The sequence below is a fragment of the Natator depressus genome, chromosome 7, assembly GCF_965152275.1.
Source record: "Natator depressus isolate rNatDep1 chromosome 7, rNatDep2.hap1, whole genome shotgun sequence".
Taxonomy (NCBI): domain Eukaryota; kingdom Metazoa; phylum Chordata; order Testudines; family Cheloniidae; genus Natator; species Natator depressus.
Genome location: NC_134240.1, coordinates 34,594,316 through 34,662,850, shown reverse-complemented (window position 1 = coordinate 34,662,850; position 68,535 = coordinate 34,594,316). Strand labels below are relative to the sequence as shown.

The window sequence follows — 68,535 nt, the reverse complement described above, 5'->3', positions numbered from 1 at the left end:
AGCTAGACAAGGAGCTGAGCTGAGCAGAGCAGAAGAGAAGCCAGGATGAAAGCTCTGGGTAAAGCTAAGAGTTGTCTTGTTTAGTTTCTGTGTTTTTGGAGTTTGCTGACTGTTAAGCTTCTTGGAAGGAAAGCAGCCAGAGATTTCTGCCAAGTTTGTACCACCTTGGTTAAACGCCAGCTCTTGGAGAGAGTTGTTCATATTAAACATGGGCACCCACCTACCTCTCTGATGCAACTTTAGCTTGTCACACGTGTGCTGACTTTTGGTTTTGAGTGTGAACCAAGTACAACTCAGAGGTTCCCACATGAAACCAGGGGGTATTGGCCAAGTTTCTCTTTGAATTTTGGGTTCACTCAAACACTTGACTCCAAGTGGAAATCAAGGGGTACAAATAAAATAAAAGGTCTACACGAACCCCTGCAAACCCAAACTGCTGGCCTCTGCACAGTTCTATTACTGTTGGTTAATGGAGGGTCTCTTCTAGGTACTTTGTGTGCTTTGGGTTTCAGATGGTATGGATTCTCCACAATTGAGGAAATGTAAAAAGAGAGACCCACATGATTATCCTCTGAGTACTGTATGGACCTGCCATTCTAATGTACCTTGAATAATGTTGGTGAGACTCCAAAAAGAGACTGCAGTGCAGCCTAGTAACCGAGACACGTAACAACACAGAAAAAAACAAGAGTAACATTTTCAGAATGTTTAAGTTTCTCTGTAAGTGACTTACGGTATGTCTACACTATGAAATTAGGTCGAATTTATAGAAGTCGGTTTTTTAGAAATCGGTTTTATATATTCGAATGTGTGTGTCCCCACAGAAAATGCTCTAAGTGCATTAAGTGCATTAACTCGGCGGAGTGCTTCCACAGTACCGAGGCAAGCGTCGACTTCCGGAGTGTTGCACTGTGGGTAGCTATCCCACAGTTCCCGCAGTCTCTGCTGCCCATTGGAATTCTGGGTTGAGATCCCAATGCCTGATGGGGCTAAAACATTGTCACGGGTGGTTCTGGGTACATATCGTCAGGCCCCTGTTCCCTCCCTCCCTCCGTGAAAGCAGCAGCAGACAATCGTTTCCTGAGTTACCTGTGCAGATGCCATACCACGGCAACCATGGAGCCCGCTCAGCTCACTGTCACCATATGTCTCCTGGGTGCTGGCAGATGCGGTACTGCATTGCTACACAGCAGCAGCAACCCATTGCCTTGTGGCAGCAGACGGTGCAACAGGACTGGTAGCCATCATCGTCATGTCTGAGGTGCTCCTGGTTGCCTCTGTGAGGTCGATCAGGAGCGCCTGGGCAGACATGGGCGCAGGGACTAAATTTGGAGTGACTTGATCAGGTCATTCTCTTTAGTCCTGCAGTCAGTCCTATTGAACCATCTTATGGTGAGCAGGCAGGTGATACGGATTGCTAGCAGTCCTATTGCATCATCTTCTGCCGGGCAGGCAAGAGATGAGGATGGCTAGCAGTCCTATTATACCATCTTCTGCCGAGCAGCCATGAGATGTGGATGGCATGCAGTCCTTCTGCACCGTCTGCTGCCAGCCAAAGATGTAAAAGATAGATGGAGTGTATCAAAACAAGAAATAGACCAGATTTGCTTTGTACTCATTTGCAACCCCCCCCCACCGCCCCCCGTCTAGGGGACTCATTCCTCTAGGTCACACTGCAGTCACTCACAGAGAAAGTGCAGCGAGGTAAATCTAGCCATGTATCAATCAGAGGCCAGACTAACCTCCTTTATCCAATAAGAACAATAACTTAGGTGCACCATTTCTTATTGGAACCCTCCGTGAAGTCCTGCCTGAAATACTCCTTGATGTAAAGCCACCCCCTTTGTTGATTTTAACTCCCTGTAAGCCAACCCTGTAAGCCGTGTCGTCAGTCGCCCCTCCCTGCGTCAGACCAACGGCAAACAATCGTGCATCTGAGTTGAGAGTGCTGTCCAGAGTACCCCAGAGGCCAATACCGTCGAATTGTGTCCACAGTACCCCAAATTCGACCCGGCAAGGCCGATTTAAGCACTAATCCACTTGTCAGGGGTGGAGTAAGGAAATCGATTTTAAGAGCCCTTTAAGTCGAAATAAAGGGCTTCATCGTGTGGACGGGTGCAGGTTTACATCGATTTAACGCTGCTAAATTCAACCTAAAGTCCTAGTGTAGACCAGGGCTTAGGAACCTAAGTGACAGAGGCACTTTTGAAATTGTTACTCTTGCCTTTTTTGTGTATGGGGCTTGCTGCACTACTGACCCTTCTTACGGTCTGAGTACACCCCCACAGGTGCCAGGCCTTAGGCCTTTACCTCTCCTGGGGTGGAGTTCCGCAATTCATCCACGCTTAGACCAAGAGCTGGTTTACAACCCCTGGGTACCAACTAGGACTACTTCAGCTCGCCCAGCAGGGGTCTGGACGCTGGGCTGTGACTAATGGTTAATACACAGGGAGCACACAGCCTTCTGAGACAGTACTGATTAATATTTACAGTAGGAATGCAGCATCCAGAGACATAGGTTAAAAATAGCACAGGGAAGCATGCATCTTACTAAACCTTTTAGCTGCTCCTGGTCTAGATGCTTAAGCCTTGCTTAGAGAGGGTGGGCCTGCCTGCCTGCAGCTCCAGTCTGTGTCAGCCTCCCCACACGCTGAACACTTCCTCTCACCCCTTCTCTTCTAGGCCCCTGTTCCTGTAATGGTTTATTGTTCCCTTTGATCTTTCTCTTCTCATAAAATCTGGCTATTGTGTTTGAGTGTGTCTATGGATACTCCTTATCTGGGCCAACGTTTTACCTTTCCTGCTTGGTTTCTTTAGCAGTCCCTTTTGATATTACCCCATAGCAAGCAACCCATCATAAACAGCCACACAGAGGCTTGTACCATATTCATAAAAAAAAAAAAATCCCAGCTCATCACAATATGCACTTAGGCATTTGCTGTTTTTGTCTTTAACACTGACATTTCCTTTGCACATTTATAAATGGATGTGTGGGTGAAAAGATGATAATTGTTGCTAGACGAAGGTCTTGATCACAGTGAACCTGATCCAGAAAATATTTGACGTGGCTTTGAGTGGTGCAAGAACCAGAAAGCTAGAGATGCTGGCTTATGTAGAGGAGAGTTTGTTGTGCCTGGGGAATATATAGGGGATGGAGGAGCAAATAATGTGAAAAGAGGAAAAAGTGAACAATGGGGAGAACATCCTCACAGTGGGGAAACACAGCCACCCAAGGCTGTGGTTATGCTATGAAAATGGGTGTCAAACATGGCTCCTCTAACCCCATTCAACTGGTGTTGAAAACATTAGTCCTGCTAGTGTGGACACGGTCAGCCCTGTTCAACACCCATAGTAGTAAACCATGCTAGATACAAGAGGTTAATCAGACTTTGTTACAACATACATTGAACTCAGTTGACTGTTCCCACAACATTCAGAAACCCATTTGAGGAAAGGATGAGACAGAGCTGTGCTTGACACCAGTATTCAAACAAAGCTCACCTTGCTACTATAGACAATGTCAATGTGCGCATGGTGAAGTGCAAAGCAGATAGTGTGTATAGACAGATGGGTGAGGGAAAAGAAACACAGGGAAAAGGGAAATTGTCTATTTGCTCTCTGTGAGCAGAGAGGAGTCCCAAAATTTGTGCATGGGATTGGAGTAACACATGGTGTGAGGAACGGGAATGCTACATGTGGAGATCATGGGGAAGCAAACTGTCCATTACAGGCAGTATGCAGGAAGGGGAAGGGTAGAAACAGTAGAGAATGCATGCAGAGGAAGACAAAAAGCGATGGGATTTGCACTGAAAAAGACATCAAGTACTATTTTATGGTATAATATCTACAATATAATTTACTAATATCAATGAGAAATTTAATAAATGACAGTTACTTGAAAATTGAAAAAAATAAATGTTCGTTCTCTGAAAGGAATCTTTCTTCATTCTCCCATGAGTGTGACACTTCAGGTACAGTTTTACAACACTAGTTTCATAACATGACTAGATAGATACAAGGACCTAGCAAGATGACGATGATGGGACTGTAAGCCAGGTGTACAGGGCATGCAGGGATTGTGGGCATGGCACGTGATGTTTGTAAAGTGCCACAACTTTTTTCCCCCAACTTCAGCCCTGGCCCGTCTTATAACCTAACAACTATTCTTAAATCAGCAGTGAAGTATAAGGAGGAGAAAGTACTGTACTGGATTTGATTGTTGTTCAAGTAACCTTTGCTAGTAGCAAATAACTTTAATTGCTAACTGTGAACCCCAGCATTGCAGAAAGTAGGATTCCACGGTCCTACAAAGAACTTCCTACTACCTCATGAGGCCAGGAAATTCTCTCTATTTACATAATTGGAAGTGTGTTTTATCTCATGATGTAAAGCAAAAGAACTTGCATTCAGTATTTTCTTTAAAACTATATAAACAGTACTAATCTATCAAAACGTGTTTTCCTGGAAAATGCCTGACGAAGCTAAAACGCTAATTTGTGTTTATGGGAAGTGTTACTTAATGCACATCTGTTTACCATGGGGTCAGTTAACCTCTTCAAGATGATTCTTACTGCCCTCCAGATATAAATTTCCAAACAGCAATTGTGGAGTAAATAAATGAAAGGTATCACACACATACCTGTAAACTGCAGAGGTATAATGGCATAGAAGAAAATTGATCAAGTTCTAACATGACCTTTGTATGACTGAGAAAATATAAAGGTTACCATGTCAGATGGAGGTAGGGTGACCAGACACCAATGTGAAAAATCAGGACAGAGGATGGGAGGTTGCCCTAAAGATCAAGACCAGGCCTATAAAATCGGGACATCTGGTCACCCTAGATAGAGGCAAACTAGTATTAGGGCACAAAGGGTTCAGTTTTGTTTAGATTTTTAGGAGTGTTGGGACAGATCCTTAGTTGGTGTAAATTTGTGTAACCGCATTGGCTTCAATAGAGCTCTGCTGATTTGCACCAGCTGAGGATCCAGCACCGTGTAAATTTGTGAAAGGTGCTACATTAAGAATACTGGAGTGAAGGTCTTTATCCACAGCACAGGTACAGACCTACCTGTGGAGATCACAGTCTTTTTGCCTCTAGAGCCTAGGCAATGGGAGCTGAGGATGCTCTGCATCTTGTAGCATCAATCACTCAGTTCTTGGGCCTGTTTGCTCCGAGAGCCAACAACAGTGCCAATTTCTGTGGAGCATTTTGTGTGCACTTACAATTGGTCTGAGGCCACCGAACAGCCATGGAGGGTAAACAAAAGATTTGATCACTGTTCATCCTGCTTTGAACTGAATCTGTGATCTTGAGACGAAACCATCGTTAGCTCATGTGAGTTCAAAAATCGCTTTCTGTGAAAGTTCTCTAACATGCAGTTTGTGTGAATGCTCTTGCCATCACACTGATTTGCCAGCATGTTCACCCAAAGCAAATGCAACAGACGCAAGCCCAGGCCCAGCAAACTCCTCCTTTTATTAGAGTGAGGTATTCATGGAAAACATTCTGAGATATTTGGTCATGCTCTCTAACGGATGCACATGCAAATACCTTATCTAAATGTAGATTTTTGTGCAGTGATTGTAATGTGGCCCAAGGCATTCAGAATCAACTGAAAGGTGTTACCATTAAATTTGCATTACCATTGAATTTTACCCTACCGCAGAGAGGACAAAGACTGAATGGACGCACAGATTGAACTCTCTGACACTTTGTCAAGGCAGTTCTATTGCAAAGCTTGCACTGCTGCTGTCTAGACCTGTTTGAAAAATTTCTTATTTAGAAAATTTTTTTAATTAAGTTTTTTCTAGAAAATGTCATAGTGCAGGGCTGTGTTTCCCCTCAGTGAACCAGCAAGGACACCCACTCTCAGCCTTCCGGCTCCTCAGCTGTTGCCTTTCTTGGGTGGAGACCCACATCTCACCTCTTCTGACAGGCTGCACAGCTCCCTGCCTTCAGTGTGTCATTCCCAGCAAAGCCTAAATAGAACTGCTTGTTTTCTTGTCAGCGACTGATAACAGAGTGGTTGTTACAGCTATACATTACCACTCAGCTCTTTCCAAGTAAGCCTACTTTATTCTGAAGGTTTAAAAGCATTACAGAAAAGACATATTAAAAACAATGAAAGAACCTACATGCATGCTAATAATCTTATCGGGCATCACCCCCACCTGAGTAGTTTCTTTGAGGTCACAAGTTCGTCAGAGCTTCAGCTCAGAACAAGCACAAAGTCTTATGAGGCCTCTGTAGGCCAACTCCATCCAATCCTCCCGTAAGGAATGGAGCCTTCTGTGGATCGGGGTTCTGTCCATGTGCAGGATCAGGAAGAAGGCCCTGAATCACGTTAAAGCCCAGGCTTTTATCCAGAAGTCTTTTTTTTTTGTCTGGACTTTGGAGGATCCAGTTTGAACTAGCATATGCAAATCTCCCCAGAGGAGTGGCTTCAAAGGATGATTGAGGAAGTATATTAGCATACCCCCCGCCCTACTAGAGAAGGTACATGCAATGCCACGACAACACATACCCAATTGCATTTTTAATACAAGGTGTCCCAAAGGCATTCACCCTAATTCATTAAAGTTTGTTAATTCCATAAGGTTTGTTTAGGATATTACGTGATAGTGTCAGTCTGTCACATTTCCCCCCCCCCCAGAAGTGAGTGCAACTAGGTTGCTGACTGGCACCCATGGGGAACACACCGACTTATTCCCTGGACAGGTTTAGTCCCTGCATGGCCATTTTGCCATTACTTTTCACAATTTCATATATCTCCTGTTCAGATAATAAATCTCCTGCTATCAAGCCAGCATATTTCCTTTAGAAATCTGTACGGAGTTATTTGACAATGATCCTGCATAAATTCTCTCTTTGGAATCTATGGGACTGAGCTTTCACATGCCCATTCTTACTCTTGTTACCCCAGAACATCTGAGTTTAAACTTAAGACCTGATTCTCCCACTTCCACCTCCCATGTGATTTTAGGGAGTGTGTGTAGTGTCCCATGGTTCACTCAGGTCTGGATTGAGGTTCCCCAGCCCCTGAGAATATTACAAGCAGCTATTCTTTGGACCAAAGGGAGAAATCTGTCAGGGCTTCCTCCCTGTATAGTGGCTCTCAACCATGCACTGCTTTTAACAGCGGAAGAGTCGAACCACGGAGACTCTTCACCCCCCATAGCCAGATTCTGCCCCACCTCCCCTAGGGTCAGGGCCTGGGGACTCCAGCTGCTGACCTCACCTCAGTTTCTCTGGAGAGAGAGAGAGAGGTATATTGATCCCCTATCAGGGTGGCCTTTTGTTCCCCACACCCTGAGTAAAGATGAACGGAATTCCCTCTCCCACCTACCTCAGGATCCTTTGTTTTCGCAGCCCATCAGGCAAGCAGACTGTGGGAGATTTGCACTCTCTTCCTTCCTGGCTACAGGTTACCTTTGTTATCTCCCAAGCAGATGTCTGACTCTCTACTGGGGCATTTCCCATCCTGAGGTGGATGTTATAGATTTGACAGTGCACCACAGCTGCCTCAGTGTCCCTATTTTGGCTGGAGACACTGCCAGCATCATGCTCTACTGCCCCCTGGGTCCCTGGAAGGGTTGGCAGAGACTTAATTGCCTGATCTGGGCTTCAGGGCCCAGCAAGTTTCCCTTTGAAGTTAGTAGGTCTGGTCCCTTCTCTGGAGCAGTGATCTCATCTCTTCTCTCCTCAGGCACTTGTCTGCTTTAGCTGGGGATGTAACCTGAGTCCTCTTGGACACTTCCGGAGGAAATGTCACACACACACATACACCCCCCCACCTCAGCTAGTCTATTTGCATTTTTGCTCTCACTCCCTCCTGCCTGTCTGAGGCTAACTGAGGGAGCCTCATTTACCCTTTCTCTTTTCAGTGATGTGTAACATCATTTCACAGAAGCAAAGAATACAGAATATCTGACAACACACCTACCCCCAGCAGCCCAGCCCTTCCTGGGTCTGTATTGAGAGCTGTGCTGTAGGTCAAGTGAGGGCTTTTACACCAGGAACCTGAACCCGCATTTCATCCCCTGGGACCATTTGATGGGGTTTCACTCCATGGGGCTTAACTGTCATCTTAGCAGGCCCAATATCTCTCCATCCTGTGATTGTCTCCCCATTAACCACCCCCTTCTGCTCCCACTGGCCATCGGCTGTATGACATGTACGCTGTGCGGGGGGAAGGGGTGAACATTATATGCCATTGGCCAAATGGCTTGGTGACTCCCTCCCTCTGGAGGTTCAGTCACACAGTTAACTCTGTGAGGGGAGGTGCAGCTGGCCTTTCCAGCACTTCATGGGGACTCAGCAAAGTGACCCTGCTGGCCACGTCTGGCACACCCCTTCTCCCCACTTTCCCAGAGCTTCGTGGAGGTGGTTTCCCAGCCACCGGGTGTGAATCTCGGCTTGAGCCCGATCCTTGTCCTCTGATCCCATTCCTTCCCTATTAGGTTTTCTATCAAACCCAGGACAACTATCCACATGCTGGTCTTCCAGTTCTCCAGCTATCATAACAAACATCTCTAGGATTTTTGTTTATTAACCATGCTTTCAGGTCCAAGTGGAAGAGTTTATAGACTTCTTCTATCCCCATTAACCCGTAGACCTCTTTGATCGTAGTAACCCCCCAGCCAGTTCCCCATTTCCTTACATAACCCCTAATTTGAGTTGAAACCTCAGTCAAGGTCATGTCCCCTTTTTTCTGAACTCCCCAAAACCATCTCCTGTACGCTTCAAGGATCAGTTTAAACATGTTTACAATTATCATAATCTTTATAATCCTCCCTTCCTGTTAGGATGAAAACATCGGAGGCCTTTGTCCCAGACTGTAGTGGAGCCAGATACCTTACCATGTCCCCTTTCCCCACCATGTTCAAGTCACACCCCATTTCAAAAGCATGCAGAAACACATCCATGTCATCCCCTCCCTAAAGCGAAGGAGAAATTTGGAGTCTACACCACCTACCAGGACAGGGACCTGGGGACTGGTTCTACCTACTGGACTATGGTTCTGCTTGTGCAATTTCTCCATCTCAATCTGATATTGATGGTCCCTGTCCTTTTCTCTCTCCTCATGCTGACGCTGCTTCTCCTTCTCTTCTCTCTCATGCTGGCATTGGCATTCTTTGGTGCTGGCAGGACCAGCTCTAGGTACCAGCAAAGCAAGCATGTGCTTGGGGTGGCACAATTCCAGGGGCGGCATTCTCGCCCTCCTTTTTTTTTTGCTTGTGCAGTTGCGCTCTCAGAGCTTGGGGCGGCAAAAAACCTCGAGCCAGCCCTGCGTGCTGGCATCCTTGCACTGGTGCTGGTTTCCTTCACTTCTCTCTCATGCTGGCGCTGGCACTGCTGGTGGTTGCAGTGGTGTACTTGGTCTTGATGGAACGTAGCTGCTCCCTCTGTCAGCTTCTTCCTGGCTTCCTTTCAGGCATTGGCGCCAAGATTCTCCCCATCAGATGGACCCTCTGAAAGCAGGCTGGAGGTTCTTTCAAACCCAGACCATCATTTCGCAGCTGGTCACTAGAATACAGCAACTCAGCTAACTGTGGTTTGGGTCTGTCTTCAGAGCTGACCTCCCTTTGTCCACATAAATCAATCAGCTGACTTGTCTTCAGCTGCTCGTCATTCATTTTCCCCATCTCTCTTTTTGTTATTCCTTTTCCGAAAAGACTACTGAAATCTTTTTCTCTGTGTACTTCTACAGTACTCAATCAATTTACATTGTTACAGATCCCACAAACACTGCTGCCATATGTCACTGTCATAAATATAAAGGGAAGGGTAAACACCTTTAAAATCCCTCCTGGCCAGAGGAAAAACCCTTTCACCTGTAAAGGGTTAAGAAGCTAGGATAACCTCGCTGGCACCTGACCAAAATGACCAATGAGGAGACAAGATATTTTCAAAGCTGGATGCGGGGAGCAACAAAGGTTCTCTCTGTCTGTGTGATGCTTTTGCTGGGAACAGAAAAGGAATGGAGTCTTAGAACTTAGTAAGTAATATAGCTAGATATGTGTTAGATTCTGTTTTGTTTAAATGGCTGATTAAATAGCTGTGCTGAATGGAATATATATTCCTGTTTTTGTGTCTTTTTGTAACTTAAGGTTTTGCCTAGAGGGATTCTCTGTGTTTTGAATCTGATTACCCTGTACGGTATTTACCATCCTGATCTTACAGAGGTGATGCTTTTACTTTTTTTCTTCAATTAAAATTCTTCTTTTAAGAACCTGATTGCTTTTTCATTGTTCTTAAGATCCAAGGGTTTGGGTCTGTGTTCACCTATGCAAATTGGTGCGGATTTTTATCAAGCCTTCCCCAGGAAAGGGGGTGTAGGGTTTGGGGAGGATTTGGGGGGGAAAGACGTTTCCAAGCGGGCTTTTTCCCGGTTATATATCTGTTAGACGCTTGGTGGTGGCAGCAATAAAGTCCAAGGGCAAAAGGTAAATTAGTTTGTACCTTGGGGAAGTTTTAACCTAAGCTGGTAAAAATAAGCTTAGGGAGTTTTCATGCAGGTCTCCACATCTGTATCCTAGAGTTCAGAATGGGGAAGGAACCTTGACAGTCACAGTTCAGGGCAACTGCTTCTGTATTTCCCCTCAGTGGTCCAGCAAGGACACCTGTTCTCAGGCTTCCAGTTCCCCAGCTGTTGCCTTTCTTGGGTGGAGTCACCCCTTTGACTAGGATATGTCCAGACTGCACAGCTTCCTGCCTTCACCGGGTATTTCCCAGCAAAGACAGTCTGCCTATACAGATCTGCTTGCTTTCTTGTCAGAGACTGATAAGTGATCGCTACAGATATAAGTTACCACTCAGCTCTTTCTAAGTAAGCCTTTATTCTGAAGGTTTAAAAGCATTACAGAGAAGACATATTAAAAACAAGGTGCAGGTATGTGCAAATCTCCCTGGGGGAAGAGGGGAAGGGTGGCTTCAAAGGCTGATGATGGAGGAAGTACATTAGCATCCCCACTCCCGACTAGAAAAGGTACATGCAATGCCACAACAACATCTATATTATTGCATTTTTAACACAATGGTTTTAACCCCAAAGGTATTAACCTAAATCTTATGGAATTAACCCTAATTCAGCAAGGTTAGTTCTGGATATTGTCCATCTCTGACAAATGTATCCGTATTTGATTTTTTTTCAATATTTTCTTTTGATATTTTTCTTTTTTTTTTCCTCTTTTTTCCATCTTTTTCTTTTCCTGGTTGTTGAAAATTCCTTCCCCAGCCATCACTTTAAAAAAAAAATCCAAATCAGGCAAAGAAAGAAAGCAAAAAAAATTTTTTTTAAACAAGAACCACTTTCAAGTAATGTCATGCATTTATTTCTCCATTTTCTGACCAGCCTTCTGCTGCCCATAGAAACACATAATCATAGGAAAACAGGGCTGGAAGAGCTCTCCGGAGGTCATCTAGTGAACGGCTGGACCAAGCACACCTAGACCATCCCTACCAGATGTTTGTCTAACCTGTTCTTAAAAGTTTCTAATGGTGCGGATTCTACAACCTCTCTAGGCAACCTGTTCCAATACTGAATTACCCTTAGAGTTTGGTAACATATTAGGAAAAACTTTCTAAATCTCCTTAACCAAATGTCAGAATGACAAACAGAGACATCTGTCACCCGCCCCCAGGCACACACACACTTCTCCTGGGCTGGTGCTGTTGCCACCCACTGGGCTGTGGAGGCCCATGCTGGATCTGTGTAGTAGGGAGAGTTAGTCTCCCTGGTTGCCTCTCTGGAATCCTTCCTTACCCCTAAATTCACTGCAGGGGAGTTTGTGCAACTTTTTTTTTTTTTAATTAACAACGTTTAAAACACTGATTTTCCCCTCCCCCCCAAAAAACCTCCCCCAATTGCAGTTTGTGCTGCTTCAATGCAGAAAACATGGGCCAGATGCAGGCCCCTGCTGCAGGTGCTTTCTGTTTGGTGGTGCAAGGCCAGCTTGGCTGGCTAGCCACCCAAGGATTCCCTGGCATTGGGCCAGCATAGCTAGCTTTGCACCACTCCAGCCTGAACCACCTTGAGGTTAGGTGTATCCAGTGTGCTCGCATGTTCTCCCAATCCCCAGCTGCCAGAAATGCCTCAGAAACTACTCTTGCTTATACCTAGGAGTGAACTGGCCCCAGGATTGTGGGGGAGGCATAAAGATGACACACAGTGACCTCTTGCGTCCACCCCTTGTGTCCTGAGATGGATTAAATGGTGTCCCTTAATGAACTAACACCCAAAGCTCTATAACAGGGATTTTAATCTCGACTATCACTTGATCCCAATCAATTTGCCCAAAGGAAGGAAGGTGTAAATGCACTTAGTGACAACCGTCTCCAATTCAAAATTGGTTGTTGAGTTCTTATTGTGTATACGTAAGGTGAAAGACAAGCAGGGTCCCCTGTCCCCTCCCCACATACCCCTCACCACCTGGGCTGGTGCCACCCACCAGGCTCTGGAGATGGTGATAAAGTGGCACGGCAGCTACCATCCTCCACCTGAAAGTGCTGGTGCAGCTGCTTTCTCTGGGGTCTGGGGCGAATGGCTTTCCAAAGCCTGCAGCAGTGCCCCCTGCTGGAAAGGAGGAATGAGGGGTTGCTCCTGAGCACAGGAGGACACCGAGGTGTCCTGTTTTAAGACTCCAAATTTCCAGGGTAGACTGTTGGAAAAAACAGGACCTCATAAAATATTACAAACAAATATCCAACCAAGTGAATGCTGCCCGGCAATCCTAGCAGAGTGGACAAGGACAGAAAGGGCGCAGGGGCTAACTACTCCTACAACCCTGCTGATCAGAAGAGAGGCAGGTTGGAAAGGGGCAGGGTGGGGAAGCTTGCACTACCACTGTCCAGGCTGTACCTGGCCTGTAGATTGACATGGGACCTGAGTCTTCAGGGCTGTTAAGCAAGCAGCACTGAATTAAAACCACTTTTATTTTAAAACCATTACATTGGCCTGTGTGTATAGCCATTTTTTGCTACCCTCCAGCCCTGTGTTCTTCTGTCCATTTAAGAAATAGTTATCCAACCCCTACAGCAGGTGGCACTAAAAGAAGCACACAAGCATATGTTACATCAGTGCTATAATAAAGCACTTTATCTTCTAATACCATTGTACTTCACAGACCAAGGCCCATGGAGGCAGCTCACACATAAGTATTAGGTACAGTCTTTGGCTGACTAGCATCCTAAATTTATTCACTACAGAATTAGACTCCATGCCACTAGTTGTGTCCTTATAAATGTGAATATTTCTTTAAACATAGTGAGGATGTGGGGGGAGAAAAGTAAAAAAAAAACTTTTCCCAAACAACATTTGTAATCGTACCACTCCTCCCATCAGTCATCAGGCTAATATTAAACTGGCAGCACACTTCCTGTTTCAGTGTAGTGACTTTTCAGAGGCAAAGTGCACTATTGTTTTCCTGGCATTGACAAACAGGCTGTGGGTTTTCTCACTCTTACTGCAGTGATTACTTACTCTCATAATTTAGACATGAGGAAAAATTAATACTAGTTTCTAGTTCAACACTTTTTAGCTCTAGCTTCTATAGTATGCAAAGGAAAGCCCTAAATACAAAAAGCTCATAGTAAAGGAAACTGATCTGTTCCAGTAGATGTTATATTTTCATCTAGTGACAGTACTCGTCACAACTGAGTCAAAGTTGGGGAGCAGGGGTGTTTTACACCCTTTTAAAACTTTTTGGGGTTATAGTTGAAAAATATTAAAGCCTTTCCCCCTAGGTCATAAATAAAATTATAACCACTCAGGGGAAAAGACCAAGATGTCATTGTGGGCAGCTCGGAAAATATCTCCTCAATATGCAGTCAAAAAAGCAAATAAAATGTATGTTTGTACACACACACACACACTCTCTCTCTTCTTTTTTGGACTGTTGCTGTGGATTGAATTGAATGAACTATAGAATATTGTAATGTCAATGATACACCCTCATCATATGGAATACTATATTAAGTTCTGGTCACTCCCTCTTTAAATGATTTAGGGTAAGTTTCAGAGTAACAGCCGTGTTAGTCTGTATTCGCAAAAAGAAAAGGAGTACTTGTGGCACCTTAGAGACTAACCAGTTTATTTGAGCATAAGCTTTCGTGAGCTACAGCTCACTTCATCGGATGCATACTGTGGAAAGTATAGAAGATCTTTTTATACACACAAAGCATGAAAAAATGGGTGTTTACCACTACAAAATGTTTTCTCTCCTCCCACCCCACTCTCCTGCTGGTAATAGCTTATCTAAAGTGATCACTCTCCTTACAATGTGTATGATAATCAAGTTGGGCCATTTCCAGCACAAATCCAGGTTTTCTCCCCCCCCCCCGCCCCCCCCACACAAACCCACTCTCCTGTTGGTAATAGCTTATCTAAAGTGATCACTCTCCTTACAACCTTCCACACAAACTTCCTCGTGGCTGGACTTTACTAAAACTAGACAAGCCATTTACAACACACACTTTGCTTCTCTACAAAAGAAAAAGGACACTCAACTTTCTAAACTACTACATGCCACAAGGGGCCACAGCAATGGTTCCCTCAACCCACCCAGCAATATTGTTAACCTATCCAACTATACTCTTAGCCCAGCAGAAGCAGCTGTCCTATCTCGGGACCTCTCCTTCTGCCCCTCCACCCCCACGAACATGATACATTTCTGTGGTGACCTAGAATCCTATTTTCGACATCTCCGACTCAAGGAATATTTCCAACACACCTCTGAACAACATACTAATCCACAGAGACCTCCCTACCAACACTACAAAAAGAAGGATTCTAGGTGGACTCCTCCTGAAGGTCGAGACAGCAGACTGGACTTCTACATAGAGTGCTTCCGCCGACGTGCACGGGCTGAAATTGTGGAAAAGCAGCATCACTTGCCCCACAACCTCAGCCGTGCAGAACACAATGCCATCCACAGCCTCAGAAACAACTCTGACGTCATAATCAAAAAGGCTGACAAAGGAGGTGCTGTTGTCATCATGAATAGGTCGGAATATGAACAAGAGGCTGCTTAGCAGCTCTCCAACACCACTTTCTACAAGCCATTACCCTCTGATCCCACTGAGAATTGCCAAAAGAAACTACAGCATTTGCTCAAGAAACTCCCTGAAAAAGCACAAGATCAAATCCGCACAGACACACCCCTGGAACCCCGACCTGGGATATTCTATCTACTACCCAAGATCCATAAACCTGGAAATCCTGGGCGCCCCATCATCTCAGGCATTGGCACCCTGACAGCAGGATTGTCTGGCTATGTAGACTCCCTCCTCAGGCCCTACGCTACCAGCACTCCCAGCTACCTTCGAGACACCACTGACTTCTTGAGGAAACTACAATCCATCAGTGATCTTCCTGATAACACCATCCTGGCCACTATGGATGTAGAAGCCCTCTACACCAACATTCCACACAAAGATGGACTACAAGCCGTCAAGAACACTATCCCCGATAATGTCACGGCTAAACTGGTGGCTGAACTTTGTGACTTTGTCCTTACCCATAACTATTTTACATTTGGGGACAATGTTTACCTTCAAATCAGCGGCACTGCTATGGGTACCCGCATGGCCCCACAGTATGCCAACATTTTTATGGCTGACTTAGAACAACGCTTCCTCAGCTCTCGTTCCCTAACACCCCTACTCTACTTGTGCTATATTGATGACATCTTCATCATCTGGACACATGGAAAAGAAGCCCTGGAGGAATTCCACCATCATTTCAACAATTTCCATCCCACCATCAACCTCAGCCTGGTCCAGTCCACACAAGAGATCCACTTCCTGGACACTACAGTGCTAATAAATGATGGTCACATAAACACCACCCTATACCGGAAACCTACTGACCGCTATTCCTACCTACATGCCTCCAGCTTTCACCCTGACCACACCACACGATCCATCGTCTACAGCCAAGCTCTGCGATACAACAGCATTTGCTCCAACCCCTCAGACAGAGACAAACACCGACAAGATCTCTATCAAGCATTCTTACAACTACAATACCCACCTGCGGAAGTGAAGAAACAGATTGATAGAGCCAGAAGAGTTCCCAGAAGTCACCTACTACAGGACAGGCCTAACAAAGAAAATAACAGAACGCCACTAGCCGTCACCTTCAGCCCCCAACTAAAACCCCTCCAACGCATTATTAAGGATCTACAGCCTATCCTGAAGGATGACCCAACACTCTCACAAATCTTGGGAGACAGGCCAGTCCTTGCCTACAGACAGCCCCCCAACCTGAAGCAAATACTCACCAGCAACCACATACCACACAACAGAACCACTAACCCAGGAACCTCTCCTTGCAACAAAGCCTGTTGCCAACTGTGCTCACATATCTATTCAGGGGACACCATCACAAGGCCTAATAACATCAGCCACACTATCAGAGGCTCGTTCACCTGCACATCCATCAATGTGATATATGCCATCATGTGCCAGCAATGCCCCTCTGCCATGTACATTGATCAAACTGGACAGTCTCTACGTAAAAGAATAAATGGACACAAATCAGATGTCAAGAATTATAACATTTATAAACCAGTCGGAGAACACTTCGATCTCTCTGGTCACGTGATTACAGACATGAAAGTTGCGATATTACAACAAAAAAACTTCAAAACCAGACTCCAGCGAGAGACTGTTGAATTGGAATTCATTTGCAAATTGGATACAATTAACTTAGGCTTGAATAGAGACTGGGAGTGGCTAAGTCATCATGCAAGGTAACCTATTTCCCCTTGTTTTTTCCTACCCTCCCCCCCCCCCCCGACGTTCTTGTTCAACCCTGGATTTGTGCTGGAAATGGCCCACCTTGATTATCATACACATTGTAAGGAGAGTGATCACTTTAGATAAGCTATTACGAACAGGAGAGTGGGTTTGTGTGTGCGGGGGTGGGGGAGAGAAAACCTGGATTTGTGCTGGAAATGGCCCAACTTGATTATCATACACATTGTAAGGAGAGTGATCACTTTAGATAAGCTATTACCAGCAGGAGAGTGGGGTGGGGGGAGTGAAAACCTTTTGTAGTGGTAAACACCCATTTTTTCATGCTTTGTGTGTATAAAAAGATCTTCTATACTTTCCACAGTATGCATCCGATGAAGTGAGCTGTAGTTCATGAAAGCTTATGCTCAAATAAATTGGTTAGTCTCTAAGGTGCCACAAGTACTCCTTTTCTTTTTAAGGGTAAGTTGGAGTTCAAAGACAGGCAATGAAAATTATTCTGGACATGGAGAGACTTTGTGTGAAGAGAGACTGAAAAGATCAGGACTGCTTAATTTAGATGGGAGACATGACAGACGTATATAAAATAATGATTAGTCTAGAGACTGTCAAATGGAAGGTCCTTATTTACTCTCAAACTCAATGAAATTGGAAAGCATCCATATAAAATTGGTACAAGGAAATGCGTGTGTGGCGGGTTTTTTTACACAACACGTAATTAGCCTGTAGAACTCATTGCCGCTAGGCCTGATTGAATTTAGTTGGATTCAGAAAAGGACTAGACACTTGTATGGATAATGAAAGCATCCACAGTTAGGCTGAAATATATCAAGGATATAAACATTCATGCTTTGGGGCATAAGCCAACACTAACCACTTGGGGTTAGGAAGCAATATTCCCTATGATCAGCTACTGTGCAATTGCCCATTATGGGGGCTCTGGTAGCATCTGGTATCGATCACTCTGAGACTGGATACTGGAGTGGATGGACAACTGCTATGATTGAGTATTTCACTGTAAATAATGTATGTAGTTAACTACACAGCAGTAGATTTTAGAGTGTTAAATTGGTGGAGGTTTGTTTTCAGAACAGCCTGTGGTTATGAAATTTAAGCCCTCGCAATCAGAGTGAGAAAGAAGTGCCTGAGAAGCACCCAGTCCAGACTTTCCAATCCCCTCTCCCAAATTCATTTTTATTCTGGGAAGTCTATATCTGCTTATACTTTTCATAACTGTCTTAAACTTGTGTGTTTCTGGCAGATGTTGAGCTTGTTTCTAAATACTGCAGGAAAAGCATTTATTTAAAACACATCACTATGAGCCTGGTACTGCATTCCTCGGGTGCAAAATGTGTGATTTTTTTACCTTTGTGTCTGCACGGGGAGAGGAGAGGAGGCTGCACATCAAAGCAAAATAATGTTACCACAAAGCAGCGTGAGAAATTGTTTGCCACTGTTTTGTATCTTTCTAATTCTGGCTTATTTGACAAATGGTGTTAGTACAAATTTGATAGTGATTTTTTCTGATCAGGTGCAATACAGAGAATGAGTGATACAAGATATTTTAACCAAGTAAGTAACTCTGTCAGGCCAAGACTACACAAGGCAGTTTTAGCAAAAGTGCTGTCATCAGGTTAAGCATGCTGATGGGAACCCTAGTGTAGCGAAGGCTCCGGCAGCAACCAGTGTTTAAAATATTGTAAGCAGATTTAATTCACCTAGTGGTGAAAACACTGGAAGGCACTGGTGTCTTGTCTACATTAGCATAGGCACTGACTCCATGGGTGCCCCAGGGCTGGAACACGCACTGGCAGTAAGCTCCCCCACTCTCCTCCAGGGCCCCGTCGATCAACTCCTCTCCCTCCCTCCCAGTGCCTCCCGCCCACAGTGATTAGGGTGACAAAATATCCCAATTTTATAGGGACAGTCCCGATATTTGGGGTTGTCTTATAAAGGCACCTATTACCCCCCACCCCGTCCCAATTTTTCACACATGCTGTCTGGTCACCCTAGCCATGATCTGGTGTTCCACAGCATGCAGGAGGTGGTGGGAGGGGTAGGAGGAGGAGCAGGGATGGGGCGCGCTTGAGGGAGGGGGCAGAACTGGGCGGGAAGATGGGGGGCAGGGGTGGAGCAGGGGTTGAGCACCCCCAGGGCCTTGAGGAAGCTGGTGCCTGTGTACATTAGGGCTCCCACCAATAGCAGCAAGGCTGGGAATATTTTGCTAAAATTCCCTGCTGTAGCTAAGAGCACAGTGACCTGGAGGGCTGTAAACAGGGAGCTTGATCCATCATCGTTGGAGTCAATGGAAGTTTTACCATTGTCTTCAGTGGGAGTGGAGTCAGGCCCATGACTTGTCTGCCCACACACTGTGGCTAATGCTTGATTGGTAACAATGCTTACCAATGAGCCTTATTGGTGGTCTGGCCTGGCCTGGCACTCTTGGTTTGTTTGTTTTTTTGTTTTGTTTTGTTTTTTTGTATTTTAGAGAGTAGCCCATAAAACAAGCATAGCTGAGTAACCAGTTTGGTTACCGCTCCTTCCTTCTAGCTCTGGGCAGGAGGACATCTCTGAGTGCGTTGTCTGACTTGCTGTTGGTCCTATTCTGTGTGCATGCCCTCTGGACACTAGCTCCTGCTGAAGCACTAAGGGGCCACTGCCCAGATTTCCCCAGCCTGCACTGATACAAACATGCTTAGCCCAGAGTAGTAGATATAGACACGCGCGATTGTGTTGTGGAGCAAAAAATGCTGATGTGTGAACATGACTCAGCCACGTTTGTTCTAACCAGGTCAGATGAGTAGTAAACTAGATATAAAACCACTGCTGGCCCTGTAGTGAACACAGGGGCTTAAGATTCAAGTGTGGTGGATTTTAAAAGTGCTGATTGTTACTTTACAGCTTGGAGTTGGAAGAGAAAATGATGGTTTAGAGTTCACTTTATCAGAGACTGTCATGCACACTCAGGAATGCTGTAGCTCAATTGCCTTTCTTAGCCAAAAGCTAAATAGTTTCAAAAGTTTATTTCCTGGCTTTATGGCAACTCTGTCTTTTTATTTATTTTCACTATATGTGCGGTATGCTAAAAATAGTTTTGGAAGCAGTTACTGTTGCATAGTGTGTAACAATTACAAGCTTCAATCCTATCAGTTTGGAATTGAAGGGTGCCTCTTTGGCCAGATCACTTTTTATGCTCTTCCAATTTTTTTTTTTTTCTTTTTCTCTTTTTGTGCTAAAGTGTTTCGAACAGTTCAGGAGAGTTGACAGTTCACGTTGTTACCTTGAAAAGGCAGTTATCACAGTTAATCCACCCTCCAAGGTTTTTCCTCAGGATAATTATTGTTTCGGTGATTCATCTTGCAGTCCCTGCCCTTCCTTATTCGCACAAAATATCCTCCTCCCTGCAATATTCTGGGTCAGGCTTGTGCCATGCATGTGATTTCCTCTTGGGCATGCAGACAAAAAAAGAGTGAGGGGGTTAAAGGTCAGACTTCCCCAGGTTGGCCTACCTAACTGCAGCATATAGGTCATTCCAAGTGTTGCTAATGGGATAGTCTCAGGTTGGTGAATATTTGCAGGGCTGCAGTAGAGTATTTGCAGGGCTGCAGTAGAGTATCCTGCTTTGAGCAGGGGGTTGGACTAGATGACCTCCTGAGGCCTCTTCCAACCCTAATCTTCTATGATTTGTGTGAGGTGGAGTTCATTTTTTGTCTTGCTGGGAGGTGGGGGAAACAGTGCTTCTGTTGTTGTGCTGGAAAATTTCACTGCTTCTGTCCTCAGTGGAAAACAGTTATCACCAGCACATCCTGACATGTAATTTGCCTCATTAATTACTGTCTAACATTGGCTTAGTGCTTATGGTGCATTTCTAAGGTACTTCAAGAGGGCTGTGGTTTTTTAAGGAAACATAATTCACAGATGGAAAATAAAACCCAAAACCTGGAAGTTTCTGGCACAAATTGAGTCAAGTTTTATAGTTTGAAAAAATACAATCTGAACAGGGCTTAAAACCAGTTTGAAAGTGCCCATTGGGGAGGCAGTGCTTCCAGCGGGTAGGACACAGGATTGCAAGCCAGGAGCCCTGGGGTTTGTTGCTGCCTTTGATTCACTCTGCACCATCTCTGTTCTGCAGTGTAATGCGTGTTATCTTTGGATGGCAAGTTCTGCATGTTGGCAAATACAACATACTGCAATATAGTTTTGTAGAGTGTACAATGGATGTTTCTTCATAGGATAAAGAGTCAGCAGGAACTTGGTGACTCAGTCAAGGAAGCAATTCTGCCTTGTGAGGGAAAGAACTCACTTGGGAAACTGACAAAGCCTTTGGGCTTGTCTAGATGTCAAGTTGCTGTGCTCCAAGCTAGGGTGTGACTCTACAGTTCACCCGCTTGCCCTGCAGTTACATCCTGTGTGGACCCTGCTACAACGCAGTAAGATTGCTGCGCTGTAGATTCACACACTGGCTTATAGTACAGTAACTTACCATGCACACAAGTTGTAGACTTTAAGAAAATCAGCCTTTTGAAAGTTTAAGTGATTAGTTTTCCCAAGACAGAGAACTCTGAACTCCACCCATATAGTAAATTGGAAGAATTCAATGAGCTTTGTTACCCTTTTTATACATCACGTTACAAAATCCACCAGACTATGTTATGTATGGAAAACAATATATTTTGTTCAAATAACAGGAAGCACAGAGTTAACAAAACTAATGAGCAAAAGTTTTGTATTACTCATGTATCATGCAAATCTAAGTTATTTAAACATTTATTGCAGCAATCAAATCTTCTGCTGAAAAGAGATAACTTACATTGTTCATTTTCTCTCCTGCAAACTGCAGAGGTTAAAAGAACAAGTATGAGCCTGTGTTTTAGCAAAGAAGTCTCAGCTAGATATTAAATTTAGAAGTTTTATTCCAGCTAGGTCCTTATATGTAAAATCTGTTTTGTGCTGGTTAAACTTACTCTTTGCAGGTGGGCATAACTGACACAAGATGTATGGCAGGTGGCTGGAGACATAGGGCTCTCTGCTTCTCTCCTTCTCGATGTATGTTCAGTCTCTCTTCATGGTTTGTTCTGGTCCTCATGTATTTTCAGACAATTCCACAGTTGGATTTGGTCACTGGAACCAGCAGGAATCCATGGACAACAGTCAGGTGTCCAAATAATCCTCTTGGGGTGCAGAGATGTCGTCTTCTCCACCAAAAGGGTAATTCTGCCTCTCTAAAGGGCTGATTTACCAGTTCTCTACTCTTGCTAACTAGACTCCGGGAGGAATTTGTGTTTCCTAGACTAGGTTTTTTCACTTTGCATTTACCTGTGTAGTTAAGTACAATCTAATTTTGCTGGGCCATCGGGCTGCAGGTTTTCCTTCACCTCCCATCTTCACTTTCACAGTTTCTCTTCTTCTCCCTCTGCCAGAGTCCTGTTTCTGCTGCTTTCTGACCTGCTTTATCTTAATTCATTACCCTTTCTTGAACCGGAGACCTCTTTAAGCTGCTTTCTTCTTAAAAAATACAAACAAAAACCCAAGTCCCCCCAAATCCTGTAGCTAATGAAGCATAAAGGATAAGGTCTCTCTCTTTCTTTGTCTTCTATGGGAAGTTTCAGTAAATGGCCTTGTCATATAGAGGATTCTTCTAGTCACATCTAAGAGTCCTCATTTAATATACTCCTTATTCTGTCAAAAACAGACTGCCCTTTACTCCCTACTTTCTCCAGGTATGAATTAATTTCAGCTAAAATCACATTAAAACTTATTTCACCAGTTTTAAAGACATGATCCTATAGCAAAAAGTATTTCCCTCCTCCTCCCCAACCAACCCAATATTCCCATTCCTTGTGTGTGTGTGTCTGAACGGATGGTCTCCTACACTTAACTACTTACCTATCTTTCTCCAAAAAAAAAAACAGGAGTACTTGTGGCACCTTAGAGACTAACAAATTTATTAGAGCATAAGCTTTTGTGAGCTACAGCTCACTTCATCGGATGCATAGAATGGAACATATAGTAAGATATATATATATATACACACATACAGATAAGTTGGAAGTTACCATACAAACTGTGAGAGGCTAATTAGTTAAGACGAGCTATTATCAGCAGGAGAAAAAAACTTTTGTAGTGATAATCAAGATGGCCCATTTAGACAGTTGACAAGAAGGTGTGAGGATACTTAACTTAAGGAAATAGATTCAATATGTGTAATGACCCAGCCACTCCCAGTCTCTACTCAAACCCAAGTTAATGGTATCTAGTTTGCATATTAATTCAAGCTCAGCAGTTTCTCATTGGAGTCTGTTTTTGAAGCTTTTCTGTTGCAAAATTGCCATTCTTAAATCTTTTACTGAGTGGCCACAGAGGTTGAAGTGTTCTCCTATCCGTTTTTGAATGTTATGATTCCTGATATCAGATTTGTGTCCATTTATTCTTTTGCGTAGAGACTGTCCGGTTTGGCCAATGTACATGGCAGCGGGGCATTGCTGGCACATGATGGCATATATCACATTGGCAGATGTGCAGGTGAATGAGCCCCTGATGGCGTGGCTAATGTGATTAGGTCCTATGATGGTGTCACTTGAATAAATATGTGGACAGAGTTGGCATCAGGCTTTGTTGCAAGGATAGGTTCCTGGGTTAGTGTTTTTGTTGTGTGGTGTCTGGTTGCTGGTGAGTATTTGCTTCAGGCTGAGGGGCTGTCTGTAAGCGAGGACTGGTCTGTCTCCCGAGATCTGTGAGAGTGAGGGATCATTTTTCAGGATAGGTTGTAAATCTTTGATGATGCGCTGGAGAGGTTTTAGTTGGGGGCTGAAGGTGACAGCTAGTGGCATTCTGTTATTTTCTTTGTTGGGCCTGTCCTGTAGTAGATGACTTCTGGGTACTCTTCTGGCTCTGTCAATCTGCTTTTTCACTTCAGCAGGTGGGTACTGTAGTTTTAAGAATGCTTGATAGAGATCTTGTAGGTGTTTGTCTCTGTCTGAGAGCTTGGAGAAATTGCGGTTGTATTTTAGAGCTTGGCTGTAGACAATGGATTGTGTGGTGTGTCCTGGATGGAAGCTGGAGGCATGTAGGTAAGTATAGTGGTCAGTAGTTTTCCGGTGTAGGGTGGTGTTTATGTGACCATCGCTTATTTGCACAGTAGTGTCCAGGAAATGGACCGCTTGTGTGGATTGGTCTCGGCTGAGGTTGATGGTGGGATGGAAATTGTTGAAATGATGGTGGAATTCCTCAAGGGCTTCTTTTCCATGTGTCCAGATGATGAAGATGTCAACAATGTAGTGCAAGTAGAGTAGAGGTGTTAGGGGACGAGAGCTAAGGAAGCTCTCCAGGTTTCCATCATGCTCACTTTCTTCTTTCACTCAGTATAGCTGTAGATCACAGTAAAACTTGTAGAAAAGCATTAAAGCAAAACTACAGCCTAAACCCATAGAAACTTTGCCCCCAGGCTTTTAGCCTTCCCCTTCCACTAGCTACCCTAAGTCTTCTTGCTTGGCTCCCTTCATATGTCATGGTCCCTCCTCTAGAGGAAAGAATGCTTCTCTGGTGTTTTTGGATGAGACAACACCAAGGTCATGACCACGGATGGTCATTAATTGTTCCATGGCACTTTCAGTAAGAGGGCGAGGGTGTCCTTAATCTTTGTCCTATTTCAACTCAGGTAACTGCATTCTGGCTATGGATAGTCCCCCTGCCATTTCAGCCGGATCAAGGATTCACCTTCACTGCCTGCCCTATGTAGAGATGTGATGTTATTGTATCATAGTCAAGCTACCATGTGCCACCCTAGAAGTAGCTGCATCTCAACACTGGGTGGCCCACTCTGCTCTCACAGGTAGGGATGAGAGGACGGGGCCTTGACACAGGTTGAAGGGAATAAAGGAGAGAAGGGGGCTTGGGGCTTAGAAAGAGGATTACAAATGGGCACAGAGGACAAGCCTCAAACAAAGTATTTAGTCCTGTCCTGAGCAGATTGTGCCCGCGCCCGCAGCGCTGCGTTACACTTTAGCAGCCCTAGTGCAAGTCGCTGGCCGCGCCCATGAAGTATTTTGGCTGGCAGAGGCCAGGCGCGCTGTGCCTGGGGCAAGGGGCGGTGCCGGTGTAATCAGCGCAGCCAGCTGATCGCCAGGCGCGCTAGCTCCGCCCCGGAGCAGCCGCTGTAGCTGAAGCAGGACACTTGGTCCGGAAGCGGAGAGACGTCAGGCCCAGGCGTGGAAGCGGCCGGGCGCTCCCCGGCGCGGCGGGGGTGCGGGCTGGAGATGGGCAGCGAGCTGCTCACGCTGGACTGCCTCGTCCACGTCTTCTCCTACCTGGAGGCACCGGATCTGCTCCGCGCCGCGCGGGTGAACCAGGTACCCAGCTGGGGCTGGCCGCACCCACGGCGGGGGGCGCCTCGGCTCTGCTTCAGCGCCCGCAGCCGCGCGTGTAGCGCAGGGAGACGCGGGCTCGTGTCGGTCGCACCCCGTTGGCAGGACGCGGGTGGCGTCTGCTCAGCCCAGCCCTGGGGGCCGCTGCACGGCCCCTGCCCCTCTGGGGTGGGGGCTTCTCTCTTTCCCCAGACACACTGCACCAGGCTGGGCGAGCCCTGGCGCTGGAGGAATGAAAGGGCCTTTGCAAGCCCATTTCCTAGAGCTCCCTGTCCCACCAGAGCTGCCTTAGCGCTTCTTCCCACTCCCGGGGATGCCTTTTCCCACCAAAATAACACTGGTTCCTGCTTCAGAGTAGCAGCCGTGTTAGTCTGTATTCGCAAAAAGAACAGGAGGACTTGTGGCACCTTAGAGACTAACCAATTTATTTGAGCATAAGCTTTCCTGAGCTACAGCTCACTTCATCGGATGCAGTGGTTCCTGTTCTCTCTCTCTCTCTCTCTCCCCTCCCCCGAGTTCCCCGCCACTGCACCTCAGCACACCTGCAGGGCAGTAGGGGAGCCTGCTTCACAAATAAAGTACCTGCGTGGCCCTGGGGGGTGTTTGTTTTGCCCTGACCTTTAGAAACCCCAGCAGAGCAGCCACGGGCACCAGCTGTCTGAGCTGTGAAATTGACAGCAGGCTGGAGCAGGGGTGCTGTCATTGAACCAAACTGTAAACCCTGTATATAATAAAAGGAGTACTTGTGGCACCTTAGAGACTAACAAATTTATTTGAGCATAAAGCTTTCATGAGCTACAGCTCACTTCATCGGGCATCCAATGAAGTGAGCTGTAGCTCATGAAAGCTTATGCTCAAATAAATTTGTTAGTTTCTAAGGTGCCACAAGTACTCCTTTTCTTTTTGCGGATACAGACTAACACAGCTGCTACTCTGAAACCTATATATAATGGAAATCACTTAAAGCCAGGGGGTGCAGCAGCACCCTACCCTCCCCACCAGTAGTTCCAGCACCTGTGGGCTGGAGGAGCACACACAAGTCTGGAGACAACCATCATCACTACACATAAGTGTTCCCTTCCCACCCTTCATGACCACTGGTAGTGAGCCTTTCCCTTGAGCCAGCCTTTCTTTCACCTCCATCATCACCCCACTCTGATCCATGCTCAGGGCTGCAGCCCCAGCCTCTCTGAGATCACACCCCCATGAGCCTGCAGGTTTTCTCTTCTCTAGTCTCTGCCTGGCTGCCATGGCAGAAGAATTGCGTATAGCATGCTATCGCATCCAAACTCTCCATACTCCCTATGCTGCATCCAAGCCATCATGGGGGAAGCAGCTGTCGCCAGAGGGGTGGGAGGGTCAGGGCAGAGAATGAGGCAGGGGAGGATAAAAAATGGAGGGCAGCAACAGAAGCTGCTGCAGGATCTCTTAACCTCCCCTAGCAAACACCATCTTGTTTCTGCAATGTGGAAGCACATAGGCTCCTGCCTAGCCCCCATGCCTGCTCCTACTCTGTGGGGATGAGCAGATCTTGAGGAGGAAAATAGGGACTCGTTCATAGTGACACAAAATGTCAGGTGCTCCTGCTAGTGAGCACAGCAGGGACCAAGTTTGGAATTGGGTGTACAGCCATTACAGCAGCTGTATGCCAGTTGCGGATCCCCTTTGGATTCTCCAGAATGACTCAAAGCAGCTAGACCAGGTGAGAAAGCTAGTCTGTTTTATTTCACACTTGACGCAAAGCTCTGCCCATCCCATGTGATCTGCAGTAATGGTTTATCAGTGATAACTGTAACCAAAAGACTGATCCTCTCCACTGGAATAGAGAGGAAGCAATACCTACCAGGTAAAGGACAGCACTGGGAGCCAAACAATTTGGGCTGTTTGCCTTGCTATGCATAAAACTCCTGTCTAACTTCCAATAAATTGCTTAACTGTGCGCCGAGTTCCCCATTTAATATATGGAACTCAGACTTCCCTACCTCACCGGAGAGTAGTGAGGCTAAATTCATTAATGAAAGTAAAGCACTTTACGATCTCTGGCTGGAAGATTCTATAAAATGCAAATTATTAGTAGCATTATTTATTATAATGCAGTGCTTATTTTGCAAACAATTTCTAAGAACTGCTTTTACACAGATGGCAGTTGGTTGGCAAACCACTGAAGCAAAGTTCAGGAGACTATTTTATTTGAGCCAGTTCAGAACAAGCACACTGAGTACAAAGTCTTGAGTAAACCCATCCTAGACGGAACTGGGAGCAGGGGGAGAGAACAACAATGAAAAATATCAGCTTGACGTTTCAACTTCTCTGCTGTCAGGAATCCAGCTGCAGTGTGTAGTCCATCCTGCTGTTGGGAAATGCTCTTTCCAAATGAATGTTTGTCACTTGCAGTGTGTTCAGAGTGCAGCTATGCATATGTTTGCTGGTATGAGCAGCCAGGATTGCATTAGACCCATCCTGCATACCTTTTAAACCTGATATATCAAATTGGCACTTTCCTTTATATATTTGAGGCCTCCTGGAGGAATCTGACAGGTACCTATGTTGAGATGTCACTCATCTTTTGAGAATCCAGTTGCCATGTTTTAGGTTGGCAAGAGATCAAGACTTTGCTGTGGTTGGCCCCAGGGTGTGGAATACTCTTTAAACAATATATAAGGGTGGGTGAATTGGTTTGGTTTTTCCCCGAAGGCATGTGTTTGTTATGGCCACTGTTGGCCCCATATTTATAACCTCTTTTCCTCTATTTTTATCCTTGTGTCACAGGTCCTCCATCTGTTCTTTTCATCTGCAGGTGGCAATAACCCATTTTAATGTTACAATATTAACCTGCTTTTCTGTTTTAGATTGCTTTTACTGTGCTACCTTAAATACCTAGATGGTGCAGGATGGCACTCTTTAAATAGTTATATATGCTTTTAGTATGGCGAAGTAAACAGACATACAGATAAAGCATGTGTACACAAACACTGAAGGAAATGTCAACAAAATACAATCTTGAATAGTTATCTAGCACATTTCTGAATCGGTACTATACTCCATATTACTGTGTTCTATATGGCTTTAATATCCTACACTAAATGTGCAGTGGGTGGTATAAACTGAACTGTTAACAATCCTTTAAGATCTATACACTATCTATATCTGATCACATACATTCAGCTTACTGGATCTTGTAAAAATGAGTTTTTACTCTCCATTTGATGTTATTTCCGCTAGTAGCAAGTTATTTGGGTGTTCGAAGCTTAGATCTTTATTGATCTTTCACGTCACAATAATCATTTTCAAATTTTGGGATTAAGCCTGAACTACTTAACTAAAAAGCTTGCTAGGCCAGTCCATATACATATGTCCAAATTTACAAAACTTTGTTCATGATTTTAACTGTATAATTCCTATTAAAAATCAATGTAAAACTATAACCAATTAATTGATTTGAAAATTCCCCTTACTGTGTTGTGCTACACATTCAAACAAAATGTAAACTTTAAAAGAGTGATGATTCAAAGAAATGGGGATGCACGGCAGACCTAGAAAGATTTCCTGGTCCCCTTCCCTCTCCAATGACTGGTGTTATCTTCTCTTTTCTGTCAGTCACAGTAACACTGAAAAGTCTGAAACTCAGCTTCCTTCATTCTAAAATGTCTCGTCTTTTTCCCTTCCCTTTGTAATAGGCATGGAACGAAGCCGCAGGCACAACTTCCCTATGGAGGTGAGTGCCCCTTTTAGTGTTTCAGGGAGTCCAGTCTGGGTATTGTAATAGCTGACAAGCTGCAAGGTGATCTTTTTCAGGTAGCGTGGGCACTGCCTGGGGTTCCCAGCTCAGTGTCCCGCATTGGCATTCTTTTATAGCCCGGTACTTTTGCTTTGCCTTTTTTAGTAGCCTTTGGTTCCCATTTTGGCACCTCCTTTCCTAAGAAGGTGGTCATTTAGTGTTCCTGTGGGTGGGCCCTTTCAGGGGCTTCATGGCTACCAAGTTCAAACAGACCAGTCCTGCAAGGTGCTGAACATCAACTTGGGTGCCCTCACCCCTCACTGACTCTGATGGGGACTGAGAGAACCCAGTCTCTCTTGGGGCATACACAGAATGAGAAACCTGGAAATACTTGTGACCCAAGAATTTAAACTACATAAAGTTGAAGAGCATACAACATGGTGGACAAAGGGCTCCCAGGCTTGATTGTAAGGCATGTATATGTGTGTGCACACGGTTTTTCAACCACCATAGTGTTTGGAATCCATTCCCTTTGGCTGATATGAAACTATAGCCACGTCATACAAATACCACCTTATTTTAATAACTTTGTTACTGCTCTGCAATAAGAGCACCCCTCCAGTGCTTTGGGCACCCTGGATAATCTTTTAAAAATACAGTAATGAATAAGGCAGACCCATCTGTTACCCCAGCAGTAACACAGTTAACTTATAACTTAATTGGCATCCGTGTTAGCACAGCCTCAGTCTAGCCTATGGCCTCACTGCTATCTTCTAACTCTTATAGAGATTTTCCTTCTAAGTACATTGACAGGGCAGGGTGGGGAATAGGGTGACCAGATAGCAAGTGTGAAAAATCGAGACAGGGATGGGGGGTAATAGGCACCTATATAAGAAAAAGCCCTGAATATCGGGACTGTCCCCCTATAATATCAAGACATCTGGTCACCCTAGTGGGGAAGCTTCTGCTGCCACCAAGTGGGCTGTATCTATTCAGCAGACAAATACAGGCCTTTGGTCTACAGGCTGGCACCTTTCATTAGCATGTTTTCTTTTAAATTATTTACAAATAAATTAATAAATTCCAGAATTAGGAAAGAACAGATCAGTTCAGGTTCCGGGAGAGTTTACCACTATTGGCTGGGAGCGTGTTTACTATCACGGGGACATTTTCATTTTAGGTGACCATATTTTGAGCTTACAAACCTTGTTTTTGTACAGTTAGACTCTCCAAAGGTCTGGCACTCTCTTGTAGAGGTTGGGGACATCTCAGAGGAAAAACTGGTTCTCAGTCACATCTTTCCACAAGTGCCTTTATAGGGAGTAGAAATTGTGCTTTCTGGGCCTGATCTTCTGCCTAATAAAGTCAGTGGAAAAGCACACAGACTCAAGTGCTGCTGAATCACACCCACTCTGGGGATTGCTGTAAGTCTCTCACTGACTGTCCGTACTTCAGGAAGTTACACTTTCACTCAAACAGTTCTAGAATGTTTTCTCCAATGCGTTATATGCAACCGGGCTTTTTTTTTTAAACATTTTCAGCATGTTGCAGTGAGCAAAATAGCGGAGGCAGACAAATCGATGTTTATACTCTCAATCCATGATGGCGTTTCCTTATTTCCATCTCTTCATATTTCATGATGGTAACTGCAGGGTCTTGTTTTGTGACTGGGGAGGAATTCCCTTTCTCCACTGCCGCATCTTAAATTCCCCAAGTAAATAACAAAATCATGCTTTTATCCATGACAAATATTTGGATGTACCTAGCTAGTGACATCCAGCAAATGTGAATAGTTAAGAAAAGTGTTGCAGAATGACCATCCCCTACTTTTAACTGAATAGTGTCACCTTTATGTTTTATAGAAGGATGTGCCTAGATCGTTGGACCTTTTGCAATATTTCCAACCTGACTCCAGGTATGCAGACATGGAAGCAGTACTATCTCCACCGCTCCAAACTTGAGCATGAAATGGCATCAGGCCGGCCATCAGCTGATTATATATGTAGGTCCATGAGGGGGCATAAAGGTATGTGAGAAAACGGTAAAAAGAATGGTTACTTCTGTTGTTGTAAGGTGTTTTGTACAAATGGATCCAACCCCTCATGGGATCTAGGCAGACAAATGCTTTATACATTAGCAATAAAGACTTTAGCAGCCTGCAAAATTGTTGTTCCCAATTTGAGCATGCATTTTTTTACATGCAAATCCCACAAATCCAAAAGCTGGAAAGTTTTACTGGTACAAAACCATGAGGAAAATCTTCAGATTCAATTGAAGCACCTTGGAAAATTGGCTGTATGGTATGATGGGGTGTGCACATTCTCGGGAGAACAGAGCCCTGAATGTTTTAAAATTACTAGCTTCATCCCATAACATTTTGCAGAAAATGTCGTCTTCAAAGACAGTGACATAAAACCAAATAAAAATCTCATCTGTTGTTCCATGCTGCTTAAATAAATTCTCTCTTCACTGATAACTATGGCCAGATTTTTAAAGGGAGTTGGGTGCCTATCTTTATCTTTAGACACACATACACCTTTTAAAAATCTGGCCCTATATCCTCTGAGTTGCATGTCACCTTCAGTGAAGTCCAAATTAAATAGCACCCACACATAAAAATAAGACTGGACTCTGGATTCCACACGCAAATAAAAGTTGAATCTAATTTATTATATTCCCTTCAGATAGTGCAATTTACCCTTTAATTTCATGCTAACTCAAGCCATGAAGGCATCATATTATAAAACCAACTAGAATGCAAGTTTTGGAATACATCATATTTTCAAACAGTAAGATTGTCAAGCAAAGGGTTAACAGTTTTAACTAAGGCATTTTATTACTACCCAGGTATTATTCTGAAGAGTTATTTGCTGAAATAAATATTGTTTAATCACCTCGTCGGCATCGGGAATAATTTATGTGATTTATTTTCTCTCCTGCAGACACTTTTGTTGTTGTTGTTGTTGCATGAAAAGTTTTTTTTATTTTGACTGAACAGGTTTTGGATAACAGCATGGGCTACGCTAATAAGTGAGTCATCACACTCATGAAAAATGGAACACTGTATCTACTGTTCCTCTGAATATTAGGAACAAACTACTAGGCCGTGTTTGAAAGTGCAGAATGATAACGTGCCAGGAAGCAATCCAGACCTCCCCAGATTTGCATCCCCATTCTGCTTAATGCCATTAGTCTCCTATTTAATGCTTTGCTGGATAGGGGCCTTACTGTTCCTGGTGGCCATGAAATTAGTTGACGGTCATACTGATATTTTTGTTGTATTTTATTATTGTAGGTAAAATAGTTGGTCTGGCTTATCTCTCAGACAACGAGCACGTGTTTGGCGCTGGAAAGCTGAGGTCTGTGGTTTGCACTGCATCTACTGATGGCACTATCCGAGCATGGCAGGTCCAAGAGGTGAGATGCACACTCCTTTACAAGTCCAGTGTCACAATCAAGAATAGCGATACCATCATTTAAAAAACAATTATGTATCCAACTCCTCTCACACAATTTGTTGTTTTAGAATAGCTCTAAATCATCAGAAGGCAATAGTTAAAATACAGGTCAAACATTGCCCATGCTTTTCAATTCAAACTGAGTGAACTATTCCAAAAATACAGATGCCATTAGATGGCTAATATGTAAATAAGGAAGGGGGACTACAGATAACCCAGTTTTTGTTCCTAGTGTCATCTCTCTAATGTTATGCAGGGGGAAATCGTGGCATTTTTTAATGTACAGAAGAGAACACTCACTAGTTTTAGTTTTGGGGCCATACCTAGATCTTAAATCTCTTTGCCACCCACACTGCATAGTGGCCCAACCTCATCCTTCCTTTTTATTTACATAAAAAAAAAACCACTCTATTATTTAATTTCCTTGGCAAGAGCTAATTCAGCTTGACTTTTAGCAATTCTCACTTTATTCCTACATTTTTCTAACTTTTACAATATAGCTTTGTTTGCTGATAAGCCCCTTTTCCCGTTCCCTATAAGCTCTCTGCTTCCTCCTATGAACCTTTTTTGAGGTGGCTATTCATCTGGGGGGGGTCTGGAACCTTTCCCTACAAGTTTTGTAAAATACAGATTGTTTTTGTATAGTTGATTCGAAGAAATTTCAAGCCTCTTTCGGATTTAAGTCCTTGAGCTCTTCACTCCAACTGACTTAATTTCCTTACTTTCCCAAAGTCTGCCCTTTGGAAATAAAAAAACAGAGTTGATGACATGGTTTGGGTTGTCCTTCATTTAATTTAAAGTGAATCAATTTGTGATCACTCAATCCAAGATTATTTCCTATGACCTGCTCTTCTGTGACGTCTCACTACTTAACAAAATTTAAGTCTAAAATTGCATCACCTCTTGTTGGTTCAGTGACTATTTGATGAAGAAAACTGTCATCTGTCACATCCAGGAATAACTGGGCCTTACAAGTGTTAGTAGTATTTATTCTACAATCTATATCAAGGAAGTTTAAAGTTTCCCATTATGACACAAGTCCGCAAAGTATTTCTCTAGTAATACTGAAGTGATTGCTATCCATAACAGAGTCTGACTCTTCGAGTCTATAGCAGACCCCTAATACTATCCCAGGAGAACCTCCTTTTACAACCCTTCCCCAATGTGATTTTGACCCAAGCAGATTTTGTCTGTACTATCACTTCTTTAAGTTTACAGCTTTGTTGATGTACAATGCTACCCCACCATCTTTACCTTTATTCTTCTCTCTCTTAAACAGTACATAACCTTCAATACCTCTATTCCAGTCATGAGTGCTTTTCCACCACGTTTCTATAATCCCTATATCTGGTTTAACCTCCTGCACCAGTAGTACCAGTTCCTCCATTCTGTTGCCCAGATTCCTTGCATTTGTGTACAAGCACTTCAGTTGTTTCCCTCAGACCTCACCCAGTTTTCTAGCTTGTGGTGTTCCCTTATCCCTTACTATATCTTCTGTTAGCTGATTTTCCTGCTCCATGCCTTGCTTCAATACACTGGAGACTTCATGAGCCTCTTGCAACCTCATCTCCTAGTTTAAAGCCCGCTTCAGCAGTAGTGCCAGTCTTGATCACAGAAGATTAACACCCCAGGTACTCATGTGGAGTCCATCAGTTGGAAGCGACAGAGGAGGAAAGAGACCTGGGCGTATGGGTCAAGAACAGGATAACTGAGTCATCAATTTAATGTGGCTGTGAAAAAGGCAAATGCGATCCTAGGATGTATTAGGAGAGGCATTTCCAGTAGAGACAGAGAAACAATAATGCCATTGTACAAAGTACTAGTAACACCTCGCTTGGGATACTGGATACAATTGTGGTCACCCACATTCAGGAAATAGGATGACTGGGGAATGGAGGGCGTATTTTATGACAGGAGACTGGAAGAGCTTGGCTTATTTAGGCTAGCAAAAGTCTGAGAAGGGATAAGATTATCATCTATAAATATGCTGGGGGAGGAGGGGTAAATACCAGGGAGGCAAAGAGCTATTTAAGATAAAGGACAATGTTGGCACAACAGCAAATTAATGTAAACTGTCCATGAACAAATTCAGGCTGAAATTTAGACGGCTTCTAACCATCAGAGGAAAGAGGTTCTCGAACACTCTCCCAATAGGAGTTGTAGGAGCAAACAATTTGTTTTTAGGAGAGTCTGACATTTCCCTGGCATTGTGGGGGCCTCGGGCACTGGTGCAGGTTGGGCCCTCCTATTCTCTGCCTGTGGCACAGAATAGGCTAGTCCTTTAGTCTCATTTTGATTGTGGGGTTTAGCGTGTGGGTGTTGGATGGTTCCTTCCGGCCTTAAACTCTGACTAGAGATGCAGGCTTGTGGTCCATCCATAATGTTCAATATCTAATTCAAATCACAGCACAAAAACCATGGTATATTAATGAGATCAGACTTTTCTTCCCTGACTTCTCTGTCCACATTTGAGGAACAAAGAGATCTGGCAGAGTATGCAAGCAATTCATATTTCTAGTATTCTGTCCTATTACTGTGAAGGTTCTTCATGCATCAAAGCTCCATTGACTCATTTGAATTAGATCTTAGATCAGCATTTCTAAGAGCGTAAAGTATTTGCTGTTGCTGCTTTGTCTGGGGAGGGGGGGACAGACTACACAATGTTTAGCCTGACAATCTTGCCTAAAGGTTCATGTGAAATTTTGCAATAAGATTAAAGTGCCGTATGTGTTGATTTCTATTTTTAAGATAGTCACTGAATAGGCTTTAGGTTGGTGCCCCTAAAGACAGCTATTGGGGAATATTACTTTTAGAGAAATTAGACTTGTTAAAAGGAGTACTTGTGGCATGTATCCTCTGCCATGTACATTGGTCAAACTGGACAGTCTCTACGTAAAAGAATAAATGGACACAAATGAGACGTCAAGAATTATAACATTCATAAACCAGTCGGAGAACACTTCAGTCTCTCTGGTCACGCGATTACAGACATGAAAGTTGCGATATTACAACAGAAAAACTTCAAAACCAGACTCCAGCGAGAGACTGTTGAATTGGAATTCATTTGCAAATTGGATACAATTAACTTAGGCTTGAATAGAGACTGGGAGTGGCTAAGTCATTATGCAAGGTAACCTATTTCCCCTTGTTCCCCCCCCCCCCCCCCGACGTTCTTGCTAAACCCTGGATTTGTGCTGGAAATGGCCCAACTTGATTATCATACACATTGTAAGGAGAGTGATCACTTTAGATAAGCTATTACCAGCAGGAGAGTGGGGTGGGGGGAGGTATTTTTTCATGCTTTGTGTGTATAAAAAGATCTTCTATACTTTCCACAGTATGCATCCGATGAAGTGAGCTGTGGCTCGCGAAAGCTTATGCTCAAATAAATTGGTAGGTCTCTAAGGTGCCACAAGTACTCCTTTTCTTTTTGCGAATACAGACTAACACGGCTGTTACTCTGAAACTAGACTTGTTAAATGCAATCAACATTTAAAATGGTAATATTAAGGTACTCCAGGACTGCACATTATCACGTACAGTTAGAAAATACACCTTAAATTGAACCAGTGTCGTTTAACTTGCCAAATGTAAAGCATTCAAGATCAACTATGAGAGACAAACCCTTGTAAACATGGTTGGGGAAATGAGTGCAATAATATGGCAAACTTTTAAGTTAGCTGCTGCCAGTATTGGTAGTATTTCCCCCCTACAAACCCTTGGCATGCAGTATTACACACCTACAATTTGCATGCCTATTAAATGGTAAATCGATGGACCGTGACCAATAACATCAATCATCTGACATGCACACCCATTTTCTGACTAATTTACAACACTGTTTGTTACTGTTGAGTTCAGCCCAGGATTTCTGTGTCAGTTACAACAGGATAGAACTTGACCCATGGAAGCAAGCAGGTGCACCTCCGCTTGTATCAGTTGACCTGAACAGAATTATGCCAAAGATGAACTGGGCCACTAGAATCAATTCTTGCAAAGATGACTTGTGGCAGTGTGCTTGGTCTCAATTTAATTTTTGTGATCATTAGACCACTTCAGAAACCACCATCCATTTTGGCAGAGTGAAATGCTATTGGTAGTTCCTGCTCAGGAGAGACCCAGGACTTGAGTAGCAAAGGGTCCAAACTGAGATGAATCTGCATAGCAAGGTAGCAAATGTTGCTGTGTAGTTTGCCTGCATGTACATGTGGCTCTAAAATGTGCTTTTAATTCTCAATGCAGACCAGTTTGTGATGGTACCCTAAAGATGGTAGGGACAGTAAAAGAGAATAGGGGAGAAGGAAGATTTAAAAACTGTTGCAGATTCTTGCTATCAAGTGGGGGTGAAGGAGTGGAATTTTCCAGTCCTGTGGTCTGCAGTCATTGCGTGTGGGGAGAACAAGTGAGATTTGTGGTGCAAAGGAAACATCAGGTTATTTAAAATGTCATCTTTGGAAACAGCTTCTTGGCTGCAATTTAGGATTTTTGAAATACAATGGAGTAAGCTGAGTCATTAGTAGAATCCAGTGGGGGAAGAGAGTTCCAACAAGGAGAAAATAATGGCTATCTTGTTAAAGGAAAACTTTCAACACACAGACTGGAAAATACCAAGGAAAATGTTATTGAAATAGGTAATATCTTCAATGGTATATACATACGAAAACAAGCAACTGGGAAAAAGGGGATGCATTATTGACAACAATTTAAATCTATTTAAAATGCCCATAAGCTGGCCCCTAACTGCATATTTTTGTTCAGGGTACACAGATATGGTCAAGTCCCTCCCAGGAAGTGCCATTTGTAAAGGTTATTACTGTCCCACAGTACAAACTAGCAATCAGCACAGACGCCTTTGGAACCATTAAAGTCTGGCATGGAGAAACTGGGGAAGAGCTTGCTGCATTCTCTACATCGTCGTCCTCGTCCAGTCTGGTTACCTACTCAGTGAACAATAAGCCCTTCCTAACTGTAAGTAAACCAAGGTGACTGTAAATTAATGACCACTTATCTAACAAGATCAGCTACACCTAGATATGTGCTCACTTAAAATAATGAGGAATACGCTTCTGATATGGTGCATTTTAAGCACTGGGAGATAGGAATTAAAGGTGCATAAAATTTATTGAAAGAGACTTCAGGTGAAATCTCGGCCCTATTGGAATCAATGGCAAAACTTCAGTTCACTTCAGTGAGGCCAGGATTTCATCCTAGGACAGTCTGTAAAGAATTATTCTGCACTGGATGATCTATGATCTAGTGCTTCATCCAATCTCATTTCAAAAGTCTTCAGGGATGGAACTTTAACCACTAGACTGTGTGGATGTGTCTCTTCCAAGGGCTTTAGTTGTCACAGCCTGGAGTTCTGATATTTAGCTTCAAATTTATTATTTTACTAACTTCATTCTTTTTCTGTTGATTATAGCAGTCATGCTCCCTTGTGTTTATACACTTTGGAGACCACCATATCCCCTTCGAGTTGCTCCTTATCCACATTATATTTAGTTCTTCTAATCTTTCCTCCAAGCCCTCTTCCTTGGACTCCCCTGAGTTTGTCTACATCTTTTTGGAACAATGTATCTAGAACACAGGAAAATGCCACATACTAAGTGCTTACACAAATGGTTGTAATGTACATCTTCTGCCTTGCTATTACAATGGAACAAGTACAGGCATGTGTGGTGTGGAAGTATGCCAGAGGAGGACAATAGAATTTGTGCATATTTTGGATAGGAATAGAAAAGGCTTTATTTATAGTTGTGTGTCTATGGGGCTTATTTGGGAAGTGACTGTTTCAGCCCTCTGTGGAGTTAGTGCTGCTAGCGAGGGGATGAGTACTGCACATTCCTATATTCCTCATAACTGCTGGGAACAGGGTTAAGAGGACTGAATGTATATTACAGCAGTTCAAAATTACAGCATAGTGGCATTGTGCTACTGCAGCAGCACTTGATGGACTGGTGGAGAATTGAATTCCCACTTCAGAGACTGGAATCAAAGACGTTGAATCATTAGGAAATCTCTCTCCACTGCCTTTTGCTTCTGCTGCTCCTCATACACAATACATAGAAGGTGTCTGATTCAACACATATAAGGAGGTGGTTCATCCTGTATGCCAACTGCTGTAAGAGCATCGGGAAAGCATCTGTGATGACCCCTAAAAATGGACTCCGCCTTTTCTTTTTAAAAGCCTCAGTAGGAAGTTTCCTTTTCTTTTGAATGGACTATGTGGGGGACTCTGTGCTATGCACATCTTGATGTAAGATACACTTTAGTCTTCAAGCCTGGTGCTGATAGTACCACTCGAAGTTTAAATTCAAATGAGACAAAAATGCTTGATGTCATGAGCACGAAACCTTCAGATTCATATAAATTCTTTTTTTACAGAAGCTGGGATGTAACCATGTTTCTTTCTTACTCATCTTTTCTTTATTGTAGGTGGCTACTGCAGGAGGTGCTATCTATACGTTAGAAGTTCCTAATCTAAATCAGGTTTCATGTATTGCAGCATTTCAAAACTCTAGCACTGATTTATTACTTTGTTCACCGGACAAGCAATGTCTAGTTGCTGGATCTACTGAGAATGCAAATACATTTCCAAAGGTACAGTATGCTGTTAAACCCTCACATAAAATTGGGAGCTGCATTTAAATATAGGGTCTCTACAACGTTTTAATATAGTCTCTTGCCTTCCTCTTGGATCTATTGGCGTATCTTACTGACTAATGGACTCAGCAGCATTTATATACACTAGAACAATCTCTATCTCAAAGTAGGAAAATATTTATTCTTCCTTTGTTAGAATATTTTCCTAATTCACGTAAAGAATTTGCCCTTCCTGAACGAAGTGCTCAATGTATTTTATCCCATAAATCTTAATGGCATTACACATAATTTATAATGCAGCTTTCTCTGTTACAAAACACTCTGCTTGTAATGCAACAGGCTGAATTTGAATATCTAAAATGTTGCTTAAAATTTTTGTGGTGCAAGTAGAGCCTACGTAGCAATTTTCCATATCTGCTAATAACTAATGTGAAAATTAGAAAAATAAAAATACCGTAGAACCTTTGCTGGAAGAGTAAGCAAATAACTTGTTCTCAGTGTTGGGCATCTGAAGCACCTAGTAGGGTACTGTCAAGCTCTTGATCTTTACAGAATGAGAAATCTTACAACTGAATTTCCTTGCTAACGGCTAGGTTCAGCTAAATTCCAACAAGACACTTTTTTCATCGGAATTTGTTGATTTGTCAAAACCTAAATGGTTTTTTTGGAGAGGGGTAGATTTTGACAAATTTATATTGGACTCCTGCCTGGTTTTCTGCCAGCTTGCCTATGTGGACTTCCCTGGATTCAGGACCCCATATCTTCCAGGCCAGTTACTTCCCTCCATTGCCCAGCTTCTGAGAGCCCTGGCTGCAACAGGAGCTTGTGAATCAACACTCCCAGTTAGTTCACCAGGTAGGCTACAGAGGACCCAAGAACTCTGGCAGATGCAGACAAACTGACAATTATTTTCAGTTTCACTGCTGCCCACCACTAAATAGCAGCAGTGAAACTGGCAAGATGAGTAACTTGACCAGAGTCTGGTCAATTTCACAACTGCTGGGCAGCAGTGAGACAATCATTACTTTCCATAGCAGCTGTCAGGGTTTCTGGTGTCCCCATCTCCACTGCAGCCTACTAGATGGGCAGCCAGGGATCCTAGGGAGCACATTTCATTTTGGAAACACCATGTTTCAATGTTTCTGAAACAAAATAATGTGGGATTTCAGTTCTGTGAAAATTTGAGATTTTGGCATTTTTGTCCCAATTCCGGATACATTTTTGCAGAAAATGTTGTTTCCCAACCAGCTTTAAATTCACCCTAGATTCGTATTTGTGAAAGAGAGATTCTACTATAAATTAGATAACTTGAGCAACAACAAAGTTTCAACCGCCCTTGACAGGTCAGATTATGTTTTAGAATGGACACTGAAAAGTTTACTAGAAACACCTCACAAAATAATAAACCAGGCCACAAGTCATTTGTGATCCTTCTTCGTGCAAAAAGTGCCACTTTCGGCAGTACTCTGCTAGCATCCAACACCCCCTACACCCTTTCCACATGCACATTTTAGCACAACTGCCTCTTGGACAAAAGGAAAGTGGAGTGGAATAGCAGAGAATGCTGTCGTTAAACATTCAGATACACTGGCAGAGCTGTGTAAGAAATCCAGCTCAGTCTATGGGCAGCTCTACGGTACTGGGCTAAATGGACCTAAGTTACGCAACTCCAGCTATGTGAATAACGTAGCTGGAGTCGACGTACCTTAGGTTGACTTATTGCAGTGTCTACACTGCACTTGGTCGACGGGAGAAACTCTCTCATCAACTTACCTTATGCTTCTGGTTCCAGTGGAGTCTACGGGAGAGCGATCAGTGGTTGATTTAGCGGGTTTTCACTAGACCCGCTAAATTGACCCTTGGTGGATCGATCACTGGCTGTCAATCCCCTGCTAAGTGGAGGCAAGCTCTAAGGCTCAACTATGCCAGGTCCTATCCCATACTTTCACAAGCATCAAACTCACACTTTATTAAGACCGTGATGACTTTCAATAAACCACTGAAAGATAAACTTCAATAAATCTGATTTAGCAAAAAGCTTTTCTTTATGGAAAAAATCCTTAGCAAGAATTATGAAGTCTTTAAGGTTTTTTCATAGGTGGCACTGCAGACTGAATAGTATATTTGTCTTTGTTTTTCCCTATACCAGATGTTTTATACAGATTGCTTGATTAACCCAGTGGATGAACCACCCGTATCTAGTTCTGTGCCTGTCAACAATTGTGCTGTTGTCTGCTGGTTACCAAAAGCACCAGCAAGAATAGCAGTAATGCACCAAGATCGCATGTCAGTTCAAAGGAACATCACAGTGTTTGATCTAGCTGTCAAAAAGTCTAAATATAAAATGGAAGTTCTAGGTATGTTTTGATAACTATTGCCTATAAACACTTCATAGCAGAGAAATAATTTTATTCCATTTGTGGTTTTGTTTTTTTCAGTAGTAATCACAGATGTCTACTATTATAGTTCAGGATACAAAACTCTTTCCAAAACATTTTATTTTGGGGATGGAATTTTCTATACTTGGTCTCTCAAGATTTTTTTTTTTAAATGTGGATAATATCCATTGTTACTTGTTATAGGAGACTGGAAAAAATAAGTTGCATTTGTTGCAGCTGTTCTTCAGGAACTATGCTAATTGGCTTCTGGTTACAGTTTGAGGTGTTTGAAATTGATCTGTAAAGCTGTGCATAGCTTGTGTCCTTACTGAAGCCAACACTTCCCTATGTACTGTCCCAGCAGTCAAGCTCAGCTAGGGCACACCGACACACACATCTAGGACTACTCAACTCTGGAAACAATCACTAGCACTGCTCCTTCAGAGCCAGCTGACCACTGGCATATAGTGGCAGGCCCCCCTTTGTTCTTAAGGAGTAGAGAGTGGGTTTTTTCCCCCCCTGTATCCCTTGCAGAATGCAAAAGGATAAGAGGCTAAATTAAAATATACACACACAGTCCCTAGTGGCTAGAAGGTGATTTCCAAAGTCAAGGGACCCTCATCGAGAACACAAAGCCTGCAGCCCCTTATGTAAAAATAGGGCTCCTGTTCAACTGCTTCTCCTGACTATGTAGCTCTATCACAAAGAGAGGGAGACCTATCATGGGATGGTAGAGGTAGATCATGGACAAGAACATTGATGATATGCTCATAGTAAGCAGGCCCAAGCTGTCTGGGCACCAGAGAAGGGGTTTCTTTTTAAAAATAGATATCGCTATAGATAAGTGATTTTAGAGTTGAAATATAATCTTTGAAGTATGTGTGTTTACAAGTACTGTATTTTCTTTATAAAAGCTCAACAGATTGCAAGTTTCACACTGCCACAAAGCACTTGGCCCACAGCAATTCTCATGGAAGGGCATGGAACAGAAACAATTCTTCTAGGATGTGGATCAAACTTGAAACTATATTCAATTTTTGGGACTCAATTAGAAGCTTTCCAGCATCACAACAATACAATCACTTCAATATGGGTGGTATGTGCCTCAACTGTTTAGTACTAATTTTTTTGCATTGTTTACTGTACTTTAACTACAGTGTTTTATTTTAAATTGGAAGGATTCTTTTCATGTTGTCACATCATCTTTGGATCTCTCACTCTGTGTGTACACATGGAAAAAAGTAAACAAAATCTCTTCACTGACAAGTCGCTATTACTTACTAGGGGGAACCCACAGATGGTCAAGGTAAGAAAGCTCAATTGGTAACTAGATAAACCTAGCAAGTTGTGATATAAATCAAGCCTTTGTTTATTATGATTAATTTTCTTCCACTTACACAAACATGTGAATAACTCAGTACATTGAAAGGTGAACTGACATTGGCAATCGACATGAGGCAGATTTTCTTTGAAGACAGCAGCAGTGATCCCCCCCCACTCCCCGGCAAAATATCAAACTTAAATGACCTTTTTAGGAATAAATTACCCTGCTGTTCAAACAGCTGTGGAAGATACATCACCTTCAGCCATTCAAGCCTTTTTATATGTAAAAAAATTTCTAGTGAACTGAGCACATGGTTCTTGTATTTTGCATAGTATTCTTTTGTATAAAGTCAATTTCTGCTGTAAACAATCTGTCAAAAAAGTCACACCTTTATTTTTCAGTAAGTTGTATCTATGTTTTGAGAAGCTGCAGTGTAATGGAGTTTAAACTCCAGGCAGAGCTTATGCAACATACTGCCAAGGCAATATTAGGCTCTCCTCCTGCCACACTCTGAAAGTTTAGGGTACCTAAGTGCTTTGGGCTGCTAGATTAAAATATTGTTTTAAACTTTAAATTGTAAAACTAGCTCCCTGTTAAAAGGTTTTCAATTTAACTTGTTCTGTTCACAATTTTTCTACAACAGGGGCTTTACAGATGTGGTGTGTGACAACATCAGCATCGTAGGTGTGGTAGCTGAAAGTGACGAAACAAGTATTTTAAGAGCATATTCCTTTAACTTGTAAATGGTGAAACATTTAATAATCCTTCATTTTAGCTGCAGTTGTGGGTGTTGCTTAGCTAGAGGTGTTCCCTTTGAGCAACATACAGTGATAAGCTTTGTGAACACCCCCATTTGAATAGAAGAGATGCTGATGAGCACCATGAAGCTAGGTCCCCTCAATCAGAAACCATCAGTTGTGGGGTCAAGTAAAAGCCTGTGTGGTAGCCATAAAAATAATGCTACCATCACATAGCATATATACTGAAGTTTAACCACAATGTTTAGAGATCATCCTTAAGCTGTACTTCATCTAGTACAATTGTGGAATAAAAATAGTCCTTTAAAATACACTAATTTCAGTAATGCCACAGCTATTTATATTATAGCCTTTAGAATGCAGTATCTCAATAAGTAAACTTCACTTTCCATTATGAAAATTTAGGTACACTTACCCTAAATAAAGAAAGTCATACAACAGTTTAAAATTTATTGGCTCTGTAACAAAGTACAATTAGGCTCATGGGAAATACTCAATATGTGCTTTAATGCAAAAAAAATAGAGGAAGGAAACAATTCTTGAACCTGGTTCTGGCAATATAGCGTGGTTCAGTGCAACATCTCCTGGCATGGTGTTTTTTCCAGAAGACGTATGATACTCTGTCAAGTACTGAAGTACATACCGACTACCCCTAAGTAACATAGCAGGGGACATCTTTTCCACACCTGCAAGATTTAGACCAACATGAAGTCTTGAAAAAAGTACATAATACTCTGCTATACATTTATATTGCAATGGTGTAGTCACAGAACAGTTTGTTCTCTTTCACACATCTACAGGAAAGGACCCCTATACTTCCTTCCATTACTTGTGATTCATTCAACATTTGTTTTTAAGCTGGCTACAAGTCTTCCCTTAAGAATATCCATGATTAAACATCTAAAATGTTTAAGGGTTTTAAAGCTTGATTTTATTCATCTTTAGAAAATCTGAGTTGTCATTACAAACCTGAGACTTTCATAAGCATTGAGTACTTTAAGAGGTACATCCCTCACTTCTAATATCATTAAAAGTCACCTGAATTAACAATATACCTTAACTCTCTCATTCAGTGCTGGAAAATCTTAGCCTAATCTTGAAAGGCAGGTGAGAGAGACTCTTACCATATTACATCACTCACTTTTTCTAAAAGAGCAAATAGTGTGTTCTGTTTGTCCTCCAAAGCAACACTATACTGCTACAACCTTGAGGTTAGTACTCTACATGGGTTGTCAGAATGAGTCTGTTGCTGCCACACTTACTTTCATTAAAACTTAATATGATCAAATATGTTTGGCTTACACCAGTTTTTTCTTCACATATCAAAGCTGCAGAAGTTTAGACTGAGCCAAAATGGTCCTGTTGTAATAATAAAGCCCTAAGAAAGGCAGCAGGTTGTATAGTTAACTCCTTGTGAGCAAAATCCCTGCCCTAAAACTATGCAACCTACTACCTCTTCCTAGGAGCCCACTGTTTCTTCTGCAGTTCTTCTATTTAGCAGCTGCACTGTGAAATCAGCTGTTAACTTTTATTGCAGTTTCTTTTGACTTTGTTTTCAGACATACATATACTGTGACATTTTACATTCATTTATATTTCCAGATAACCTCAGCTTTATTTCACTATATTTGGTAATAAGTCAGGAATGGTGGATCAGTTACAGAAGTTGTCTCTAGACTAAAAACCTTGATGACTGATATACTGCTTCAGATTCACCTTAATTAAGCCCACTACCACTTGTTCAGTCAGAACAGCCCCTAAAATTAATCACTTATCAGGTAGCTCCTTCTCCCACACAATAAACGAGTCAGGGTTTAACCATTTTAGGCAGTGAAAGAACAAGTTTGAGCCTATGCCATTTAAAAAATAAAATGTAACCAGCTCAGATTTATTGGGTAAAGAAAACCATCCTGGTGGGTTATGAGCCCCAGAAGGTTAAAACAGGCATCGGGGGATCATAGCCATCCTACACTCTGATGGGGATTACCCTCCCATTTAGTAAGGTGCAAAGAAAAAGTGGAGAACCACTAACTGAATCTCACTCCCTAGCCTTGGGGCAGGGGAGAAGAAGTGGAGAGAGACAGTGAAGTGTTTACAAGATAGTACTGCTGAAGTCATTTTCTCACAAATCAGTTTACTGGCTACTTGGGCTACATGCTATCAGGGCACCCATAAATTTCAAAACTTGTGTGTGACTGTCTGACCACTTTAAGTCAAGATTAGTAATGCAACAGAACACATTTGAAAGACCATTTGTATATAAACACATCACTCACCTTTGAAAAAAAAAATTCAGCACAGTAGCCAAATGCAATATGCCACATTAGCATTTAGTGCTATAAATCCAGCCACTCAAATCACCTGAAAGTCCACTCACCAACTGTAAACTCAGGATGCTCAACTAGCATGCAAAGGAACTGCAGATTTTTTTACTCCTCGGGGAAGGCAATAGATTGTATAGTTATCTCCTGAACAGGGTAAAATAACTACCCTACAACTATACAATCTACTACCTCACTCCAATAGAGAAATTTGTACTTAACAGTCCTAGTTTCAGGAAATATAGCTTAGCTGCACAGCTATTCAACTTTGAACAAGTTGTATCTTATGGAACCAATTACCACTACTAGTATTTTGCTTAATTAGAAATGCAACAGTTTTAGTTTTTAAATTACCCCATGCAATATACAGTTAGGATGAAATCTATTCTTCCATACCTGTGTTTCTCCCCTAAAGAGAATTAAAAAAAAAAATCTAACTTGAAAATCAGAATGGTAAACTGACTTTCCTGGGATAAACAAATCCAGACATACATATCAACTCTGCTATGCTACAGAAATGTATTTCCTCTGCCCACAAGCCCTTTGACCTAGAGAAGGTCTGAAGAACTGGACAATAAACTTTAAAGCGAAAGATCTGACATTGCTGATTTTCTGCTGCTTTAGGAAAGACAGTAGATTGTATAGTTATCTCCCAGTTGTGGGTATGACCCTAAAACTATACAACCTACTACCTCATCCCACAGTGCAGGCATCTTCTTAGTTCAGATGTAGAGGGAATGTTGTTTTACTAAAGACAAGTTAGCTACAAGACAGCATCTATATTATACATAACAGTTTACCAGAGAGAAAGCTTCCCCATGCAACAAGTTACTTAGAAAGATTTTGATCTCAGACTTTTTTAAAAATTATACCAACCATTGGGGCTCTCAAGACTTCACCACTGGATAGACAGCAAGATGCAGAGCAAGAAAGGTATCTAAAACTCAATTTTCTTTTAAAAATGAGTTAAATTACAATCTTCTTCCATAGATGTAATCTCAAATCTGAAAACAGAACAAAGACAGTATCAGAAATCTTACATACAGACATACATCACTTATTCCTCTTGTGAATTAATAGAGACAGTGAAACCTAAATACCATGGCTTTCTTCAGCCAATGTTTCTAGTTGTACCAGTGTAAGGGCTTAATGTCTATAATCTAGACCAAATACAAAATGCAATACCATGAACTACCAGTGTTTTAAACTGATTTAGCGTATGGCAGTTAAATGCTAACTTTAAATCTAACAGTACAAAAGTGCTACTTTGCAGTATATCAGTCAGCAAATTGTTACCGCAGATCTTAGATTAAGTTCTTGGGGGCAGAGACTACCTTGATGTACAGCATGCAGCACAATACTGCTTTGATCCTGATTGGGCCCCTCTAGGCTCTACAATATGAATTCAACTTGTTTCTCCAAAAGCAACTTAAAATGTACTTAACTTTTAAACAAGTTAAACAAGATGTACTAATTCAGTTGGATGTAAATTTAAAGCCAGTTTCCACACTAGCATCCGATGAAGTGAGCTGTAGCTCACGAAAGCTTATGCTCAAATAAATTTGTTAGTCTCTAAGGTGCCACAAGTACTTCTTTTCTTTTTACTAGCACTTCAGTTGACTATGATCCTGAACGGGGGGGGGGGGGGGGGGGGGGGGAGCGACCTAAATCTAAGTGTGGGCCAGGCAGATACGTATGATTTAGAATCCACTCCTTGGCAAAGGAAAACAGGGAATGGGGGAGGAAAGCTGATTTATATTTGGAAAAATAATTAACAGCCTGAAATAAGTATTTAGCAGTGAAGCTTTCTAAACAGTTCAAATACTATACATTTACTAGATTTTCTTCACAATTCTAATTTAAGATTCTCAGACAAGTCTTCAAACAAAGCCTTAATACAACCAGTGATCCAGTGCATTTACACACAAACGGATGACATTATTCCTCCATGAACAGCAAACAAAAGCAAAAAATGTTTCCAAAATTCTTCAATTCTGTACCTTCATTTGTACAAATACTGACAATGAATTTTAGTGGATTGCTTTTTAGTGGGATTAGCATAAACCCCAGACCCGCTTTCATGAACCTTATGCCTATCATAATTTAATTTTTTTAAGTATTTCATTGCACAGATGGGCATAAGCTGTTGGTCCTAATTCCCAAAACAGAAATAAATTTGAACAGTAGCATTGGAACAAGATCAGAAGCTATTATACAGATTTGGCACAACCTTATTTAGATTAGCTCAGGGTAGGCAAAGATCCTGGAGTCGATGTGAAATAAAAAAAAAATATGTGCAGAAAGACACAAAATCTTTTCATGAGATTCTTTGCTTTTCCATATGAGTTTTCACTAGCAAAGCAGAGAGCTGTGCAAAGGTAACTCATATCCAAGACACAGAGTCTGCTGATGCCTTCTCTGTGCAGTGAGGTGAACTATGTCAGATTAAGCCAAACAGGTGTAACCCAAAGCTGTCCCTCTATCACTCACTGAGAAAGTGAATCCAGTGGGTTTAATGAAATCCAAGATGCATAACAAATCTGCAAAAGCACAGGTCTAAATTTCTACACTACACCCTTAAAATCCAAAGTTATTTATAGTTTTAAATTAGTCTAAAATTGTCTGTAACAAGTGTTTACATGGCAGCAACATAGCATACCAAAAACACAAAGTATAAAGACAGTAAAACTGCATTACTAGAAGCCCATTGCTCTAACTCTCATACATAAAGTAGATTGTTTTTGGAAGTTTATATAGTAAATGTTGTTGAAACCAGTGTGGCTTTTTCATAATTTTGAATTACAGAAGTTAAGACAACATATTGGAAACCATAAAAAGCATGCAAGGCTCTGCCTTATTTTTTCTTCTGAAGCTACAAAATTCCCATATTAACTTGTTACAAGAAATTGGAAGGCTGCAAATCATTTCCCCTCTCCATCACCTTTTCCATCACTAGACTAGCATGCTGTTCCTCAATATACAGGTGCCTGTAGTTGCTTTCAACTCAATGTAAGAAAAAACATTTCCCCCATATAGGCACTTTTTGGTATTAAGTTTAAGAGCAGACAAACCATACCTGAACAAGGATGTAATGAAATTAAACTCTACTAACCCTGTTTTATCTTTCTAATATAGTACTTTTATAGTGCAGTCTGTCCTAGGGTCTTAAAACACTTTAATGAAATCTCAAATACCAGTGTGAGTACGTTCAGTCCTCATTTTACCAATGAGGAAGAGGTCATTGGTCATCATACAGCACGCCAGAGTGGGAAGCAGACTCAGTGTGACTCCAGGTCTTATAGTCTGTCCATCAGATTATGCTTAAAGATAATGGCTGTTGATTACATGCTGCAATAACTAGATGGTCAGGCTACCATCACTCATTTTCTTCACTGTTTTGAGCTATAAATTTAATCCGACATATCTCAGCGCTCATTTCCATCTGAATGGAAAAAGCATCCTATGTTTGTTACATTATCCAGTTGTGAAAATAAATATGCATCACCTCAAGATACTGAAGTAAAGTCCATTTTTTCAAAATGATTGAAAATGGGTTTCTGCGGCCTTTAAATCTTAATAAAGTTTATTCTTAATGAAAAAAACCTGTCTTTTGGACTATAATTTATAAACATGTATCTGAAGTTATTTAAAGGTTTTCTCTGCTTTCTAGAAGCCCAGCACCTTTTAATCCTCTGATGGGTGAAGTTGTGGATTAATTCTCAGTTTTTATTCCAAAAAAGTTTCTATAAATTCCAATTTCTTTTTCCTAGGGAGAGACTTAGAATTTACTGTTCCTGACTGGAACTATTGTGGTATTTTTATAGAGCAATGCAATACAGAATTGATGACTTCCTCTTCCCCGAACTAGATGAAAGAATTAAATAGAGAATTTTTGTATTTTGGAAGTTTAGCAAACATAACTTCCAGAAAATGACAACCACATTTTTAAAATATCTCAAGAAGTTTTATAGCAGATGTCTTTATGTATGTTTATGAAATGCAGGCAGACTAAGAACCCACTGGAACAAAATTAAAGTTCTAAAAAAAGAATAATCAGGTGTTTGGAATTTCAATTTGTATTTTTACAGTTAGTGGTTACCTCAGCTTGAGATGCACAAGTAGTAAATACCTACAGTACAAGCAGTCACACCTGTAAGTTTTGCATTCTACAGTCAACTAGTGATTGTCACATTTAGTTATAGTATATTTTAAATTCACTGAAATAAGTGAAATGCAAGTTCCACAGGTCTTAATCTTCAACTATAGAAGTGAAGAAGTATGGTACTGTACTGAATAAGCAAGATAAAATTGATTCATTTATATTTTCATATAGAACCAACAGGGTGCAAAGGGCAAGTTTACTGCTCATTACTCTGCTCCAATGGGAGTTGTCTGTGGTCACCAGGTGCTGCTTCTCCCCTGCATACAACTTCACCAGGTGGTGATCCAGGACCATCTACCAAAGTCCCAGACCTCCCCATTCCAGCTGCAGTAGTCAGCAGAAATGAATTCAGGGCATCCTGGTCTCCACCAGACTAGCAGGATTCCCTATAGAGAACAGAGGTCTAAGCTTCCAATCTGGGCTTTAATTTCAGTCCCAAATCTCCTGTAGAGAAGTAGCAGCTCTACAGTACATTAAAACCTCAGAGTTAAACACCAGAGTTATGAACTGACCAGTCACCCACACCCCTCATTTGCACACTTCTGGTTCCAATCAGGCAGAAGCAGAGGGAGGAAAAAGCAAATACAATGCAGTACACTGTGTTAAATGTAAACAACTAAAAAATAAAGAGAAAACAGCATTTTTCTTCTGCATAGTACAGTTTCAAAGCAGTATTAAGTCAATGTTCAGTTGTAAGCTTGAAAGAACCCTAACGTTTTGTTCCTTTACTAACATTTCAGAGTAATGAACAACCTCCATTCCCGAGGTGTTCATAGCTACAGTAGAACCCGAGTTGGGCTACCTACAAATCCAGCCACTCTTCCCAATGCCACTGGGACTCATTTGCACACCAGGTCCCACCTGACTACCTTCAGATTGCTTCTGTTATTATTGGGTTTGTTTTTAAAAAAAACAAACAAACAAAAAAAAAAAAACCAAACACGTGATCATCATTCTGCAACTATTTTTCACTGAGCTTTCAGAATGCATTTAAAATTCTAATACGCTATAATATACTAACCTGTGTGGGGAATTGTTCATGACCATTATGAGACTTGCTAAAATGTGCAGGCTTAAGTTTTAAAAAGATGAATTATGTGCTTATATGTTATTTCTCTTTTGTTTGATCTGTGTCTTACTACATTACAACCTAAGACACAAATAGCTCATGCCCACTAACACATTCTCCCAACTGTGAAAGAAGGGAAACTGGCCCCAGGAAATGGTTGCTAGTGGATTTTTGTCTATTACAATTCTGGAGATGACAAGGTATACAAATTTGCAAGAAAAAATTCTAGTGAAGTTCCATTTCATCTTATCTAGGTCCTTAGAATGGTGACACTGCTCTCTTTCCTTATTCAATTTTCAACTCAGGAGTAGCAGTTACTAAAGATGATGGAGCAGTCCTTGTAGGAGCTTACCAGCAAACTATAAAAACCTGTTAGCTGTGAGACGGATACAGCTTTAATACACTACAAAATGACAGACTATTCTGATCCAAATTTTCTCTAAAGGCAAAGGAATAAAAATTTTAACTCTGCAAGACAGCACACGACCATAGTTGTAGGCAACCTGTTAAAGTACAAGTTTCTCAATTTAAATCAAAGCTCCAATACTTTTTTTTTTTTTGGAAAATACAAAGGAGAAAACTGAAGATTCTAAGCATGGTGGGAAAATTTTCAATAACTTTTTAAAATTTAAATTTTTATTTGCAGGGTGCTAGTTCTTTGACTATAAAATGTGATGAAAGTAAACTACTGAAGTAGAGGGTTTTTTTACTTGTTTAATGATTTTTCTTCTTATAAATTTTAAACTTAAAATGGTCATCTATACTGAACACATGTCCAGGGTCACTAATATCCTCACTCTAAAAGCATCAGAAACAAACAAAATCAGCAAGTAGCCCCAGCTAAATTTGCAGCTACTCCACCTTCTGATACAGTATATTGAACTTCCACAAATCAAGAAAGCTAAAATGCCCTGACAAGGATATACTTTATAAGAGTTTGCAATTTGAAATTAAGGGGACTTAGGCAATGAAGGGTGCAATTTTCAGAGCACAACTATGGGCTTTCATGCCTAAACTTAGGCTTGCCTTTTTTTTTTTTAAATGTACTGAAAGTCTAAACTTTGTTAACACAGACCATTTTGCTTTGTAGGAACAGAGTTTGCGCCATTAGGAGAAGAACTGAATAAAAACAGTTTTAGCCCTCAATAATCCAAACATACTTAACTTTAAGCCTGAATACTCCCACTAAAGACTACTGGACTATACATGGTGAATATAGTTCTGTATTTGCTTCAGTGCTTACAAGATCAGGACAATAATTTTCACTTTTTTGCTGTAGTTAATTTTGTACTACTCAAAATACTCTGCAACTAGTGGCTCCTTACAATATTTATAATGTAGCTTATGAATTTTAAAGTAAAGTTTCAATAGCACAAGTTTTCAAATGGATTTACAAAGCCTAAATCTGATTTAAATCAATGGTTCAAAGTGACTGTATCAAAGCATTTTACATTACTTCTAATTTCAGTAAATGATTGCAAACAGGAATATCAGATATTGAGGTCTGTGTTTTTAAGAACTGAGGGGTACCTGCCAAGAGTACTAGACATGTCTGAAGATAAAAGATCTACAAAAACAAAATTAGAAAGTGACTATTGCCTACTGTAACCAACAAACTTTAAAAAGCTGTTAACTTCAGTGTATTACTTCTAGGGTAGTAAATCTGTTGGCCAGATATTGATACATGCTGCCTGTCCACAGCATGCTACAGATCAAATCTCTTCAGACAAGATGATACATTAACATAAATATCGGTAATAACTTAATGTACAAGCGATAGTGCTATGGTCAGAAAAGTACACAACACATCCTGATGCCCAAATATTTGCTTAGTTTACTTAAAGACAACATAATCGAGATTTGAACAATGAATCCCGGAGTCCTGCCTTCTAATCAAACAGCTCTGCTAGTAACTTGCTGTGTAACTTTCAAGTCATTTAATCTGTATTTCATTTTACCATCTGTAAAACAGATGCAAGTGTTTACCTTCCTCCAGAGGTTGAAACTGTTTTACATACATGAAGGGCCTTGAGGCCATAGATTTGTCAAGCAACACAACAGTAAGCCTGCAAGCAGCAATCTAGTTTTATCTGCTGTATCAAAGTCACCAGCTACTCCTAACTCCAAAACCATAAACTATTGAAAGTAGGTTACGTATATAGCAAAAAAACCAATTAGATATCAGGTTGAGCATGCAGTGCTGATGCTGGAACAAACATTTTAATCTGTAAACAAAAATGTTTGACATAACTGAAATAAAGGTTTCAGAGTAACAGCCGTGTTAGTCTGTATTCGTAAAAAGAAATAAAGGTATAGAACAAAGCACTGTTCTAACTACAACCACTCCGAACTGTTGCCCAATTTTTACATAAACATTGCTGATCTCACCATCTTTTTGAATCAACTGCTACAGTAATACAGTCTTCCACTGAACAGAAGTTTGCCATTTCCTTTTTTAGTTAGCTGAAGAACTACAGCATTCTGAACGACTGTATTTCACAGAACAATTAGAGTGCCAGTTATTTATTTCCCCTGAAATGTCTGTTTCATAATGCATGTGTTTCCATTATGATATTATGTACTCCCAGGATGGGGAATCAGAGTAACAGCCGTGTTAGTCTGTATTCGCAAAAAGAAAAAAGAAAAGGAGTACTTGTGGCACCTTAGAGACTAACCAGTTTATCTGAGCATGAGCTTTCGTGAGCTACAGCTCACTTCATCGGATGCATAGCATATTGTGGAAACTGCAGAAGACATTATACACACACAGAGACCATGAAACAAAACTTCCTCCCACCCCACTGTTCTGCTCGTAACAGCTTATCTAAAGTGATCATCAAGGAGGGCCATTTCCAGCACAAATCCAGGTTTTCTCACCCTTCCCCCCCCCCCCCCCCCAGACACACATACAAACTCACTCTCCTGCTGGTAATAGCCCATCCCTCTTTGAAACCTCTCTTTATAATGCGCATGATAATCAAGGTGGGTCATTTCCAGCACTAATCCAGGTTTTCTCACCACCGCCACCCCTCCCCCCCACACACACACACCCCCCTCCAAAAACCACACACACAAACTCACTCTCCTGCTGGCAATAGCTCATCTTACAATGTGCACAGCAATAATCCAAGTTTAACCAGAACGTCTTGGGGGGGGGGGGTTTGTAGGAAAAAAACAAGGGGAGATAGGCTACCTTGCATAATGACTTAGCCACTCCCAGTCTCTATTCAAGCCCAAATTAATAGTATCCAATTTGCAAATGAATTCCAATTCAGCAGTTTCTCGCTGGAGTCTGGATTTGAAGTTTTTTTGCTTTAAGATAGCGACCCTCATGTCTGTGATTGCGTGACCAGAGAGATTGAAGTGTTCTCCGACTGGTTTATGAATGTTATAATTCTTAACATCTGATTTGTGTCCATTTATTCTTTTACGTAGAGACTGTCCAGTTTGACCAATGTACCTGGCAGAGGGGCATTGCTGGCACATGATGGCATATATCACATTGGTGGATGTGCAGGTGAACGAGCCTCTGATAGTGTGGCTGATATTGTTAGGCCCTGTGATGGTGTTCCCTGAATAGATATGTGGGCACAGTTGGCAACGGGCTTTGTTGCAAGGATAGGTTCTGAAACCTACACATATTGACTATTTCTCCATGTTAAGTATCCTCACACCTTCTTAAAAAGAACAGGAGTACTTGTGGCACCTTAGAGACTAACAAATTTATTAGAGGATAAGCTTTCGTGGGCTACAGCCCACTTCATCGGATGCATGCAGTGGAAAATACAATAGGACGATTTTATATACACAGAAAATGAAACAATGTGTGTTACTATACACACTGTAACGAGAGTGATCCGATGAAGTGAGCTGTAGCTCACAAAAGCTTATGCTCAAATAAATTGGTTAGTCTCTAAGGTGCCACAAGTACTCCTTTTCAGTTAAGGTGAGTTATTACCAGCAGGAGAGAAAAAAAACCTTTTGTAGTGATAATCAAGATGGGCCTTTTCCAGCTGTTGACAAGAATGTGTGAGGTACAGTAGGGGGGAAAATAGTTTTACTTTGTGTAATGACACATCCACTCCCAGTCTTTATTCAAGCCTAATTTAATGGTGTCCAGTTTGCAAATTAATTCCAATTCAGCAGTCTCTCGTTGGAGTCTGGTTTTGAAGTTTTTTTGTTGTAATATTGTGACTTTTAGGTCTGTAATCGAATGACCAGAGAGACTGAAGTGTTCTCCGACTTGTTTTTGAATGTTATAATTCTTGATATCTGATTTGTGTCCATTTATTCTTTTACATAGAGACTGTCCGGTTTGGCCAATGTACATGGCAGAGGGGCACCTTCTTGTCAACTGTCTAAATGGGCCATCTTGATTTTCACTACAAAAGTTTTTTTCTCCTGCTGAGAATAGCTCATCTTAATTAATTAGCCTCTTACAGTTTGTATGGCAACTTCCACCTTCTCTGTATGTATACATATATCTTACTATATGTTCCATTCTATGCGTCCAATGAAGTGGGCTGTAGCCCACGAAAGCTTATGCTCTAATAAATTTGTTAGTCTCTAAGGTGCCTCAAGTACTCCTGTTCTTTTTTTGAAGTTTAAGTGGGATTCACAAAGGTACTCAGGTGCTTAACTCTCACTGATTTCAGTTTTCAGACAAAGGTGCAGCAATCCATAACACAGTTTAACTTTTCTTTGATTTTTAGAGCTCCTGGAATGTCTCTTGTAAATTTTCTAAGGTACTTCAATATGAAAGGATCTTCCAACTACTAGTTAAAATTTAAGGGGAAATTAGAAGACATTTGTCAAATGGAAACTAAAACAAGGATGATTTCTACTGCTCTGAAAAGTCGTGTAAGTACTCAATTATTGTACCAATCCTCTCCAATCTTCACATGCAAGATCATTACATTTTAGTCTTTTCACATAACCTATGCAACCTCTTAATTTCTATGCTCTCCATATAGATAGCAGGCTAACACCCAATAAAAAAAGTGTGTGTTAATTAGCACATTATAAAATCAAAATACTATAAAATTAATTCCTAACGAATTTAGAAGCTCCCTTTAATTTTAACTAGTGTTTCAAGATAATGATAAAAACAGTTTAAGTGCAACCTTTAGCAAACTTGATCAATTTTCAGTAATAAATTACAAGACCTTCACTATGACAATTTTAAATGGTTGTTCAGTAACCATCCTTCCAATAATCCTTATTGTAATCAGAATTGAATAACTGAGAACTTGACATAACATTTAGTGAATGGCATTCTCTGGAGAAAGAACAGTACTACTTGTGGCACCTTAGAGACTAACAAATTTATTTGAGCATAAGCTTTCACAGGCTACAGCCCGCTTCATAGGATGCATAGAATGGACAATATAATAAGAAGATTACACACACACACACACACACACAAACAGTAAAAGGTGGAGTAAGAGGCTAATTAAGATGAGCTATTATCAGCAGGAGGAAAAAAAAACTTTTGTAGTGATAATCAAGATGGCCCATTTACAATTGTCTAAATGGACCATCTTGATTATCACTACAAAAGTTTTTTTTTCCTCCTGCTGATAATAGCTCATCTTAATTAGCCTCTTACTCCACCTTTTAATGTTCTCTGTATGTATCTATCTCCTTACTATATGTTCCATTCTATGCATCCGATGAAGTGGACTGTAGCTCACGAAAGCTTATGCTCAAATAAATTTGTTAGTCTCTAAGGTGCCACAAGTACTCCTGTTCTTTTTGCGGATACAGACTAACACGGCTGCTACTCTGATTCTCTGGAGACTATGGCTAAACAAGCCTACACCAAAATTAAAGCCTACACCATCAATATATAAAATGTTATGACAAACAGATCAAGCGAAATTTGATTATAGGAACCATTTATTAGAGATCTGTTAAAGTGAAGTCCCAATTACTAAACACTGGATTTTTTCCTATATCTTGGGATTTTAAGATACATTCACCTCTACTGTAAAGAATTAGAAGTTCAATAAAAATAAAATCATTAAATGCTTTTTGAAGTACAAAAAAAAAATCATAATTCTGCTCAACAAATGCTATCTCAGACCCCCAGCAGAATCTGATCCTATTTTTCCATGATCAATTTTATTCTTTAGGCACTAAATGTACATTTATATCCTAGTTAGATTCTTTTAAAAAAAGATCTAACTAGCAAATTTTTAGCATTTTATTTATTTCTCATGATACTTCCTGGGTAAGAGCAAATCTTTCTAATAGATCTAAGAATATAATTTTTAGAGAGAAATGAGTTATAAATGGGGGTAAGTGGCTATGATGCCTTGAGTCAGAGGGAATTAGTTTACACTTACTATAGATTAAAAAACCTTAGAGACAGCTGAAGATTAAGCTGTGCAAGAAAATCATTAGTAGTATGTTAATAGCATACACCACAACTTTAAGGATTTTATGGTAATACAAGGTAATGGCAAGACCTACTTGGGTACAATGTTGTTTTGCGCTCTAGCCTTTAACAGACTAAAATTTAACTGACAACTACTAGCCAGGATGAAAGTTAACCTGTGCCACCACAGCTCCTGCAACAGCTACATACTATTTATGTATTTAAATGTGAATCAGTCAACTTCTTTTTTAACAACACAATTTAGTCTCTCTCTCTCTCTGACTTTACCTTTCTCTCCTACTAGCTTCACAGATGCATAGAGTCCAAGATCCGAAGGGACTTTTGTGATCATGTAGTCTGACTCCCTGTTAGTTGCAGGCTATAGAATTTCCCCCGCAAAAATTCCTAGAGTATTTTTTTTTTAAATCCAATCTTGATTTAAAAATTGCCAGTGATGGAGAATCCATCACAACCCTTGGTAAATATTTTCTACTTTTACATTACCCTCACTGTCATTTCCAGTCAGAATTTATCTAGCTTCAACTTCTAGCCATTGGTGTTATATATAACTTTTTCTGTAGACCGAAAAGTCCATCATCAAGTATTTATTCCTGATGTAGATATTTACAGATTAATCAAGTCAATTTCCACACTATCCCACCCTCAGTTAAAAAACAGAAACAAAAATTCGATATTCCATTTGCCTCTCTGAATTTATCCTCATCAGCATTTCCACCAAACTACTCATACACAGGGCTTCCAAAATTTGCTAGACACCTATTTACCAAAAGACAACTAAAATGAAGAGTCCAATTTTCAAGTACAATATCCAGATGAAGAACCAAGCTCCCACTAGCTGGTCCCTGAATTCCCACCAGTGTACTTCCTCAGTACTCTGCTCCTGGGCTCAATATTTTGTAGCCTCTGGGCAATAGGTATCTGATAAACTTGAAACTCTGCCTTCCCCCAGCTGCAGGAAAGGAAAAAGGAACATTAGTGCATTTATCAGTCTTATAATTGCAGTATCACACATGTCATTGTCATCAGTTAACACTTGCTCCTGAATAAATCAGAATTACATTGGCAGCTCTTCTCTCTACAGCTGAACATAATCCGAACGTTTGTTTTATGAAAATTACAGCAGCCAGTATAAATACTAGATTGTATGATAAGCACTGGTAACTATATTACAGCAATACATAACACAACTGATACATTCTAGATTGGGAATAGTTATCATCCCTATCTGTGTTAGATATAAGCAGCTATGCATAATAGCTGTAACCTAGACATACTTCAAAATGCTAGTGCTTAAATATGCAACACAAGCGCCTTGCACTTTGCGCTTTATTAAGCATTGAATTCATTCTGCAAACAGAAACACCTTTTTTTCTCCAAGGAGCCTTTACTTACTCCACCAGGTCTGTTTAAAAGCCGAGTCACAGTTGTCAATACTCTGCGGGTCGTAGCAGCAGTTTCAAAGCTTCAAACGTTTTTGGTCAAATCTGTTGAAGCCGAACCAAGAGACAAAGCGCATTAACAGTCCGTTACCTGTTCAAAGGGCACTGCAGTGTGAAAACCTTCGGTGAGGTGAGTTACATTCGCTTCCCCAGTCACTTCATCCCATCGGGGCTTATTAGCTGCGAACTGCCCATCCCAGCCACAGCATCCTCCTGCCGCACCACAGCCGCCTGACGCTTGCGACTTCGGCCAAGGGCACCGGGGATGCCGGGTTTCCCGGCGGCCCCGCAGAGCAGCGGGAGCTGGGGCTCACCTGCCTCCCCGCGCCATTAAGGAGACAGAGCTGAGAGTCTCCCCGAGAAGGGCCGGCAGCCGAGCGGGGGTAGGCGGCTCACGCCACCGATCGCTCCGGTCCGGCCGCTGAGGAATCAGTGGCTGCTCTTGTCCGGAGGGTTTCGGGGGGAAGAGAACACCCCTCCCCGCCAAGGTCTCCCCTGCCCACAAACATGATAGCGGAAGTGACGTTACCAGCCCCTAGTAGCCCCCGCAGCCTATCACTCATGGGAACGGAAACCATAAAGCCAATCAGCAGCGTCCAAGGGCGGCACTTCCGGGGCTTCATGTTAGTCTGAGAAGGGGGGGTGAAAAAGCCTTAAATGCAAAAACACGTGAGCGGAGGGAGATGGTTGAAAGTCCCCACCCGCAGCGGCCGCGGCAGCAGCGCCATGGAAGAGCGCGGCCCCTCCGCCCCCGGGAAGGAGCCATGGTGCAGCCCGCCCCACGCACGCGGTCGCGCACCACAGGCAGCCGCCAGAAGAGGACACAGTCCAGCCGCCGCTTCCTACCGAGCAGGCAGCCGCTAGGGCGAGCTCGGCGGGCAGCCAGCACCGCCCCGCAGCCAGTAGGGAGCCGCACCGCTTCCCCAGCAGGCCCCAGGCCCCTCTGGCCGCCGGGAAGCCCCCATTCGCCCTAGGGCCGCCAGCCCCGGAAGCCTCTAGCCGGGCGCTGCCCCGCGAGCAATGGCGGCGCTGCAGCCCCATTACCTGCTGCAGGCTGACCCGGAGCGGCGCCCAGGACCCGGATAGAGTCGCTCGTCGCAGCTGCCCTGTGGCCGCTCGTCGCGATGCATCACGGGAAGGGGGGCAATATCGCGTCGCCCCGCTCATTGGAGAAGAGGCTGGCAGGCACCGCCCCCGTCACGTTGCCGGGGGAGGTAGAGCGAGCCGTCCCTCACCGGAGATTCTCCACGCTCATTGGACCGAAGACCGGGTGACACCGCCTGTGTTGAGGAGGCTGGTCTCCCATTGGAGGAGAGCCCCGCCGCACACTTGCCTACTACCTAACTGGAGGAGGGACGAGGGTGGCTCCAACCCCCGCGCCCGCCGCCGAAACTCGGAGGAGGAGCCGAGTTCTCGAATCGCGGCACGCGGCTTCACCTTCTGTTCCCTCCCCGCTCCGGGAGCCAAAGGGGCCGGAGCTCAGACCTCCCTCGCGGGGGAGCGGGGTGGGGCTCGCTCGCGCTCTTTCTCAGTCACACACAATGCGGGGAAGGGGGGATTTGCATTCCCCACCCTGCTGGAGGCAGAGCAAATCCAGTCTGGGGAGCTGCCCTTCTCCAGGGATGCTGGGACCATTTGTATAGTGGGGGTGCTGAGAGCCATGGAACCAAATAAACCCTATATATACTGGAAACTGCGTCAAGCCCAGGGGTGCGGGAGCATGTCCCACACCGCTAGGTCCCGTCCTTCTGTCCCAGTTTTCCCAAGACAGTCTGTGTGCTGTCTCTCTCATCATGTTGAGTTGCCCTGTTAAGAGCCGGGTAATTGGGAGCATGAAGCACGCTGTCTTTGGCCGAGAGCACCTTGCACTCACTTGGGGAAGCAGGACGTTAGCGTCACAGTTCTAAGACTAATAAAAAGGTATTTTCATTGTCTAGCATGAGTGTACTGGGATCTGCTGTTCTGTAAAATCTGTGGCCTTGAATTCCTCCACCTTTGTACGTTCAGAACATGTGTTCATAACCAGAACGGCAGGATCTGTCCTTCGGAGGAAAAAGGAACATTAGTCCATTTCATCAGTCTTATGATCAGCCTTGGTCCAACCTACAGAGCTGCCTCCCAATAATCCAAGCCTTTAATCCAAAAACCAGTTTGAGAAACAGGAATGATTGTATTTTAAATTGGCTTGTGCAAAGAGTAAGTTGTATGCTGATGTGCAGCCCTGCCATTAAAGTAGTTCAAAACAGGAAGAGGAGCTGCCATCACAGGTCTCACTGCTATGTGGTGATGCTGTGTTGCATCATTCTGTATGATGGCAAGAAGGGGAAAATGGGGTCAGAGAAAAAATATATTCTGAGAGAAGTTAGTGACTCCAGCAGCCTTGCAAACGTGCATGGGCACGTACACCCATGGAGTGTATAGCACTAGGTAGGGCACACCCCTCATCCACCACAACTCTATTCTATATATGTAGGGCCCTGCCAAATTCACAGCCATGAAAAACACATCATGAACCATGAAATCTGGTCTTTTGTGTGCTTTTACGCTATACTATACATCAGTGGTCCCCAACCCTTCTGATGCAATAGCATATTCTTGTTCCCAGAAAAGTGCGGCGGGCACTGGACAACATGCTGCCGAAATGCTGCAGAGAAGCAGCGTCATCACGAAGTGTCGCTGCCGAGAAGTGGCAACGCCAAGAAGCTTCTCGGCGGCATTTTGGCAGCTGATTGTCCGGGGGCCGTGCATCTCGGCAGCAAGTTGTCCGGTGGAAGCGCTCCCTTGTCAGTAGGCGGGCGCACATAAATGCCCTGGTGAGTACCATGGCGCCCGTGGGCACCGCGTTGGGGACCCCTGCTATACATATTTCACAGGGAAACCAGTGTTTCTCAAATTAGGGGCCCTGACCTAAAAGTAAGTTGCAGGGGGGGTCACAAGGTTATTTTAATTAAGATCATGGTATTGCCACCCTTACTTCTGTGCTGTCTTCAGAGCTGGGCAGCCTGAGCACAGCAGCTGCTGGTCAAGGGCCCAACTCTGAAGGCAGCACCCTGTCATCAGCAGCACAGAAGTAAGGGTGGAAATACCATACCATGCCACCCTTACTTCTGCGTTGCTGTTGGCGGCAGCTCTGCCTTCATACTTTCCCTCTCGGAAGCATAGAGTCCAAGTGTAGCAAAAACTTTTAATAAAAGGAGGGAAGTAACTCAGCATTAATTTGGGAAAACGCCACAACTAGGGTTCATAAACATAAACCATGAGCAACAGACCCACCCCGAAGCAAGTTGGGCAATGTCCATTTCCCCTCACGTTCTTAAGTCCAGCAACCCAAAAGTCCCTTTAACGTTCCCGTCCCTTCTCTGTACCCCACTCACAGTTGCTGTCCTTGGCCAGTGCAGCCCCAGAGTTCAGAGGTTCATCTGCAAAGTTCACCTACCCTGTGCAGAGGAGGTGGTAAGGAGGCACCTTACACACAGGCAGTCGCTCATCACCCCAACAGCTGATTGTCACGCCTCTCAGCAGGGCTCTACTCTGGTCCTCTTCGCTAGCCACTCATCAAGATGTCCCCACTTAACACAGCTCTCAGTGATTTCAGCTGTTAGTGGGAGAGCCTCACTGCTGGTGCACACTAGGCAATCTCTTGTAATAAACACACTGTCCCAAAGTAGGTCTAATCCTTAAACCTAGATATCAGTGATTTCAGCTCCAAAGAGTACAATACTCTCAACTGAATCTAAATTAGCTCATTTATTATACCATGACAAATCAACTAACATCCATAACTCTTCCCACTCATTAAGCTTTGGAATGTATGTTCCCTGTCTACCAAGTGCCATTCAGCTGAGGAAGAGTCCCTCCATCAGGGTATGCCAGGTACAGCTCTGCTGCCCTCGGTTCACACAATAAGGATAACAACGCTTTATTACTCCTGCCTCAAAAACAAGCAGACTGGGGATCTAGCACCAGCCACAAGTGATCATTTGGGCAAGCAATCCCACCATGCTGAGCACCTAGGCAGGGTGGGTGTGTCCATGCAAACGAGATCAGCTCAAGTCTTTTTCCACAGCTCACCACTAGATGTCAGGGGAGAGCTCATTCAGACTCTGCTTACATTTGTATAAGCATGAATTTTGCCGAAGTTTGGATTTTAGGACACAAACGCTCATATAAATAAAATGACTTGGTAAGCATATTTTCCTTTCTCTGTCAAGTTTCATGTCTGACAGCCCTCATATTGGAATGTAGATAGTGATGAGAGACAAGGGAGGAAGCTTAAAAAGAAGGGGCTGCTGCATTTTTCACAAGAGTCTGCGGGGGAGGGGTTGGTTGGTTGGTTGTCATCCCAGCTTGGAGTTTCAAGGTAAAACTTTCAAAAGTGCCTACGTGGCTTAGACTCCTAAGTCCCACTCAAAGTCAATTACATTGAAAATGTTACTGATTGCCAAATAATTTCATGATATGTCATGGCTAATTTCTCAGTTAGAGCAGAAGCTCTGGATCGGGAACAGTTTGCCTCATTTCTTCATGTGACTGCAATATTCTGAATCACAAGCTTTTAAGGTGTGTGAGTTGTATTAAACACAATTCACACACCTAACTATAAACTTCTGATATTTTGTTTCTCTCACTAATACAACCGGGCAGAATATTTTTCTCACAGATTTGCCCTGCTGTTTAGACCTGCATTAACCCCCTGAATTCCAGCATATGCCATGTCTTTTTTTGCATGTTTCTGGAATTGGAAGAGAATGAAGAATTATGTCCTGAGACCTGTGGAAAGTGGTATAACTCCCTCTGGTGAGATTAAGATGATAGTATCTTGATGAAAGATAGGATTTGATCTTCAATAGAAAAGGCTGGTAATTCAGATACTTTTCTCACTGACGTCATGGTTGTGAAGAGGGTAACTTTTAGTTTTGATAAATATAAAGTTATTAATTGAAATAGTTCAGATGTTGACTTTAACAGAGTTTGCAGAACTGTATTTAAGTTCCATGTTGAAAATCTGTGGCTGATGTGTGGATTCAGGAGAGTCATGCTTTGAGAAATTTGGAAACCCAGTGTTATGATGGCAAGGTATGATCTTGCTTTATGGGCTGTGAAAATATTGTACAATGCAGCTGCATGAACTAACCATGAACTAACTAACAAGGAACTCCTTGCCTGAGGAGGTTGTGAAGGCTAGGACTATAACAGGGTTTAAAAGAGAACTGGATAAATTCATGGAGGCTAAGTCCATTAATGGCTATTAGCCAGGATGGGTAAGGAATGGTGTCCCTAGCCTCTGTTTGTCAGAGGGTGGAGATGGATGGCAGGCACTGATCATTACCTGTTAGGTTCACTCCCTCTGGGGCAGCTGGCATTGGCCACTGTTGGTAGACAGGATACTGGGCTGGATGGACCTTTGGTCTGACCCAGTATGGCCATTCTTATGTTCTTAAGCTTTACTTTGCTCTTGGAACTTTAGGGTATTGTGAATTTTGGCAGCATTTGTTTGCACACTGTTCTCTCTACACACACACACACACCCCATACTTGAATTTTATCCAAATTCTAGCATATGGTTTTAAACTAGATTGTTTCCTAGGTAACATGGATGTGTTGCTGACTTGATCAGAGTAGCTTTTCCACTGACTAGATGCCCAAAAAGCTACAATTGAAGACTAAAGCCATATTGGTTAAAAAACTGACCTTGTTTAGAGGAGAAATGAAGGCAGCTATACAAAATTAAAAAATAATAAATAGCAAATGGAAGAAATTGGAAGTTGATAGTAATGAATATAAATCAAAAGATAGGAATAGTAGAAAACTAATGAGGGAAGCAAAGGAACAGAAGGAGAAATTGATGTCTAGCAGTGTTAAGGACAACAAGAAGGTATTTTTAAAGTATATTTGGAACAAAATGAATCCTGACAACGGTGTTAGTCCATTACTATAGGGAAATGGTACATTTATCAATAATAATGCAGAAAAGACAGAAGCGTTCAATAAATATTTCTGTTCTGTATTTGGGGAAAAAAAGATGGATGTAATCTCATCATATGATGATGGTAACATGCTTTGCATTTCACTAGTATCTCAGGAGTATGTTAAACAGCAGCTACTAAAGTTAGACATTTTTAAATCCCCAGATCCAGATAAACTTGCATCCAAGAGTTTAAAAGAGCTGGCTGAGGAGCTCACTGGACCATTAATGTTTATTTTCAATAAGTCTTCTGGAACTTCCCTGGTGTTCTAAGACTGGAAGAAAGCTAAAGTTGTGATAATACTTTAAAAAGAGTAAAATAGGATGACCCAGGTAATTATAAGTCTGTCAGCCAGACATCAAGCCCAGGCAAGTTAATGGAGCAGCTGATATGGGACTTGATTAATAAACAAGTAAAGAAGAGTAATATAATTAATGCCAATCAACATTAGTTTATGGAAAATGAATGCATTCAAACTAGATGTTTTTATGAGATTACAAGTTTGGTTGATAAAGGTAATATTGTTGATGTAATATACTTGGACTTCTGCAAGGCATTTGACTTCATGTCACCTAACATTTTTATTGAAAAACTAGAGCAATATAAAATGCATACAGCATACATTAAAGGGATTAAAAGCTTGCTAACTGATAGGTCTCAAAATGTAATTGTTATGTGGAGAATCATCATCAAGCAGTGTGTTTCTAGTGGGGTCCTCCAGAGATTGTTCTTGGCCCTATGCAATTTAAAATTTTTATCAGTGACCTGGAAGAATGTAAAATCATCACTGTTCAAGTTTGCAAATGACATAAAAATTGGGGGAGTGGTAAATAAGGAAGACAAGAGGCCATTAATACAAAGCTATCTAGGTTGCTTGGTAAACTAAGTGCAAACAAATAATATGTGTTTTAATACAGCTAAATGTATGCATCTAAGGATAAAAAATGTAGGCCATACTTACAGGATGGTGGACTCTATCCTGGTAAGCAGTGACTCTGAAAAGGATTTGGGGGTTAGGGTGGATAATCAGCAGAACATGAGCCCCCAGTGCAACACTGTGGCTTAAAGGGCTCATATGATCCGTGGATGCATAAGAAGGGGAATCTCAACTAGGAGTTGAGAAGTTATTTGACTTCTGTATTTGGCACTGGTGCAACCATTGCTGGAGTACTGTGTCCAGTTCTGCTATCCACATTTTAGGAAGGATGTTGAAAAATTGGGGATGGTTCAGAAAAGAATTATTAAAGGATTAGAAAGCATGCCGTATAATGATAGACTCAAAGAGCTTAATCTATTTAGTTTAACACAGAGAAGGTTAAGGAGTGACTTGATTACAGTCTATAAGTACTTACATGAGGAACAAATATTTAATAATGGGCCGTTTAATCTAACAGAGAAAGGTATAACACGATCCAATGGCTGGAAGTTGAAGCTAGACACATTCAGATTAGAAATGAGGTGTACATTTTTAACTGTGAGAGTAATTCAGCCTTGGAACAATTACCAAGGGCTGTGGTGGATTCTCCATCACTGACAATTTTTAAATCAAGATGGGATGTTTTTCTAAAAGATCTGCTCTAGGAATTATTTTAGGGGAATTCTATGACCTGTATTATATAGGAAGTCAGTCTAGATTATCACATGGGTCCCTTCTGGCCTTGAAATCTATGACGTCCCATGTAGTCATCAGGAAGTTTTGGGAGTATGTTGAGAATAGAGCCCTGTGAAAGCAGATCTTCTCAGACTGGGAGCTTTTCTGGTTTTCTCACTCATAAGTGTATCTGAAAACAAGGGTCTCTCTTGGACCAGTCATGAAGGTAAATGCTATAATTATGTGTAATACATATTTTAAGCAGTGACATGGTGTCTATGTTCTGTGCCCCTCAATTTTCTGTAAGATCATTAGGCTCAACAAAGGCAGTCCCTTGGGAAAACATGTAGATGCAGCTGGAGTCTCATGAATCTTTGTAAGTGCTTTTCCAGCTTTTAGAACTTTAGGAAAGAAATCAATGATCAATTTTTGGGAGATCAACTTAGTCAGACTTGTTCCTAGGAATATTGTAGTATTCCATATTCTGTATGTTGCATCTCTTCTATTTAGAGAAGAAATCTCACTCTTTTTTGACTATATACTGTTTGAAAGAGGAGTGGAATGCTTACATTCAGTTTAACTGGTAGAGGGCAAATGTTTCCCTTTTTTTCTGGTTTTAAAGTACTTTTCATCATTTGATCTTGTCCTTTGAGTTTTGTCTGGTCTTTATGACCTTTCTAACTCATTTAATACAATTTCCCTTGGAAACCATGGCTTGGGTCTCATTATCTAACCTTTCTGATTCATCTTCTTTTCAGAGGAGAATGAGTCAGGAAGCATGGAGGTGGAAGAGCAGTGATAGTGTATCTTGGTTTGTCAGTTTTATCATTCTCTTTTATTAGGCTCTGTGCATGAGAGGAGAGAGGAGCGAGGAGCTAGAACTGAGGTACCAGTAGGATTTTTTTGTGTCTGTCTCTTTGTTTGGGTACAAGTAGAGAAGCTGACAATATATTTGTCAGCCACAGAAAGGGAAAAGAGGGTCTGTGCCTGGGTTTTAATGAGCAAAGCAATAATTCACCTAGGAAATTATTTGTATGATAAGTGGGAGAGGGCAGAGGCCTGTGGGGTTGCTGTCTTCGCCATGCGGATGGGAGGCATTGCTCTGCATGCAGCTGGAAGGCCGCTCCCAGTTCTGCCTTTCACTGAGCTTCAGCCCCAATGTCAGTGGGAACGGTATCCCCAACTCCACTCCTATCCCCAGGCTCCCAGCCTGATGGATTGCCTTGGGCCAAGTACGATAATGCCAGAGGCAGTGACAGTGGGATCTGGCCCCAGCCGGGGTGAGTGAGTGTGTTGCTCCCTGCAGTGTTGATGGTGGGCACCAAACCTGAGCGGTGCTGCCACCCTGTGTGCCAGGTTGCAATGCCACCCACTTAAATTTGGCCCAGCCACCCCACCATCATTTTGGGTGCCCTCGCAAACAGGAGGCCTGGGGGAAACTGCCCCTGTCCCAGGCAGCTATATGTTCAGTATGAGAAACAATAAGAACGTAAGAATGGCCATACGGGGTCAGACCAATGGTCCATCTAGCTCAGTATTTTGTCCTCCGACAGTGATCACTGCCAGATGCTTCAGCAGGAATGAACAGAACAGGGCAGTATGAGTGATCCATCCCCAGTCATCCAGTCCCAGGTTCTGGCAGTCAGAGGTTTAGGTACACCAGGAGCATGGCGTTCCATTTTGGCTAATAGCCAATACCAAGGGGAATCTTTTAAGGTTGCCTCTCCTCCTCCCCCCCCCCCCCCCCAGATGAAGGAAGCAGTTGAAAAATGATTAATCCATGAAGCTGAGTGTCTGTCAGGGCTGTCTTGGTGAGCAGTTTCAGGTGATTGTCCATCATCCCTTTGATATCGTTTTCACCAATCCCTGCTGCTTAGGGATGAGATAGCTTTCATTCTGGTGTCTGTCCTGCTGCCTGAGCGAGCCTTTTGGTTTAGCCTTAAATTAGGGATGCGTTCATAGTGTTTCTTAGGCTGACTTGACACCTCCCTGGGTGAGGCTGCCATCTTGGAAGTAGAACAAGTTAAGCTCTGATGCCTCTGTTGAGTGCCCAAAACCAAGCTAAAATTCAATCTCTCTCACACGGCAGGCAAAGCTGTGTCCCAAACAGACTGCCTGTTGCCAAGATACCTTTTGTCTTTACACTTGGTTGTAAATTGATACATTTTGCCCTGCATACAGAGGGAGTGGTTTTGCTGCAGTGCCAGAAACTTCGGTTTGGGTTGG

The 68,535-nt window shown here is 42.4% G+C and overlaps 1 protein-coding gene and 1 long non-coding RNA gene across 3 annotated transcripts; one reads left to right on the top strand and one right to left on the bottom strand.

The window, feature by feature from the left end:
* The first annotated feature begins 24,881 nt into the window (after positions 1 to 24,881).
* FBXW12 (F-box and WD repeat domain containing 12) lies at positions 24,882 to 55,708 on the top strand. 2 transcript variants are annotated; one of them, XM_074958107.1, is made up of 10 exons: positions 24,882 to 25,107; positions 28,800 to 28,837; positions 30,703 to 30,866; positions 32,136 to 32,257; positions 37,057 to 37,266; positions 38,734 to 38,898; positions 41,051 to 41,258; positions 42,194 to 42,375; positions 42,458 to 42,585; positions 55,626 to 55,708. In XM_074958107.1, the coding sequence occupies exons 1-10, from the start codon at positions 25,015 to 25,017 to the stop codon at positions 55,690 to 55,692; spliced, it is 1,377 nt and encodes a 458-aa protein (XP_074814208.1). In that variant the 5' UTR covers positions 24,882 to 25,014; the 3' UTR covers positions 55,693 to 55,708. The 2 variants fall into 2 exon arrangements, with proteins under 2 accessions (XP_074814208.1, XP_074814207.1); XM_074958106.1 differs by lacking the exon at positions 55,626 to 55,708 and adding an exon at positions 43,247 to 47,249.
* LOC141990654 (uncharacterized) lies at positions 42,623 to 59,258 on the bottom strand. The gene is made up of 3 exons (XR_012640230.1): positions 58,844 to 59,258; positions 46,559 to 46,686; positions 42,623 to 44,047 (listed from the first exon to the last, which is right to left on the bottom strand). It is a non-coding gene; the product is annotated as an uncharacterized LOC141990654 (long non-coding RNA).
* Between the last annotated feature and the right edge of the window lie 9,277 nt (positions 59,259 to 68,535).

Coding starts and splice junctions, on each gene's coding strand:
- FBXW12 (XM_074958106.1), top strand. CDS start 25,015: ATGGGCAGCGAGCTGCTCACGCTGGACTGCCTCGTCCACGTCTTCTCC. Junction 28,838..30,702: donor GGCACAACTTCCCTATGGAG/GTGAGTGCCCCT, acceptor TATGTTTTATAG/AAGGATGTGCCTAGATCGTT. Junction 41,259..42,193: donor ATATAAAATGGAAGTTCTAG/GTATGTTTTGAT, acceptor TCTTTATAAAAG/CTCAACAGATTGCAAGTTTC.